The sequence below is a fragment of the Rhinoraja longicauda genome, chromosome 41 (genome assembly GCF_053455715.1).
Source record: "Rhinoraja longicauda isolate Sanriku21f chromosome 41, sRhiLon1.1, whole genome shotgun sequence".
Taxonomy (NCBI): Eukaryota; Metazoa; Chordata; class Chondrichthyes; order Rajiformes; family Arhynchobatidae; genus Rhinoraja; species Rhinoraja longicauda.
The window spans coordinates 12,037,100-12,109,188 of NC_135993.1; positions in this window are offsets into that span (position 1 = coordinate 12,037,100).

Here is a 72,089-nt window from a genome sequence, read left to right on the forward strand (position 1 = left end):
GCAAGAGGTACAGAAGTGTGAAAACGCACACCTCCAGATTCAGGGGCAGTTTCTTCCCAGCTGTTATCAGGCAACTGAACCATCCTACCACAACCAGAGAGCAGTGCTGAACTACTATCTACCTCATTGGTGACCCTCGGACTATCCTTGATCGGACTTTACCTTGCACTAAACGTGTATCTTACTTATCATATATCTGTACACTGTAAATCGAAGGTATCACAAAATGCTGGAGTAACTCAGCGGGTCAGGCAGTATCTAGGAGAGAAGGAATGGATGACGTTTCGGGTCGAGACCCTTCTTCAGACTGACACAGTATTTACTGTAGCCAGTAAATGCCTCGATTGTAATCATGTATTGTCTTTCCGCAACAAAAGCTTTTCACAATAAATTAAACTGAAACTGAGCCGAGCTGGTCTGAAGAAGGGTCTCGACCCGAAAAGCCCACCCATTCCGTCTCTGCAGAGATGTTGCCTGACCCGCTGAGTTACTCTGGCATTTTGTGACTTCGCTGTGAGACTTTGCCTGAATTAAGTTTAATTAGTTCAGAAGCAAAGCCGAGATTCCACTGTCCAAATTCCACCGTGGCCCAGAGTAATCGATCAAACTCTGCATAATGTTGACTTGGACCTTAACTCCAGTTATTCCACTAATTGCTAATCGCATGTATTGGGATGTATTGATCGGCTATTAGTTGCTCCCCATCTTGCAGGGAGAATTATTGGTTTAGTCATCAAAGGTCCCTGAGCCGAGCGTCGAGGAGAATAATCAACCCGGATCGATCCGTGGTGTTCTTCTTCACGAAGAGCGTTTGATGGCACTGGGCTTTCTAATTATCGAAACGTATAAGATCATTAAGGGGTTGGACACGTTAGAGGCAGGAAACACGTTCCCAATGTTGGGGGAGTCCAGAACAAAGGGCCACAGATTAAGAATAAGGGGTCGGCCATTTTAGAACTGAGATGAGGAAAAACGTTTTCAGTCAGAGAGTTGTGAATCTGTGGAATTCTCTGCCTCAGAAGGCAGTGGAGGCCAATTCTCTGAATACATTCAAGAGAGAGCTAGATAGAGCTCTTAAGGATAGCGGAGTCAGGGGGTATGGGGAGAAGGCAGGAACGGGGTACTGATTGAGAATGATCAGCCATGATCACATTGAATGGCGGCGCTGGCTCGAAGGGCCGAATGTCCTCCTCCTGCACCTATTGTCTATTGTCTATTGTCTATTGTCTATTGTCTATTGTCTATTGTCTATTGTCTACTCGTTGGAGTTTAGAAGGATGAGTGGGGGGGGGGGGGATCTCAGTGAAAGGCCTGGACAGAGTGGATGTGGAGTGCATGTTTCCACCAGTGGGAGAGTTCAGGACCAGAGGCCACAGCCTCAGAATAAGATCGAAAGATAAAATCAAAAACTAAAATCAAAATAAGCCTCAGAATGAAATCAAATATTCTCCCCTCTCCCATCAGGCAAGAGGTACAGAAGTGTGAAAACGCTCACCTCCAGATTCAGCGACAGTTTCTTCCCGGCTGTTATCAGGCAACTGAACCATCCTACCACAACCAGAGAGCAGTGTTGAACTACTATCTACCTCTGTGTAGGAAGGAACTACAGATGGGGCAGTGTTGGACCTCCTGTTAGGAAATGAGATGGGTCAGGTGACGGAGGTATGTGTTGAGGAGCACTTTGGGTCTAGTGATCACAATGCCATTAGTTTTAATATCATTATGGAGAAGGTCAAATCTGGACCAAGGGTTGAGATTTTGGATTGGAGAAAGGCTAATTTTAAGGAGATGAGAAAGGATTTAAAAGGAGTGAAATGGAAATTGTTGTTTTATGAAAAGGATATAATAGAGAAATGGAGGATATTTAAAGGTGAAATTTTGAGAGTACAGAGTCTTTATGTCCCTGTTCGGTGGAAAGGAAAGAATAATAATTTGAAAGAGCCGTGGTTTTCCAGGGAAATTGGACACTTGGTTTGGAAAAAGAGGGAGATATACAATAAATATAAGCGGCAGGGAGTAAATGAGGTTCTTGAGGAATATAAAGAATGTAAAAGGAATCTTAAGAAGGAAATTAGTAAAGCGAAAAAAAGATATGAGGCTGCTTTGGCAAGTAATGTAAAAGTAAACCCCAAGGGGTTCTACAGATATGTCAATAGCAAAAGGATAGTGAGGGATAAAATTGGTCCATTAGAGAGTCAGAGTGGTCAGCTATGTGCTGAGCCGGAAGAAATGGGGGAGATATTAAACAATTTATTTTCTTCGGTATTTACCGAGGAGAAGGACATTGAATTATGTGAGGTAAGCGAAACAAGTAGAGTAGTGATGGAAATTAGGAGGATTAAAGAAGAGGAGGTACGGACACTTTTGAAAAATATAAAAGTGGATAAGTCTCCAGGTCCTGATAGGATATTCCCTAGGACATTGAGGGAAGTTAGTGCAGAAATAGCAGGGGCTATGACGGAAATATTTCAAACGTCATTAGAAACGGGGATGGTGCCGGAAGATTGGCGCATTGCGCATGTTGTGCCCTTGTTTAAAAAAGGTTCTAAAAGTAAACCTAGCAATTATAGACCTATTAGTTTGACGTCTGTGGTGGGAAAATTAATGGAAAAGATACTTAGGGACAATATATATAATTATTTGGATAATCAAGGCCTGATTAGAAACAGTCAACATGGATTTGTGCCTGGAAGGTCATGTTTGACTAATCTTCTTGAATTTTTTGAAGAGGTTACTAGGGAAATTGATAAGGGCAAGGCTGTGGATGTTGTCTATATGGACTTCAGTAAGGCATTTGACAAGGTTCCACATGGAAGGTTGATTAAGAAGGTTAAATCGTTGGGTATTAATAGTGAGGTTGCAAGATGGATTCAACAATGGCTGAATGGGAGATACCAGAGGGTAACGGTTGACAATTGTATGTCAGGTTGGAGGCCAGTGTCTAGTGGAGTACCCCAAGGATCTGTGTTGGGTCCACTGTTGTTTGTCATTTACATTAATGATCTGGATGATGGTGTGGCAAATTGGATTAGTAAATATGCAGATGATACTAAGATAGGTGGAGTAGTTGATAGTGAGGTAGATTTTCAAAGTCTACAGAGAGACTTGGGCCTTTTGGAAGGGTGGGCTGAAAGATGGCAGATGGAGTTTAATGCTGATAAGTGTGAGGTGCTGCATTTTGGTAGGACAAATCAAAATAGGACGTACAGGGTAAATGGTAGGGAATTGAGGAATGCAGTGGAACAGAGGGATCTGGGAATAACTGTGCATTGTTCCCTGAAGGTGGAATCTCATGTGGATAGGGTGGTGAAGAAGGCGTTTGGTATGCTTGCCTTTATAAATCAGAGCATCGAGTATAGAAGTTGGGATGTAATGTTAAAATTGTACAGGGCATTGGTGAGGCCGAATCTGGAGTATGGTGTGCAGTTCTGGTCGCCAAATTATAGGAAGGATGTCGACAAAATGGAGAGGGTACAGAGGAGATTTACTAGAATGTTGCCTGGGTTTCAGCACTTAGGCTACAGAGAGAGGTTGAACAGGTTGGGTCTTTATTCTTTGGAGCGTAGAAGGTTGAGGGGGGACTTGATAGAGGTTTTAAAAATTTTGAGAGGGACGGACAGAGTTGACGTGGGTAGGCTTTTCCCTTTGAGAGTGGGGAAGATTCCAACAAGGGGACATAGCTTCAGAATTGAGGGACAAAAGTTTAGGGGTAACATGAGGGGTAACTTCTTTACTCAGAGGGTGGTGGCTGTGTGGAATGAGCTTCCGGTGGAAGTGGTGGAGGCTGGCTCGATTTTATTATTTAAGAGTAAATTGGATAGGTATATGGATAGGAGGGGATTGGAGGGTTATGGTCTGAGTGCAGGTAGATGAGACTAGGTCAGGGAGAATGGTCGGCGTGGACTGGTAGGGCCGGACAGGCCTGTTTCCATGCTGTAGTTGTTATATGTTGTTATATGTTATGTTATAGATGCTGGTTTACACCGGAGATAGACACAAAAAGCTGGAGTAACTCAGCAGGACAGACGGCGTCTCAGGAGAGAAGGAATGGGTGACGTTTCGGGTCAAGACACTTCTTCAGACTATCTACCTCATTGGTGACCCTCGGACTATCCTTGATCGGACTTTGCTGGCTTTACCTTGCACTAAACATTATTCCCTTATCAAGTATCTGTACACTGTAAACGGCTCGATTGTAATCATGTATTGTCTTTCCGCTGACTGGTTAGCACGCAACAAAAAGCTTTTCACTGTACCTCGGTACACGTGACAACAAACTAAACTGAACTCAACTCAAAGGACTTACCTTTAAAAAGGAGATGAGGAGGAATTTCTTTAGTCAGAGCGTGGTGAATCTGTGGAGGACAAGTCAGTGGATGTTTTTAAGGCAGAGATAGATTCTTGATTAGTGCGGGTGTCAGGGGTTGTGGGGAGAAAGCAGGAGAATGGGGTTAGGAGGGAGAGATAGATCAGCCATGATTGAATGGCGGAGTAGACTTGATGGGCCGAATGGCCTAATTCTGCTCCTAGAAGTTATGAACTTATGAACATGACTGGAAGGAGGTGAATCAGATCCCCATACATATGTGCCATTCAATATATCTGTGCCTGATGTGAGCTTATTAATTTTTAGTTTAGTTTAGAGATACAGCGCGGAAACAGGCCCTTCAGCCCACCGAGTCCGCGCCGACCAGCGATCCCCGCACACTAACACTATCCTACACACACTAGAGACAATTTACAATTTTACCGATGCCAATTAACCTACAAACCTGTACGTCTTTGGAGTGTGGGAGGAAACCGGAGCATCCGGAGAAAACCCATGCGGTCATGGGGAGAACGTACAAACTCCATACAGACAGCACCTGTAGTCAGGATCGAACTCCGGCGCTGTGAGGCAGCAACTCTACTGCCGCGCCACCGTGCCGACCTACCGATCAATAGTCGATTAATTAATCCAGCATCCATAACAGTTGTTGAAGGGTGGAAGATAGACACAGAGTGCTGGAGTAACTCAGCGGGTCAGGCAGCATCTGTGGAGAACATGGATAGGTGACGTTTCACAGAGTGCTGGAGTAACTGGGCGGGTCAGGCAGCATCTGTGGAGAACATGGATAGGTGACGTTTCACAGAGTGCTGGAGTAACTCAGCGGGTCAGGCAGCATCTGTGGAGAACATGGATAGGTGACGTTGCACAGAGTGCTGGAGTAACTCGGCGGGTCAGGCAGCATCTGTGGAGAACATGGATAGGTGACGTTTTAGATCGGGACCCTTCTTCAGACTGAGAGTCGGGGGGGAGATGGAAACTAGTGGCATGAAAAGGTGCGGAACAAATCAGAGCCGGCACCTATGACTCAGGAAAGGTGGAGCCCACAATGGTCCATTGTTGGCTGGTGTCGCGATGATAATGAATAGATGCCAATAGTGAGAATAGCAAGATGACGAGGGTGGTCACAGAGAGGATATATCTTCCTGTACGCAAATCTAGAACAGGCAACTACATTAATATTAACATAGAGGTAGTAGGAGCCATTTGTGTTTACTAGCTGTCTTAGCTTATTATATATTATTTTGTATCTTGCTTTATTATTTTTGGGCACGGGGGTTGTCATGAGATGAGTACATAGATGGGTATATGGGCATATACGGACTGGGAGGAGCAGAATTATGAGTATAATTGGGAATGCAGAGACGTGAGTGTGGTGTTTGATGGACTGTGTGGGGTGGGAGGACCCGTTGCCCCTCCCGTGCAGCAGGTGGCGCCGCACAGGACAAAGGGAGATGTTTTGTACATAGTTATCTTGGCTGTACACAGTGTGTGACTGTGCAGTCAGATTGTGGGGTTGCAGCCATTTTAGTTGTCTTGCTGCCAGCATTGAGTTACTGTAATAAAGACTTCTGTTGTATCTTGAAGACTCGCAAAGTTTCATACCGGCATAGAACAAGAACACGAAAGTGATGCGTCAGACATGAGAGGAACTGGGCGAGATACAAATTCTCACCAAATCTAGGACGGGAGAAATACTAATCTGTTTGTATCACTACTTCAATAAACGACTAATTAAACTGAAACATCGCGAAGGTCTCTCTGTTGTTGTTTGCGTCAAGAATGATCACTCCAGTGGTGACTAAAGGAGACAACTCGATGGGAAGGATTGAAGTTACCACTATAGAGATAGAATCAGACAGTCATAGAAACGTATAAAATTCTTAAGGGATTGGACAGGCTGGATGCAGGAAAAGTGAGTGTTCCCGATGTTGGGGGAGTCCAGAACCAGGGGTCACAGTTTAAGAATAAGAGGTAGGCCGTTTGGGACTGAGATGAAGAAAAATGTTTTCACCCAGAGAGTTGTGAATCTGTGGAATTCTCTGCCACAGAAGGCAGTGGAGGCCGATTCACTGGATGCTTTCCTAAGAGAGTCAGATATGGGTCTTAGGGCTAACGGAATCAAGGGATATGGGGAGAAAGCAGGAACGGGGTACTGAGGGTCGAGCAAGAGGCGCGATTCTAAGGTCGGGAGCGAGCTGCTCGATTTGGATTTGCGTCTGTCAGACCAGCGTGGACCCGACCCTCTGGAGGGAGTACCAGGAGAAGAGGGACGTGCTGAAGGAGCTGCAGGTGGAGCAGTCCCAGGGCGCGGACGTGAAGCCGCGGATCCAAACGCTCCAGGATTCGGACCGCGGTTCACCCTTCTCCCACTCGTGGCGAGGTGGCTAGGAGTCCGTCGGCAGTTAGTGGAGCTGCCCGCTGACGATGACTTCCCCCCGTCACCCAACCAGAGGACATCTACGCAGTGGTGCCTTCCTTTAACGGGACCTTGTTCTCACCGGATAGCTCCGGCGCAGTGATCCGTGGGAAGGTCTAGCCAGGGTCGGCCCGGAGGGTGCTGAGCATCTGGACGCTCCCCTGACATTGGACGAACTGACCGCGCGCGGCCCTCCATCAGATCCAAAGCGGCAAATGCCCTGGGCTGGACGACCTGACTGCAGAGTCCCTCCGCACTTTCTGGGGGGTCCTGTGTGGAGGACCAACCACACCATGGCCCAGAGTGTGGACTACATGGTCTAGAGTGTGGACTACATGGTCTAGAGTGTGGACTACATGGTCCAGTGTGTGGACTACATGGTCCAGAGTGGGGACTACACCATGGTCCTGGGGGAGGACTACACCAAGTCAAGTCAAGTTTATTTGTCACGTACACATACCAGATGTGCAGTGAAATGAAAAGTCACCCACAGTCCAGCAATAGAGCAATAAAAATAAACAACACACAACCTCCCACACTCCAAAGACGTACAGGTATGTAGGTTAATTGGCTGGGTAAATGTAAAAATTGTCCCTAGTGGGTGTAGGATAGTGTTAATGTACGGGGATCACTGGGCGGCACGGACTTGGAGGGCCGAAAAGGCCTGTTTCCGGCTGTAGATATATGATGATATGATATGATATGATAACACACACAACCACAAACCAACACAAAACAAACATAAAGGAACATCCATCACAGTGAGTCTCCTCCAGTCCCCTCCTCACTGGGATGGAAGGCCAGAATGTCTTTTCTCTTCCCCTGCCGTCTTCTCCCGTGGTCAGGCTGTTGAAGTTGCCACGTTCCAGGCCGCGCCGGACGGTGAAAGGTCCGCAGCGGGCCGACCCAAGCCCCACGATCCGGGGCGGGCTAAGACACCGCCACTGCACGTCAGGGCGGTCGGGGCTCCCGACATTGAAGCCCCCGCCGGGCGGAGAAAATCCCGCGGCCTATTTAGACCGCGCCGGACGGTGAAAGAGCCTGGCGTCCGAGGAGATGCTCCTGTCTTGGCGGAGGGCTGTCTGCCCAAGAAGGGCGATCTCCGCCTACTAAAGTACTGGCACCCTCCTCTGTACCCCTCCCTATGGTCTCCCTCCTCTGTACCGACTACAAGGTCTTTGCCAGGGCATTGGCCAACCGTCTGGGCCCAGTGCTGGCCCAAGTGATCCACACTGACCAGTCTTACACATTCCTAGGCTGGTCCATCCAGGACAATATCCATCTGGTCCGAGACCAGGTCTACCTGGTTCAGGAGACCCACTGCCTTTCTGTCCCTTGACCAGGAGAAGGCTTTGTACAGGGTGGATCACGAGTATCTGGTGAGGACTCTGCGGGCGTGTGGGTTCGGACCACACTTTGTGGCCCGGATCCGGTTCTATACGCCACCGCGGAGCGCCTCGTCGAAGTCAACGGATCATTGATGGGCCCCATTCCCACCACAGAGGAGAACGTCAGGGCTGCTCCATGTCAGGCCAACTGTACGCCATCTCTGTGGAGCCATAGAAACACAGAAAATAGGTGCAGGACGTGGCCATTCGGCTCTTCGAGCCAGCACCGCCATTCATTGTGATCATGGCAGATCGTCCACAATCAGTAACCCATGCCTGCCTTCTCCCCATATCCCTTGATTCCACTAGCCCCTAGAGCTCTATCTAACTCTCTCTTAAATCCATCCAGCGAATTGGCCTCCACTGCCCTCTGTGGCAGAGAATTCTACAAATTCACAACTCTCTGGGTGAAAAAGTTCCTTCTCGCCTCAGTTTTAAATGGCCTCCCCTTTATTCTTAGACTGTGTGTGGCTCCTGGTTCTGGACTCGCCCAACATTGCGAACATTTTTCCCGCATCTAGCTTGTCCAAGAATGGTACTGGGTTTAGTGTTTTAGTTTTGTTTAGTTTAGAGATACAGCGCGGAAACAGGCCCTTCGGCCCACCGGGTCCTGAGTCTGCTGCGGAAGCGGTTGGCGGGCACGGTTCCACGTGTCCCTAGTGTGTGTAGGACACACTACTTCTGCCCACCGGGTCCGCGCCGACCAGCGATCCCCGCACACTAACACTGTCCTACACACACTAGGGACGATTTACACATACACCAAGCCAATTAACCTACAAAGCTGCACGTCTTTGGAGTGTGGGAGGAAACCGAAAGCCTACGCTGCCTCAGTAGAGCAGGCAAAATAATAAAAGATCCATCCCACCCCGGCCACCGTCTGTTTGTTCATCTGCCCTCTGGTCGACGTTTCAGGTCGATCAAATCCCGAACAAACAGACTTAAGAACAGTTTTTACCCCAGGGCCATACGAGAACTGAACACTACCTTCTGCACTAGGCAACACTGTTAAAACTTTTGTACTTAATATAATTGTATTTATTTGTTTTTGCATTTATTGCATATATGTTTTTACACACCGTCAGGATTGGCTATTTTTAAATTTCGTTGTACTCGTTGCAATGACAATAAATGAATATTATTATTATTATTATTATTATTATTATCTTGGAGAAAACCCACGCAGGTCACGGGGAGAACGTACAAACTCTGTACAGACGGCGCCCGTAGTCGGGATGGAACCCGGGTCTCCGGCGCTGTGAGGCAGCAACTCTACCGCTGCGCCACCGTGCCGGCCTTTATGAAGTTATGCCTTCTATGAACAGATCCTCCCTTCTCCGACGGCTGAAGAATCTGAAAGGGTCGGGCAGCATCTCGGGAGGGTGTGGACAGGTGACGTTTCTGGTCGGGACCCTTCCCCAGGCTGGTTGCTGGAAGATGGCGGCTCAGGTAAGTGTTGAGGGTAAACGCAAGGCCATGGTGATGAGTCTGGCTCGGAACATGGTTGAAGAGCAGCTGGAAGCACAGAGAGGGGGCAGTGAGAGAGAGACTCACACAACTGCCATCCGAGAGAGGAGGACAATTTATTTAAAATAGGAACTCCACCTCATATTTCGCTACCTTTAAATAACCCTTCCACCCCCTCTCTCTCCGTCCCTCCCCCACCAAAGTGGTACCAGCTTCAAAGTCGTCTTGTTCAGTCTCATTGTCTGTAACTCGTTTTCACCTAGCCCACAGCTAACAGTTACCTTTATCATCGTTACTTTTCTGCACATCTTTCATTCATTTGTTCTACATCTCTCTGCACCACCCTCTGTATCTCTCGTTTCCCTCTCCCCTGACTCTCAGTCTAAAGAAGGGTCTCGACCTGAAACGTCGCCCGTTCCTTCTCTCCAGAGATGCTGCCTGACCCGCTGAGTTACTCCAGCACTTTGTGCCTATCTTCGGTATAAACCAGCATCTGCAGTTCCTCCCTACACATTATTTACACGAGGGGTACCTTGGGACAGTAAAATGGAGAGGCAAGGAACTGCAGATGCAGGAGTCGTGAGTGTTTATCATTGTCGAGTCCTGGCAATACCCTTGTAAATATTCTCTGCACCCTTTCCCAGCTTGTGTTCGATAACACCCAGAGAGCTTATACTCTGTTCTGCAATTCAGATAACAAATTGGAAAGTATTAAATCAAATCGACACACTGATTAAAATGGGAACACAAGTGTTTACCGAGGTACAGTGAAAATAGAAACATAGAGAATAGGTGCAGGTGGAGGCCATTCGGCCCTTCGAGCCCATTCATTGTGATCATGGCTGATCATCCACAATCTGTACCCCGTTCCTGCTTTCTCCCCATACCCCCTGACTCCGCTATCCTTAAGAGCTCTATCTAGCTCTCTCTTGAATGCGTATCTAGCTCTCTCTTGAATGCATGATTACAATCGATCCGTCCACAGTGTATAGATACATGATAAAGGGAATAACGTGAATAATGTTTAGTGCAAGACAATGTCCAGTAAAGTCCGATCACAGATAGCCCGAGGGTCTCCAATGAGGTAGATGGTAGCTCAGGACTGCTGAAAGATACCGACTCAAAATATTGAGTCTATTCCCTCCAGAGATGCTGCCTGACCTGCTGCATTAATCCGGCACTCTGTGCTTCGATTAAAATGGCATTTTTAGTTTAGTTTAGTTTAGAGTTACAGCGCGGAAACAGGCCCTTCGGTCGGCACCGACCAACGATCCCCGCACACTAACACTATCCTACACACACAAGGGACAATGTACAATTACACCAAGCCAATCAACCTGCAAACCTGCACGTCTTTGGAGTGCGGGAGGAAACCGAAGATCTCGGAGAAAACCCACGCAGGTCACGGGGAGAACGTACAAACTCCGTACAGACAGCACCCGTAGCCAGGATCGAACCCGGGTCTCCGGCGCTGCAAGCGCTGTAAGGCGGCAACTCAACCGCTGCGCCACCGCGAAGCCCCGTGATGGATGGAAGATGGATGAATGTCGGGGATGCAGACAGCGCGGAGAGGAATTATCTGACGAGGTGCAGATGATGGCTGCTCCTGAAGATGGTCCGCGCTGAGAGAGAGATGGCGTTGGCATGAGATGCCCAAAATGGCGACCAGCAGAGCATGATTGCTGGTTGGTGCAACGATACGATACAATACGATATGATACGATACGATGATGATATGATACAATACGATATAATACGATACGATAACGATACAATGCGATGCGTTAATGATATGATACGATAATGATATAATATGATGCGATACGATACGATATGATACAATACGATAGGAGATTAGAGGGCAAAATTAGAGCACATGGTATTGGAGGTAGGGTACTGACATGGATAGAAAATTGGTTGGCAGACAGAAAGCAAAGAGTGGGGATAAATGGGTCCCTTTCAGAATGGCAGGCAGTAACTAGTGGGGTACCGCAAGGCTCGGTGCTGGGACCGCAGCTATTTACAATATACATTAATGATTTGGATGAAGGGATTAAAAGTACCATTAGCAAATTTGCAGATGATACAAAGCTGGGTGGCAGTGTGAACTGTGAGGAAGATGCTATGAGGTTGCAGGGTGACTTGGACAGGTTGTGTGAGTGGGCGGATGCATGGCAGATGCAGTTTAGTGTGGATAAGTGTGAGGTTATCCACTTTGGTGGTAAGAATAGGAAGGCAGAGTATTATCTGAATGGTGTCAAGTTAGGAAAAGGGGACGTACAACGTGATTTGGGTGTCCTAGTGTATCAGTCACAGAAAGGAAGCATGCAGGTAAAGCAGGCAGTGAAGAAAGCCAATGGAATGTTGTCCTTCATAACAAGAGGAGTTGAGTATAGGTGCAAAGAGGTCCTTCTGCAGTTGTACAGGGCCCTAGTGAGACCGCACCTGGAGTACTGTGTGCAGTTTTGGACTCCAAATTTGAGGAAGGATATTCTTGCTATTGAGGGCGTGCAGCGTAGGTTTACTAGGTTAATTCCCGGAATGGCGGGACTGTCGTATGTTGAAAGACTGGAGCGACTAGGCTTGTAAACACTGGAATTTGGAAGGATGAGAGGGGATCTTATTGAAACATATAAGATTATTAAGCGATTGGACACATATAAGATTATTAAGCGGTTAGAGGCTGGAAACATGTTCCCAATGTTGGGGGAGTCCAGAACCAGGGGCCACTGTTTAAGAATAAGGGGTAGGCCATTTAGAAGGAGATGAGGAAAAGCTTTTTCAGTCAGAGAGTTGTAAACCTGTGGAATTCTCTGCCTCAGAAGGCAGTGGAGGCCAATTCTATGGATGCTTTCAAGAGAGAGCTAGATAGAGCTCTTAAAGATAGCGGAGTCAGGGAATATGGGGAGAGGGCAGGAACGGGGTACTGATTGTGGATGATCAGCCATGATCACGGTGAGTGGCGGTGCTGGCTCGAAGTGCCCAATGGCCTCCTCCTGCACCTATTGTCTATTGTCTATTGATACAATAGAACTTTATTTATCCCAGGAGCGAAATTTGTTTTGCCAACACTCATTAAAAACACAAAATACACGAAACACAAAATCCTTGAAACATGCAATTAAAGTAACGAGTGGAAAGGATTGGGGGATGTGCAAAGATGGGGGGGGTGGTGAGGGGGGTCAGTCTCAGTCTACCCCACGACAGAAGGGGGAGGAGTTGTCCAGTCTGATAGCCACATGGAAGAAGGATCTCCTGTGGCGTTGTGCGCTGCATCTTGGTGGGACCGGTCTGTTGCTGAAGGTGCTCCTCAGGTTGGCCAGTGTGTCATGGAGGGGGTAGAGTGTGTCCGTTCGGAAGGCAGCAGCCGAGACGACGAGCATTTATTATCGAGGAAGAGCGGATGAGGAGAGCTGCCGCAGAGCCTCTCTGTGAGTGATGATCCCCGAGCCTCCCAAATACATCTCCCAGTTACAAACAGAATCCATCAATGTTTGCAGCAGACGCAAAAGCAATGTTAAGATTGATTCAGACTAAGTGAGTATCATTTACATGCACTGTTGGCCTGCGCCTAACACTCATTAACATATATTTAATATTTAGCAGTCTGAGGAAGGCTTGTTTGCGCGTGGCGGGCTCGACGCAAGATGGATGACTCAATTAGTCAACCATGAATCCAAATGACTATATGCAAATATCAGTCAAGTAGATTTACGGCACCCGACATTCCTCGGTTCTCTCCTGTTCCCCATCCTTCGTTCACCTGCCTCCTCACACTGTACATGTTGCCCGGCGATGTCCATCTTCGTTTTAAACCAGCATCTGCAGTTCCTTGTGTTGGAATAAAACTGCAGATGCTAGTACAAATCGAAGGTAGACACAAAATGCTGGGGTAACTCAGCGGGACAGGCAGCATCTCTGGAGAGAAGGAATGGGTGACGTTTCGGGTCGAGACCCTTCTTCGGACTGATGTGATCAGATGCAGCAAAACAGGCCCTTCAGCCCACCGAGTCCGTGCTGACCATCGGTCACCCGGTCACGCTCGTTTCTCATCCACTCCCCACCCGCTCACGGCAGCTTTACAGAGGGCCAATTAACACTCAACAACACGCACGCCTTTGGAGCGTGTGAGGAAACCGGAGCACCCGGAGAAAACCCACGCGGGTCACGGGGAGAACGTGCAAACTCCGCACAGACAGCACCCGGGGTCAGGATGGAACCCGGGTCTCCGGCGCAGCACGGCAGCAACTCAACCGCTGCGCCACCGTGACCGCCCAACTTCCATTCCACTCCCCCCCATCGCCTTTGGCAGCTGGTTCTTTTCTCCTCTTCCATCCATTCATCCCCCACACCTCCTTATTCCCAATCCTCTATTTTAAACCCACTCCCCCCACCCCCCTCCCCACTCCCTCCACTCTCCCTCCCCACCGGCCCGCGGCTCGGGACTGCGAACGTCGCCGGAGGTCTTTAACGAGGCGCCGCAGTCTCGACGCCTCCGGGTAAGATGGCCGCAGCATTGCCAAGACCGGCGCCATGGAGGCCTCAAGTGGTGGGGGGGTGATAATGCGTCGACCAGCAGACACGTCCGAGGCAGCGGTGAGACATCGCGGGTCGACCCACGGTCGCCGGCCGATGAGAGCGACGTGAGGGAGGGGGAAGAACAATGGAGGAGGCGGTGTGGGGATACCGCCATGAGGGGGGGGGGCAAAGGAGGAGCCAGCGTACGTTGTAACTTTGTCGGCGCCCTTTATGTGGCGACCATTTGCATACCTTGTGTACGCAAGCAAAGAGTTTCACTGTGCCTTGTCACATGTGGCAATGGAGTGTTCCATTCCAAACTTGTTCCACGTTTCACTACCCACACTTCCTCCATCTGCCTCCTTTTGTCCTCCACTTATCACCTCCAGCCTCAGGCAGCGAGCTCTACAAGGTGCTGGTCAGGCCGCATTTGGAATATGGTGAGCAATTTTGGGCCCCATATCTGAGGAAGGATGTGCTGGCTCTGGAGAGGGTCCAGAGGAGGTTTACAAGAACGATCCCAGGAATGAGTGGGTTAACATATGATGAGCGTTTGTGGGCACTGGGCCTGTACTCGCTGGAGTTTAGAAGGATGAGGGGGGACCTCATTGAAACTTACGGAATAGTGAAAGGCCTGGATAGAGTGGATGTGGAGAGGATGTTTCCACTAGTGGGAGAGTCTAGGACTAGAGGCCACAGCCTCAGAATTAAAGGACATTCCTGTTCGTTTAGGAAGGAGATGAGGAGGAATTTCTTTAGTCAGAGGGTGGTGAATCTGTGGGATTTATTGCCATAGAAGGCTGTGGAGACCAAGTCAGTAGATATTTGAAAGGCAGAGGTTGATAGATCTTGATTAGTGCGGGTGTCAGGGGTTATGGGGAGAAGGCAGGAGAATGGGGTTAGGGGGGAGAGATAGATCAGCCATGATTGAATGGCGGAGTGGACGATGGGCCGAATGGCCTCATTCTGCTCCTTCTTGGGACACACTAGGAGAGGCAACACACTGTGTTCAAACCCAACCACGTGTTTCAAAGCAGGAGGAAGGGAACAGGGAACAGATCTATGGATAGAAGATGGGCACAAAACGCTGGAGTAACTCAGCATCTCTGGAGAGAAGGAATGGGTGATGTTTCGTGTCGAGACCCTTCTTCAGACTGATGTCAGGGGAGGGGACGGGACACCTTTCTGACACACCTCGGCCGGGCACTGAGTTCAGGACGTGGAGGTCTTGTGACAGGCGCTCTCCGACTTACGTGAAGCACAATGAGCATAAACTTGCACTTACAGAAGCAAGTCTTTAAGCCCACTGACGCCCATGTGGCTCCACCTCAGAGCTCCCCCTGTGATCTCCACCTCGGAGCTACCCCCATGGTCTCTACCTCGGAGATACCCCCATGGACTCCACAATGGAGCTGCCCCCATGGTCTCTACCTCGGAGCTACCCCCATGGTCTCCACAATGGAGCTGCCCCCATGGTCTCTTCCTCGGAGCTCCGCCCGTGGTCTCCACAATCGAGCAAACCCCGTGGTCTCTTCCTCGGAGCCCCGCCCGTGGTCTCCACAATGGAGCTGCCCCCATGGTCTCCACCTCGGAGCTCCGCCCATTGTCTCCACAATGGAGCTGCCCCCATGGTGTTCATCTCGGAGCTCCGCCCGTGGTCTCCACGATGGAGCTGCCCCCATGGTCTCCACCTCGGAGCCCCGCCTGTGGTCTCCACGATGGAGCTGCCCCCATGGTCTCCACCTCGGAGCTCCGCCCATGGCCTCCACCTCTTTATTTTAATGCAAATACTTTTATTCAGAAAACAAAAACAAACATACAAAAAAAGTAACATGATCAAAACTGCCTTTGTGGCAGTTTACAAAACAACAGTCATCAACATTAAAGTCACGTCATCCTCACCAGTATTACACTCGAGACCCTCGCGGTGACCGGCGTTCACGGAAGGCCTCCACACTCCCCATGGACACGCGTGTTCCCTCTCCAGGCACACGCGGGCACCAATGTAGGCCTGGAAGAGGGGCGGGCAGCCGACCCCGGTGTGGCTGTCGACTACCCGCTGCCTGGACCCCTGTGTGAACGGCCATCTTGGCCAGGCCCAGGGGCAGACCGTCAGGGAGACCCCCCCCCCCCCCAACCCCCTCCCGATCCTCCCCCTTCTGTACCGGGTGCCCAAATATCAGGAGCTTGGGGAGAAAGCATGGTGGCGCAGATGTAGAGTTGCTGCCTGACAGCGAATGCAGCGCCAGAGACCCGGGTTCGATCCCGACTACGGGCGCCGTCTGTACAGAGTTTGTACGTTCTCCCCGTGACCTGCGTGGGTTTTCTCCGAGATCTTCGGTGTCCTCCCACACTCCAAAGACGTGCAGGTTTGTAGGTTAATTGGCTTGGTGTAAATGTAAATTGTCCCTAGTGTGTGTAGGATAGTGATAGTGTGCGGGGATCACTGGTCGGTGCGGACCCGGTGGGCCGAAGGGCCTGTTCCCGAGCTGTATCTCTAAACTAAAATGCAGCCAAAACTTGAGGAGCAGCGCTCTCCCCCAGCGGTCTCCACGCTGAATATAAAATGTGCGTGTGCGCAGTAGGACTTCCGATCCGACTCACGTAACATCTGACTTACGTAAGTCGAGGAGCGCCAGTAATTGCCTTAATCCTTCCTCTTAGCAAAATACAAATGTGTTGATTTGAAGCCGTATTTGTTTGGTTTAGAGATACAGCGTGGAAACAGGCCCTTTGGCCCACCGAGTCCGCACCGCCCAGCGATCCCCACACACTAACACTATCCTTCACTTTCCCCCTCCATCTCTCTCCCGAGCTATTTATCTAAATCTTTGTGCATCTCTGACTTTTCTCTCTCCTGCATTATTTATCTTCTTTATTTGATTCCGTGTCTCTCCCAATCTTGCTTTCAACTAATCGATCCATATCAATGTAGTTCCATCGCCTCCCTGCAAATCTGTTCATTTCCCAGTATCTTTATCGCTCTTGTTTTAACTGTGCATTCCACACTCCCTTCATCCATTTTTATGCCCCACAACTTCCTTCCAGCTTTATTTCATCAATGTTCTCCAAATTCCATAAATTCTACATTGCAAGTTTAGTTCAGTTTAGTTTGGAGATACAGCGCGTAAACAGGCCATTCGGCCCACCGAGTCCGCGCCGTCCAGCGATCCCCGCACACTAACACTATCCTACACACACTGGGGACAATTTACACTTATACCAAGCCAATTAACCTACAAACCTGCACGTCTTTGGAGTGTGGGAGGAAATTGGAGATCTCGGAGAAAACCCACGCAGGTCACGGGGAGAACGTACAAACTCCGCACAGACAGCACCCGTAGTCAGGATTGAACCCAGGTCTCTGGTGCTTTGAGGCAGCCTCTGTCCACTCAGCGGGTCAGCAAGTCTAACCTTTGGATAGGAAGACAACTACAAAGTCCTGGAGGAACTCAGCGGGTCAGGCAGCATCTCAGGAGAGAAGGAATGGGTGACGTTTCATGTCGAGACCCTTCTTCGGACTGATGTCAGGGGAGAGGGCGGGACAAGTGATAGGTGGATACAGGCGACGGGAGGGGTTGATCGGCAGAGGAGTGGACAGAGGCGAACGATGAAAAAGAGACAAAAGAGTGTCAGATGAAGAATGGAGCGAAATATACAGGCGGAGGGAGGGATGTAGGTGGGATGGGACAGGGGGGGACAAGGAGATGGGATTATTGGAGAAAAGAGTGCACACCAGGCTGGGTCACAGGAAATAGAGTTTAGTTTAGTTTAGAGATACAGCGCGGAAACAGGCCATTCAACCCACCAAGTCCGTACCGACCAGCGATCCCCGCACACTAACACTATCCTACACACACTAGGGACAATTTGCACATACACCAAGACAAGTAACCTACAAACCTGCACGTCTTTGGAGTGTTGGAGAAAATTGGGATCCCGGAGAAAACCCACGCAGGTCACGGGGAGAACGTACAAACTCCGTACAGACAGCGCCCGTAGACGGGATTGAACCCGGGTCTCCGACGCTGTGAGGCAGCAACTCTACCGCTGCGCCACCGTGCCACAGAGGGTGTACCAACGGAGGGGACGTGACCTGAAATTGGAGCATTCAATATTCACACCGCTGGAGGAAGATGAGGTGCTGTTCCTCCAGTTTGCGTGTGACTTCTCTCTGGCAATGGAGGAGGCCCAGGACAGAAAGGTCAGTGTGTGAATGGGAAGGGGAGCTACAATGGTTAGCATGAGCGGCACGGTGGCGCAGCGGTAGAGTTGCTGCCTCACAGCGCCGGAGACCAGGGTTCCATCCTGACTACAGGTGCTGTCTGTGCACAGTTTGTACGTTCTCCCCGTGACAGAGTGGGTTTTCTCCGGGTGCTCCGGTTTCCTCCCACACTCCAAAGACGTGCAAGTTTGCGGGTTAATTGGTTTTGGTGAAATTGTTAAATTGTCCCTAACGTTTAGGATAGTGTTAGCGTGGTCAGCATGGACTCGGTAGGCCGAAGGTCCTGTTTCCACGCTGTATCTCTTAAGTCTAGAGTCTAAAGTGTACCGAGGTACAGTGAAAAATGTTTGTTTGCGTGACATCCGGTCCAAGAAATGTCTGAAGAAGGGTCCCGACCTGACACGTCACCTATCCACGTTCTCCACAGATGCTGCCTGACCCGCTGAGTTACTCCAGCACTCTGTGAAACGTCACCTATCCTTGTTCTCCACAGATGCTGCCTGACCCCCTGAGTTACTCCAGCACTCTGTGAAACGTCACCTATCCATGTTCTCCACAGATGCTGCCTGACCCGCTGAGTTACTCTCGCACTCTGTGTCTATCTATGGAATAAACTAGCATTTGAAGTTCCTTTTAATTACATGAAAGAAAAGACTATAGCATGGTTACAATCAAGCTGCCCACAGTACATTCGGTAGATAAAAGTTAAAGGCATTTAGTGCAGAATAAAATCTAGTGCAAGGTTAAAGATAGTGCAAAGATTTTCAATTAAGTCGATGGGAGGTCAGGACTCTAGTTGTGTGGTAGGATGGTTCAGTTGCCTGATAACAGCTGGGAAGAAACTGCCCCTGAATCTGGAGTTGTGCGTTTTCACACTTCTGTACCTCTTGCCCGATGGGAGAGGGGAGAAGAGGGAGTGGGAGTGTGGAGTTGAGTTTACAGTTACAATGGCCAGGGCCTTGTCAACAGGGGCAGCAGGTGGAAGGGGCTGAATGGCCTGTTGCAGTGTCTAATGCATGTGTTTATGTGTTGTCCATCTGCAGTTCTATCTTCCATCTCACTCTCCCTGTCTTTAGTTTAGCTTAGTTTAGTTTAGTTCAGTTTAGTTTTAGTTTAGAGATACAGCGCGGAAACAGGCCCTTCGGCCCACTGAGTCCGCGCCGACCAGCGATCCCCACACACCTGCACTACCCTGCACACACCAGGGACAGTTTTTTAAAACATTTTTTATACCCACCCAATTAACCTACAAACCTACAAACGTCTTTGGAGTGTGGGAGGAAACTGGAGCACCTGGAGAAAACCCACGCAGGTCACGGAGAGAACGTACAAACTCCGTACAGACGGCACCCGTGGTCGGGATCGAACCCGGGTCTCCGGCGCTGTAAGGCAGTAACTCTACCGCTGCGCCACCGTGCTGCCCTTAGCAGTCAGAGTAGCCTTGGCCTGTTACTATGTTTAATTCATAAGACCATAAGTAATAGGACCAGAATTAGGCCATTCGGCCCATCAAGCCTACTCCGCCATTCAATCATGGCTGATCTATCTCTCCCTCCTAACCCCATTCTCCTGCCTTCTCCCCATAACCCCTGAGACCCGTACTAATCAAGAATCTGTCAATCTCTGTTTTAAAAATATCCAGACTTGGCCTCCACAGCCTTCTGTGGCAATGAATTCCACAGATTCACTGCCCTCTGACTAAAGAAATTCCTCCTCATCTCCTTCCTAAAGGAACGTCCTTTAATTCTGAGGCTGTGGCCTCTAGTCCTAGACTCTCCCACTAGTGGAAACATCCTCTCCACATCCACTCGACCCAGGCCGCTCACTATTCGATTTGTTACAAGGATCCCCCCCTCATTTTTCTAAACTCCAGCGAGTACAGGCCCAGTGCCGACAAACGTTTAGGAAAGAACTCTCCAACGAGCTGCATCCAGCAATCAACGGAGATGAAATAGCCCTGGAAGGAACATTCCAGAACCCTGAGGTTATTCCCTCTCTCTGTCGCTGTTCATTTGAGCAAATAATGGGCTGGTGAGCACTTTGTGACAAGGCAAATGGCTGGGATTTAGGGTTGCCAACTGTCCCGTATTAGCCGGGACATCCCGTATTTTGGGTTACATTAGTTTGTCCCGTACGGGACCGCCCTTGTCCCGTATTAGTAGGGTTGCCAACTTCCTCACTCCCGGATAAGGGACAAAGGGTGACGTCACCGCCCCGCGCCCCACGTGACCTCGCCCAGCCAGCGGCCACGTGCTCCCGCTCCACCAATGGCGGCCGCCATTGGTGGAGCGGGAGCACGTGGCCGCTGGCTGGGTGAGGTCACGTGGGGCGCGGAGCGGTGACGCCACCTTGTCCCGTATTTGGGAGTGAGGAAGTTGGCAACCCTGGTACCGAGGTACAGTGAAAAACCTTTGTTGCTTGCTAACCAGTCAGCGGAAAGACAATCCATGATTACAATCGAGCCGTACTCAGTGTACACAGAGAGGAGATGAACAAGATCATAGTTAAAGTAAGAAATGCTGCTACAGGAGTAGAGATTTAAAAGAGCGGAGCGATTATAATGTGTGACTAGATCCAGTTAGATGAACAGAGTCTCTTGCCCAGAGTAGGGGAATCGAGGACCGGAGGACATAGGTTTAAGGTGAAGGGGAAAAGATTTGATAGGAATCTGAGGGGTAACTTTTTCACACAAAGGGTGGTGGGTGTATGGAACGAGCTGCCAGAGGAGGTAGTTGAGGCTGGGACTATCCCATTGTTTAAGTAACAGTTAGACAGGTACAGTTTATTCAGAAAGTATTCACTTTTTCCACATTTTGTTACATTACAGCCTTATTTTAAAATGGATTCAATTCATTTTTTTAAATCATCAATCTACACACAATACCCCATAATTTAAAAAAAGCAAAAACAGGTTTTTAGAAATTTTAGGAAAGTAATTAAAAATAAATAACTGAAATTAAATTTACATTAGTATTCAGACACTTTGCTATGACAATCAAAATTGAGCTTCTGTTCATCCTGTGTCCACTGATTATTCTTGAGATGTTTCTACAACTTGATTGGAGTCCATCAGTGGTAAATTAAATTGATTGGACATGATTTGGAAAGGCACACACCTGTCTGTATAAGGTCCCACAGTTGACAGTGCATGTCAGAGCAAAAACCAAGCCATGAAGACGAAAGAATTGTCCGTAGACCTCCGAGACAGGATTGTGTCGAGACACAGATCTGGGGAAGGGTATAAAACAATTTCTGCAGCATTGCAGGTCCCAAAGAACACAGTGGCCTCCGTCATTCTTAAATGGAAGAACTTTGGAACCACCAGGATTCTTCATAGAGCTGGCCGCCCGGCAAAACTGAACAATCGGGGGAAAAGGGCCTTGGTCAGGGAGGTGACCAAGAACCCGATGGCCACTCTGACAGAGCTCCAGAGTTCCTCTGTGGAGATGGGAGAACCTTCCAGAAGGACAACTATATCTGCAGCACTCCACCAATCAGGCCTTTATGGGAGAGTGGCCAGACGGAAGCCAGTCCTCAGTAAAAGGCACATGACAGCCCGCTTGGAGTTTGCCAAAAGGCACCTAAAGGACTCACGGACCATGAGAAACAAGATTCTGTGGTCTGATGAAACCAAGATTGAACTCTTTGGCCTGAATGCCAAGTGACACCGCTCATCACCTGGCCAATACCATACCTACGGTGAAGCATGGTGGTGGCAGCATCGTGCTGTGGGGATGTTTTTCAACGGCAGGAACTGGGAGACTAGTCAGGATTGAGGGAAAGATGAACGGAGCAAAGTACAGAGAGATCCTTGATGAAAACCTGCTCCAGAGCGTTCTAGACCTCAGACTGGGGCGGAGGTTCACCTTCCAACAGGACAACAACCCTAAGCATACAGCCAAGACAACGCAGGAGTGGCTTTGTGACAAGTCTGTGAATGTCCTTGAGTGGCCCAGCCAGAGCCCAGACTTGAACCCGATCGAACATCTCTGGAGGGACCTGAAAATAGCTGTGCATCGACGCTCCCCATCCAACCTGACAGAGCTTGAGAGGATCTGCAGAGAAGAATGGGAGAAATGACCCAAATACAGGTGTGCCAAGCTTGTAGCGTCATACCCAAGAAGACTTGAGGCTGTAATCGCTGCCAAAGGTGCCTCAACAAAGTACTGAGTAAAGGGTCTGAATACTTATGTAAATGTCATATTTCAGTTATTTATTTTTAAATACTTTGCAAAAATTTCTAAACCTATTTTTGCTTTTTTTATTATGGGGTATTATGTATAGATTGATGATAAAAAAAAAAGGAATTTAATCCATTTTAAAATAAGGCTGTAACGTAACAAAATGTGGAAAAAGTGAAGGGGTCTGAATACTTTCCAAATGCACTCTACAAGGGATAGGACAGGTTTGGAGGGATATGGACCAAACGTGGGCATGTGGGACTCGTGTAGCTGGGACATGTTGGCTGGTGTGGGCAAGTTGGGCCGAAGGGCTTGTTTCCACACTGTGTCACTCTATGACACTAACACTATTACTGGTGACCGGTTTGACTGGTTTTTACTGTTCCTTGGTACATCTGAAAATAAAATAAACTAAACTGAACTGAACTGAGGTACAGTGAAAAACTCCTGTGACCAGCACACAATCAGTCGCCTGGGTTGGGCGCCATCTTGGGTTTTTTTAAGAGCCTGGATCTGAAACGTCACCTATTCCTTTTCTCCAGAGATGCTGCCTGACCCGCTGAGTTACTCCAGCACTCTGTGAAACGTCACCTATCCATGTTCTCCACAGATGCTGCCTGACCCGCTGAGTTACTCCAGCACCATCCCCGCTGTCAGACCTCTGCAGACTTTAACGAAGATGGTCACTTCTGGACTGGACAGAAATCATTCTCCACCCTCCCTTTATTCCTTCCATTGCACATTAAGTTTATGGTTTTTAAAATGCCGACATTTCAGTTCATTAATTTCTTCACAACCTTGTCCTGTTAAGTATATAATCAGAGTAATTCTATTCTCTCTCTGAGCCTTGTGTTGTGGCCCCTGATTGCGTAGTTACCCAGATTAATGGCCTCAACTCACATTTTTGTGGAGATAATCTGTCAAACCGTCAGCTAAACAGATCAGTTTAACACATCGTTATTCACTGACTACTGGAGTCCAGACGTTGTAAATGTCATTAAGCTGTCTTAAACTGTCCATTATAGTAAATGCATAAAGCAGCAATGGTCTAACGGGGAGATAGGATGGAGCAACATGCAGAAATTGGAAATATGAACTAAACACATTAGACAGAGGTAGAGGGGTGACAACTTCCTCACTCCCAAATACGGGACAAAGTGACGTCACCGCCCCGCGCCCCATGTGACCTCACCCAGCCAGCGGCCATGTGTTCCTGCTCCACCAATGGCGGCCGCCCGGGCTGGGAGGTGGGTTGCTAGGCAACCTCCATTAGGCGGAGAACGGGATTCCGGGCCTACAGGGTCCGGGCCTACAGGGTCCGGGCCAACAGGGTCCGGGCCTACAGGGTCCGGGCCTACAGGGTCCGGGCCTACAGGGTCCGGGCCTACAGGGTCCGGGCCTACAGGGTCCGGGCCTACAGGGTCCGGGCCTACAGAGTCCGGGCCTACAGTGTCCGGGCCTACAGCGCTCCCCGGGCCTAATACGGGACAAGTGCGGTCCTGTACGGGACAAACCAATTTAGCCCAATATACGGGATGTCCCGGCTAATACGGGACAGTTGGCAACTCTAGGTACATGGATAGGGAGATTTTGGAAGGACATGTATGAAACATGGGCAGGTGGGACAGTTAGGACTGAGATGAGGAAAAAAAAATCACCAGAGTTGTGAATCTGTGGAATTCTCTGCCACAGACGGCAGTGGAGGCCAATTCACAGGATGTTATATTTAGCTCTTAGGGCTAACGGAATCAAGGGATGTGGGGAGAAAGCTGGAAAGGGGTACTGATTTTAGATGATCAGCCGTGATCGTATTGAATGGGGTGCTGGCTCGAAGTGCCGAATGGCCTCCTCCTGCACCTATTTTCTATGTTTCTGTGTTTCTATGAAAAGACTGTGACCATCCATCTTATCTCATCTTAACCTCATGGTTTCATGTACCTCCATAAGGTCACCCCTCAATCTCCTTCAGCTTAGTTTAGTTTAGTTTAGTTTAGAGATACAGCGCGGAAAACCGAGATGAGGAAAAAAAAAATCACCAGAGAGTTGTGAATCTGTGGAATTCTCTGCCTCAGAAGGCAGTGGAGGCCAATTCACTGGATGCTTTCAAGAGAGAGTTAGATAGAGCTCTTAAGGATTGCGGAGTCAGGGGGTATGGGGAGAGGGCAGGAACGGGGTACTGATTGTGGATGATCAGCCATGATCACATTGAATGGCGGCGCTGGCTCGAAGGGCCGAATGGCCTCCTCCTGCACCTATTGTCTATTGTCTATAATTGCTTTTGCCCACCGGGTCTGCGCCCACCAGTGATACCGCAAACTAACCCTATCCAATTTACATTTACACCAAACCAATTAACCTACTGCACGTCTTTGGAGTGTGGGAGGAAACCGGAGCACCCGGAGAAAACCCACGCAGGTCACGGGGAGAACGTACAAACTCAGTACAGACGGCACCCGTAGTCGGGACCGCACCTGGGTCTCTGGCGCCGTGAGGCGGCAACTCTACCGCTGTACCACCGTGCTTCAGTAAAATTGTGAATTGTTCCTAGTGTGTGTAGGATAGTGTTAGTGTGCAGGGATCGCTGGTTGGTGCGGACTCGGTGGGCTGAAGGGCCTGTTTCCGCGCTGTATCTCTAAACTAAACTAAACCTAAAGCTGCTCCTAAAGATGGAGCGGTTGGTGGTGGATGTGGTGGACCGCCTCCTCCGTTTTCCCTTCTCCCCTCTCCTCTCCCCTCCCATCCTCCCCACTCCCTTCCTCCCCTCCCCTCCCTTCCTCCCCTCCCTTCCTCCCCTCCCCTCCCCTCCCCTCCCCTCCCCTCCCCTCCCCTCCCCTCCCCTCCCCTCCCCTCCCCATGTACATCGCCCTACAACACAGAGCAGCAAGGGTTAACGGTGAGAGGGAGACGGGCAATGTGGAGGCTGACCTCCGGTTGCCCTGGCGGTCTAGGGTCTGGCTGGGCTCGCCAGTGTCTGCTGGCTCTGTGTGGTGGGTGATGGATGGTGTGGAGTTGGCCTGGTGCAGCTACACTGCTGATTTATGCCCCTGCCTGACGTGTACGGGTCAGATCGCACCCACAACACAATGGCAGCTCCAAGGTTGTCCGAGTAACCCTTTCCTGCCGCGCACTCCGCATCCCAGCTCCTTGGATCCCGAATCCGACAACCTTCCCTCCCATCCCCAACCAATATAGGCACTGTGTGGGAAGGGAAAGAACTGCAGATGCTGATTAAAATCAAAGGTAGACACAAAGTGCTGGAGTAACTCAGCGGGTCAGGCAGCATCTGTGGAGAACATGGATAGGTGACGTTTCACAGAGTGCTGGAGTAACTCAGCGGGTCAGGCAGCATCTGTGGAGAGAAGGAACGGGTCGAGACCCTTCAGGCTCAAAATCAGGAGGGAGAATGGATGGGTCTGCGCATGCAAATGCAGAGAGTTGTGGACGCAGCCCAGACCATCACACAAACCAACCTCCCTCCCATTGACTCCATCTACACCTCACGCTGCCTCGGCAAGGCCAGCAGCACAATCAAGGACCAGTCTCACCCCGGCCACTCCCTCTTCTCCCCTCTCCCATCGGGCAAAAGGTACAGAAGTGTGAAAACGCACACCTCCAGATTCAGGGACAGTTTCTTCCCAGCTGTTCAAAGGTTCAAAGGTCTTTTATTGACACTTGTACCAATTAAGCTACAGTCTGAAGAAGGGTCTCGGCCCGAAACGTCACCCATTCCTTCTCTCCAGAGATGCTGCCTGACCTGCTGAGTTACTCCAGCATTTTGTGTCTGCCTTCGATTTTCACTAGCACCTGCAGTTTTTTTTCCTACACGAGGTAGAGTGAAACTCGATTTACAATACTGAAGACTGGAGCGACTAGGCTTGTATACACTGGAATTTAGAAGGATGAGAGGAGATCTTACGAAATGTATAAGATTATTAAGGGGTTGGACACGTTAGAGGCAGGAAACATGTTCCCAATGTTGGGGGAGTCCAGAACAAGGGGCCACAGTTTAAGAATAAGGGGTAGGCCATTTAGAACAGAGATGAGGAAAAACGTTTTCAGTCAGAGAGTTGTGAATCTGTGGAATTCTCTGCCTCAGAAGGCAGTGGAGGCCAATTCTCTGAATGCATTCAAGAGAGAGCTAGATAGAGCTCTTAAGGATAGCGGAGTCAGGGGGTATGGGGAGAAGGCAGGAACGGGGTACTGATTGAGAATGATCAGTCATGATCACATTGAATGGCGGTGCTGGCTCGAAGGGCCGAATGGCCTCCTCGTGCACCTATTGTCTATTGTCTATAATACAGTCATACTAGAAAAAGCAACAAGACTCACAACTACATAAAGGTTAACATGAACATCCACCACAGTGGATTCCCCACGCTCCTCACTGTGATGGAAGGCAATAAAGTCTAATCTTCTTTGCTCTTTATTCTCCCATGGTCGGGGCAGTCGAACCTTCCACAGTCGGGGCGATCGAAGACCCCGCGTCGGGACGGGCGAAACGCCTGCGGCGTGGAGCTCCCGAAGTCGGTCTCTGACCAGGGGCCGCCAGCTCCACGATGGTCAAGTCCGCAGGCTCCCCGCGGTTGGAGCTCCCGGAGTCAGTCCCCAGCAGAGGCCACCAGCTCCACGATGTTAGGCCGCAGTGCGGACGGAGATACGTACGGAAACAAACTGCATCTCTGTCGAGGTAAGAGACTAGAAAAAGTTTCCCCCAACCCCACTCCCCCACCCCCCCACCCCCCACCCCCCACATAATACAAAGCTAAAGAACACCAAAACATACAGTGAACACATACTAAAAATCAACAAGGAATGAAAAGGACGATTTATTCACAAAATGCTGGAGTAACTCAGCAGGTCAGGCAGCATCTCGGGAGAGAAGGAATGGGTGACGTTTCGGGTCGAGACCCTCGACGAGACGGACAGTTGGCGAGGCAGCCATTGTGGAGCCACCCAGTGCTGTCATCAGGGACTGGACCATCCTACCACAACCAGAGAGCAGTGCTGAACTATTATCTACCTCATTGGAGACCCTCGGACTATCCTTGATCGGACTTTGCTGGCTTTACCTTGCACTAAACGTTATTCCCTTTATCATGTATCTGTACACTGTGGACGGCTCGATTGTAATCGTGTCTTGTCTTTCCTCTGACTGGACAGCACGCAACAAAAGCTTTTCACTGTACCTCGGTACACGTGACAATAAACTAAAATGGAAAGTTCACCAAAGTTCGAGGTGTGATGGCAAGTTGCTGGATCGGTGCCAAGTAGTGATTCCATTTCAAGGGCACTGGGTGCCTGGTGCTTAGTTTAGTTTAGAGATACAGCGCGGAAACAGGCCCTTCGGCCCACCGAGTCCGTGCCGACCAGTGATCCCCGCACACTAACACTATCCTACGCACACTAGGGTAATTTACATTTATACCAAGCCAATTAACCTACAAACCTGCACGTCTTTGGAGTGTGGGAGGAAGCCAAAGCACCCAGAGAAAACCCACGCAGGTCACGGGGAGAACGTACAAACTCTGTACAGACAGCGCCCGTAGTCGGGATCGAACCCGGGTCTCCGGCGCTGTGAGGCAGCAACTCTACCTCCGTGCCGTGTTCTCGGTGACTCGAGGCAGAGATAGATAGATTCTTGATCAGTGCGGGTGTCAGGGGTTGTGGGGAGAAGGCAGGAGAATGGGGTTAGGAGTGAGAGATAGATCAGCCATGATCGAATGGCGGAGTAGACTCGATGGGCCGAATGGCCTCATCTGCTCCTATCACTTATGATCTGATGGCCTCGGTGGACTCTGGCTGTCCCCAGACCGTGCGGGCTCCATGCAGGCAGTACCCCAGCCACCCCCCCCCCCCCCCTCGCTCGGGGTGAGAACCCCACTGGCCATCCACAACCACTCCTCACATTCCGGATGAGCGGGGGAGTCCGATGTCGGACCATCGGGATCTGCAATAATCGGATCCTGGATTATCCCAACCATGTGGGATATCGAACATGGATTGGGTGAAGAGGTCATGTCACAAGTGACAGGAGCAGTATAAGGCCATTCGGCCCATCAAGTCTACTCTGCCATTCAATCATGGCTGATCTATCTCTCCCTCCTAACCCCATTCTCCCGCCTTCTCCCCACAACCCCTGACACCCGTACTAATCAAGAATCTATCTATCTCCTCCTTAAAAATATCCACTGACTTGTGGCCTCCACAGCCTTCTGTGGCAAAGAATCCCACAGATTCACCACCCTCTGACTTAAAGTCTAATCAAATCAAGAATCAAGAGTGTTTGATTGTCTGATGTACTGACGTGGAGCAATGACATTCTGACATAGAGTCATAGAGTGATACAGCGTGCAAACAGGCCCTTCAGCCCAACTTGCCCACACCGGCCAACAATGTCCCAGCTACACTGTCCCAGCCACCTGCCTGCGCTTGGTCCATACCCCTCCAAACCTGCCCTGTCCACGTACCTGTCTAACTGTTTCTTAAACGTTGGGATAGTCCCAGCCTCAACTACCTCCTCTGGCAGCTCGTTCCATACACCCACCACCCTCTGTGTAAACATTTGACTAAAAATGCTTGTTGTATTCCACAAATTCACAACTCTCTGGGTGAAAACGTTTTTTCTCACCTCAGTTTTAAATGGCTTCCCCTTTATTCTAAGACTGTGTGGCCCCTGGTTCTGGACTCCCCCAACATTGGGAACATTTTTCCTGCATCTAGCTTGTCCAGTCCTTTTATAATTTTATATGTCTCTATAAGATCCTTCTAAACTCCAGTGAATACAAGCCCAGTCTTTTCAAGCTTTCCTCATATGACAGTCCCGCCATCCCAGGGATCAATCTCGTGAACCTACGCTGCACTCCCTCTATTACAAGGACGTCCTTCCTCAAATTAGGAGTCCAAAACTGTACACAATACTCCAGATGCGGTCTTACCAGGGCCCTGTACAACTGCAGAAGAACCTCTTTACTCCTATACTGAAATCCTCTTGTTGTGAAGGCCAACATGCCAATAGCTTTCTACACTGCCTGCTGTACCTGCACGCCAACTTTCAGTGACTGGTGTACAGGGACACTGTGTGAAGAAGGGTCTCGACCCAAAACGTCACCCATTCCTTCTCTCCAGAGATGCTGCCTGTCCCGCTGAGTTACTCCAGCACTCTGTGTGTGTCTGTCTCTGTTGAATTGGTGGGTGCTGGCTGTTGTGTTGAGAAGTGTGTAAGCTGAAGTCTCTCAAGGTACTGACGACATTGCAACCACTTTGCTCTGCAGTTTGATCCATGGGACTTCAAATAATCCCTGTCAGCAGCACAGGCAAACGTCAAGAAAATATTGCAAGATTTACGAGCCTCGTTTTAAAAAGGTTAATAGCAATCCTAAAAATGCAGCGGGATTCGTTCAGGGTACATTATAAGGACATGGTAATCACCTTCCATACGTGGGTCCCAGCTACTGAACCCACAGAGACAGCCAAAGGAAATAACTTTTTAGTACAACTTTGTACATTTGAGTCACGTCTCATTCTGCTGATTGATTAATTGATCGATTGATTGCCAGACACAGCATGACACGGCATTGTAAAAGGACTGGACAAGCTAGATGCAAGAAAAATGTTCCCAATGTTGGCGGAGTCCTGAACCAGGGGCCACACAGTCTAAGAATAAAGGGGAGGCCGTTTAAAACTGGGGTGAGAAAAAACTTTTTCACCCAGAGTTGTGAATTTGTGGAATTCTCTGCCACAGAGGGAAGTGGAGGCCAAATCACTGGATGAGTTTAAAGGAGAGTTAGATAGAGCTCTAGGGGCTAGTGGAATCGAGGGATATGGGGAGAAGGCAGGCACGGGTTACTGATTGTGGATGATCAGCCATGATCACAATGAATGGCGGTGCTGGCTCAAAGGGCCAAATGGCCTCCTCCTGTACCTATTTATTATGAAACGGGCCCTTGATGCACAAGGGTCCACAACGACAATCAAACATGCGTGCTCACTTAGTTGAGTTTGTAGATAGTTTAGTTTGGTTTAGTTTAGAGATACAGTATGGAAACAGGCCTTTCGGCCCACCGAGTCCACAACAATCATCAATCATGTGTTCTCTCTAGTTTAGTTTAGAGACACAGTGCAGAAGCAGGCCCTTCGGCCCACCGGGTCCGTGCCAACCAGCGATCACCCTGTACACTAGCACTAGGTACACACACTAGGTACAGATACAATCCTTACCCGAAACCGATTACCTGCAAACCCGCACGTCTTCGAGGAGTGGGAGGAAACCTGAGCGCCCGGAGAAAACCCACGTGGTCACGGGGAGAACGTGCAAACTCCGTACAGACAGCAGCCGAGGTCAGGATGGAACCCGGGTCTCCGGCGCGGTGAGGCAGCAACTCTACCGCTGCACCACCGTGACGCCCTGAATTGTAGAATACATCGGAGAAGAGTTTCAAAAAAGCCAGAGCGGGTAAAACGGGCAGAATGGCCTCACCAGCTGCTCTGTTTGAATAATAACTCAATACTAATCTATTATGAGTTGTGGCATTCTGAGTTCCATGGTGTGGGTTTTCCATATCTAGATAGACACAAAATGCTGGAGTAACTCAGCGGGTCAGGCAGCATCTCTGGAGAGAAGGAATGGGCGATGCTTCGGGTCGAGACCCTTCTTCAGACTTGATTAGTATGGGTGTTTAGTTTAGTTTAGAGATACAGCGCAGAAACAGGCATTTTCGGACCACCGGGTCCGCGCCGACCAGCGATCCCCACACACTAACACTATCCTACACACACTAGGGGCAATTTTTACATTTAGCGAGCCAATTAACCTACAAACCTGCACGTCTTTGGAGTGTGGGAGGAAACCGGAGATCTCGGAGAAAACCCACGCAGGTCACGGGGAGAACGTACAAACTCCGTACAGACGGCGCCCGTAGTCAGGATGGAACCCGGGTCTCCAGCGCTGCATTCACTGTAAGGCAGCAACTCTATCGCTGCGCCACTGTGCCGGGTGTCAGGGGTTACGGGGAGAAGGCAGGAGAATGGGGTTAGGAGGGAGAGATAGATCAATTACAGGGATGTCCTTCCTCAAATTAAGAGACCAAAACTGTACACAATACTCCAGATGTGGTCTTACCAGGTCCCTGTACAACTGTAGAAGAACCTCTTTACCTCTTTACTCCTGTACTGAAATCCTCTCGTTATGAAGGCCAACATGCCATGTTGTGAGTGGACCTGCCTCAACTATCTCCCTGGCAACACCATCCCAGTCGGTTGGCAAATACCTTCCCCCTGCCACAGGCACCTGAAGACCAGGGGCACCAGGTGCTCCTCTCACCTTAAAGCTACGCCCTGTCGTCTCTGACATTTCCACCCTGGGGTAAAGGTTCTGACTGTCTCCCTTATCCACGCTTCTCATAAATGTTATATATTTCTATCAGGTCTCCCCGCAACCCACAGCATTCCAGGGAAAACAATCCAGGTCTGTCCCAACCTCTCCTTGTAGCTGATCCCCCCCTAATCCAGGCAGCACCCTGGTCATGAGGTCATGTCATAAGGGATAGGAGCAGAATTAAAGGCGGCACGGTGGCGCAGCGGTAGAGTTGCTGCCTTACAGCGAGCACAGCGCCGGAGACTCGGGTTCCATCCCGACTACGGACGCCATCTGTACGGAGTTTGTACGTTCTCCCCGTGACCTGCGTGGGTTTTCTCCGAGATCTTCGGTTTCCTCCCACACTCCAAAGACGTGCAGGTCTGTAGGTTAATTGGCTTGGTAAATGTAAAAATTGTCCCTAGTGTGTGTAGGATTGTGTTAGTATGCGGGGATCGCTGGTCAGCGCGGACTCGGTGGGCCGAAAGGCTTGTTTCCGCGCTGTATCTCTAAACTAAAAGAAAAATTGGGCCATTCGGCCCATCAAGTCTACTCCGCCATTCAATCATGGCTGAACTATCTCTCCCTCCTAACCCCATTCTCCTGCCTTCTCCCCGTAACCCCTGACAACCGTACTGATCACAGTGGTGCAGGTTGAGAGTGGATGGGGAGGAAGGGTTGGGTGGGACGGGTGCGTGATCATCCGGAGATGGAACGGTGGGGTGGGTGGGAGGGGGGCAGTGCAGAGACTCGGTGGGGGGGGGGGTTGGGAGGGGGGGGGCTTTGCAGAGTAGCATGTGCCACGTAACCATGCAACGCGGACCCAGCCAGGCTGCAGGAAATCCAGTCGCCTCGGTAATCCAGCAGCATATTCAAGGACGAGTCACAGCCTGGCCTCTCCCTCCTCTCCCCCCTCTTGGGCAGTGGTGCTGGGCTTAGTGCAATGTAACGTCCGATTGAAGATAGTCCGAGGGTCTCCAATGGGGTAGATGGGAGGGCAGGACTGCTCCAGAGCTAGTTTAGGTTAGTTTAGGTTAGTTTAGGTTAGTTTAGTTTAGTTTAGTTTAGTTTAGTTTAGTTTAGTTTAGTTTAGTTTAGTTTAGTTTAGTTTAGATTAGTTTAGAGATACAGCACGGAAACAGGCCCTTCGGCCCACCGGGTCCGCGCCGACCAGCGATCCCCGCACACTAACACTATCCTACACACACTGGGGGCAATCTACAATTTGTACCAAAGCCAATTAACCTACAAACCTGCATGTTGTTTGGAGTGTGGGAGGAAACCGGTGCACCAGGAGAAAACCCACACGGTCACGGGGAGAACGTACAAACTCCGTACAGACAACACCCGTAGTCAGGATTGAACCCGGGTCTCTGGCGCTACGAGGCAGTAAATCTACCGCTGCGCCACCGTACCGCTAATGGTGGGAGGGTGGTTCAGTTGCCTGATACCATGGTGGTTTTTAAGAAGCTTTTATGGTGGATATGGAACACATGCTGGTTTTCATCAGGATGCATCTCAGCACGGTTTGGGAACAGCTCCATCCAAGACCCGCAAGAAATTGCAGACAGTTGTGGACGCAGCCCAGACCATCACACAAACCAACCTCCTTCCCATTGACTCCATCTACACCTCACGCTGCCTCAGCAAGGCCAGCAGCACAATCAAGGACCAGTCTCACCCCGGCCACTCCCTCTTCTCCCCTCTCCCATCGGGCAAGAGGTACAGAAGTGTGAAAACGCACACCTCCAGATTCAGGGACAGTTTCTTCCCAGCTGTTATCAGGCAACTGAACCATCCTACCACAACCAGAGAGCAGTGCTGAACTACGATCTACCTCATTGGTGACCCTTGGACTATCCTTGATTGGACTTTGCTGGCTTTACCTTGCACTAAACGTTATTCCTTTATCATGTATCTGTACACTGTGGACGGCTTGATTGTAATCATGTATTGTCTTTCCTCTGACTGGTTAGCGCGCAACAAAAGCTTTTCACTGTACCTCGGTACACGTGACAATAAACTAGACTGAACTAAGCTGTTGCAAGGGACAGTGTAGGAAGGAACTGCAGATGCTGGTTTAAACCGAAGATAGACACAAAAAGCTGGAGTAACTCAGCGGGACAGGCAGCATCTCTGGAGAGAAGGAATGGTCTCAGTCTGAAGAAGGGTCTCGACCTTATACATCACCGATGTTGGGGGAGTCCAGAACCAGGGGTCACAGTTTAAGAATAAGGGCCAGGCTATTTAGGACTGAGATGAGAAAAAACTTCTTCACCCAGAGAGTTGTGAATCTGTGGAATTCTCTGCCACAGAGGGCAGTGGAGGCCGATTCACTGGATGTTTTCAAGAGAGAGTTAGATTTAGCTCTGAGGGCTAACGGAATCAAGGGATGTGGGGAGAAAGCAGGAACGGGGTACTGATTTTGGATGATCAGCCGTGATCATATTGAATGGCGGCGCTGGCTGGAAGGGCCTATTTTTCTATGTTTCTATTTTTCAGTTTCTTTTCTCTGAGCAGGGGACATTAATTTAACTTGGTACCATGTTCGGCATGGACAACGGACAGGACATTCACCCTCCTTCTGCGACCACGGCGGTAGAGTTGCCGCCTTACAGCGAATGCAGCACCGGAGACTCGGGTTCGATCCCGACTACGGGCGCCGTCTGTACGGAGTTTGTACGTTCTCCCCGTGACCTGCGTGGGTTTTCTCCGAGATCTCCGGTTTCCTCCCACACTCCAAAGACGTGCAGGTTTGTAGGTTAATTGGCTTGGTGTGAGTGTAAATTGTCCCTAGTGTGTGTAGGATTGTGTTAGTGTGCGTGGATCGCTGGTCGGCGCGGACCCGGTGGGCCGAAGGGCCTGTTTCCCCACTGTATCTATAAACTAAACTAAACTAAACTAAACACAGGGATCCTGTATCCTAACTTCGGGAAGTCCCTGCTCTCCCTCTCTATCCCCTCCCCCTTCCCAGTTCTCCCACTAGTTCTCCTGTCTCCAACTACTTTCTATCTTTGTCTCGCCCCCTCCCCTGACATCAATCTGTGGTAGGGTCTCGACCCAAAACATCACCCGTTCCTTTTCTCCAGAGATGCTGCCTGACCCGCTGAGTTACTCCAGCATTTTGTGCGATGGGTCTCGACCCGAAACGTCACCCGTTCCTGTTCTCCCGAGACGCTGCCAGACCCGTTGAGTTATTTTTTTCAGTTATTAGGCCCTTTGTGTCTGCCTTCAATTTTAACCAGCGTCTGCAGGTTTTTTTCCCCGAAACACGGGGATCAACAGTGAGGTGTACCAGCGACCAGAGGGTTAAAAATGAGGCGCGGGGAAAAAAGTTTTGCCAAAGAAATTAATGCATATTAAAAGAAATTGTAATGGCGTGCGGAGTGAAGTGGTTCCGAAAGCCCATTTACTGCAGTAGATCGCAAAGTCCAAAGCAATCATTCTACTGACAGTGATTAATGGCCAGGCTGAACAGAATCTGAAAATACTCGTTTTCTGTAATGTCTTTCCTGATTAAATCAGTGCCACGTGACAGAGGCATAGTGTAATTACTTCAGAAAATGCCACTGCAGAACAGTTTGAAGGTTCTATATAATTCCGCTCTAATAGGATTTGGATGTAATATATTAACTCAGGTGTCCAAGGTTTTGTCTCTGTGTCCAAGAGACCATCGACACGAGCCAATTGACTCCAAACAACAATAAAGACCCGACCCAGAGAGAGAAGGAAAATATTTGTTTGAAGTAAATTTCGGAGACACTCCGCTATAAATCACCTGGTTGGATGAGCCTGTGTCAGGCTCTGTACTGAATCCTGGAGTAACTCAGCGGGTCAGGCAGCATCTCGGGAGAGAAGGAATGGGTGACGAAATAGCAGCCACCGGGGCCGGGAGATGGGGTGCTAAGCAACCACCGTTAGGCGGCCTCCGGGCCTACAGTGTCTGGGCCTACAGTGCCCGGGCCTATGGTTTCCGGACCTACAGTGTCCGGGCCTTCAGTGTCCGGGCCTACAGTGTCCGGGCCTACAGTGTCCGGGCCTACAGTGTCCGGGCCTACAGTGTCCGGGCCTACACTGTCTGGGCCTAAAGTGTCCGGACCTACAGTGTTCGGGCCTACACTGTCGGGGCCTACAGCGTCCGGGCCTACAGCGTCCGGGCCTACAGTGTCCGGACCTACAGCGCCCTCCGGGCCTAATACGGGACAAGGGCCCAATTTAGCCCTATATACGGGATGTCCCGGCTAATATGGGACAGTTGGCAACGCTAGCGGTGAAGGACGGAGATGGGTCACATGCAGGCAGAGAGTAGTTTGTCAAGGCACCATGTTGAGCATGGACATTGTGGGCTGAAGGGCCTGTTCCTGTGCTGTACTGCTCAATGTTCTACGATGCTGGATCTTGAAGGCCCTGTCACATGCCTCACAGTTTTCACCCCATCCAACCTCAGTGGGGCAGCTGTGGCTCGGTGGCGCAGCGGTAGAGTTGCTGCCTCACAGCGCCGGAGACCCGGGTTCCATCCCGAGCACAGGCGCTGTCTGTATGGAGTTTGTACGTTTTCCCCGTGACCTGCGTGGGTTTTCTCCGGGTGCTCCGGTTTCCTCCCACACTCCAAAAGACGTACAGGTTTGTTAGGGTGATCGTTGGTCGGCATGGGCTAGGTGGGCCGAAGGGCCTGTTTCCATGCTGTATCCTCCAATCCAATCTAAAATAAGAAAAATGAAAAGTGTAATTGCTGATAAAAATGACATTTCTCGAGAAAAATCATCGATCTGTAACATTAAACATGTAAACATTTCTTCACTGAACTCACTGGACATGCTGTACAGCTCTAATCATTTCTGCTTGTTAAAAAAGCTCAGTGTTAGAGAAAATCATATTTTATAACCTGTTTATTATAAATGTGCAATAAAAGTTATTGCAATATTGAACTTCTAATATTAAATTATTGCAACGGCCTCATTTATCACTGTTAGCTTTCTGCCTGCGATATTCATTATGTGCTCATAGTCATAAAGTCATTCGGCATGGAGGCAGGCCATTCGGCCCACCATGTGCATACTGTTAAGTGAGTACCTATTTATATTAATCCCGGAGTAAGTGCTGGGCAGCACAGTAGCCAGAGACCCCCGGTTCAATCGTGACCACGGGTGCTGTCTGCGTGGAGTTTGCACGTTCTCACCGTGACCACGTGGGTTTCCTCCGGGTGCTCCGGTTTTCTTCCAAATCCTAAAGACGTGCGGGTTTGTAGGTTAATTGAGCCCTCTCGGGAATTACCCCTAGAGTGCAGGGAGTGGATGAGAAAGTGGGACAACGTAGAACTAGTGTGAACTAGTGCCCGGGCCTACAGTGTCCGGGCCTACAGTTTCCGGGCCGACAGTGTCCGGGCCTACAGTTTCCGGGCCTGCAGTGTCCGGGCCTGCAGTGTCCAGGCCTGTAGTGTCCGGGCCTACAGTTTCCGGGCCTACAGTGTCCGGGCCTACAGTGTCTGGGCCTACAGTGTCCGGGCCTACAGTTTCCGGGCCTACAGTGTCCGGCCCACAGTGTCCGGGCCTACAGTTTCCGGGCCTACAGTGTCCGGGCTTACACTGGGTGGTCGGCATGGATTCTGTGGGCCGAAGGGCCTGTGTCCGAGCAGTATCTCTAAATATTTCACCCTACAAGGTGTAGTAGTGATCCCATCTCCATAGTGGGTGTGATATTCACAGTGAGCATTGTTCCCAATGTGTCTGTAACATGCATTGGCACATCTTTGGAGTGTGGGAGGAAACCGAAGATCTCGGAGAAAACCCACGCAGGTCACGGGGAGAACGTACAAACTCCGTACAGACAGCGCCCGTAGTCGTGATGGAACCCGGGTCTCTGGCGCTGTGAGGCAGCAACTCTACCGCTGCGCCACCGTGCCGCCCTTCAATGTACACTCAGTCTATGTGGATAGTGTCTGTTGTGTGCATGATATCTGTGCGTGTGCGTGTGCGTGTGCGTGTGCGTGTGCGTGTGCGTGTGCGTGTGCGTGTGCATGTGCGTGTTCCCCACTCCACACTGCCACGCATAGATTCTGCACCAATCCTCCACTGTACATGTTCCCATTGATTTCCCCGATTAGACAACCCTCTGAATCTCACAATTCCCTGTGATTAAAACTCCTGCCTTTATAACATATAACATATATAACATATAACAACTACAGCATGGAAACAGGCCTGTCCGGCCCTACCAGTCCACGCCGACCATTCTCCCTGACCTAGTCTCATCTACCTGCACTCAGACCATAACCCTCCAATCCCCTCCTATCCATATACCTATCCAATTTACTCTTAAATAATAAAATCGAGCCAGCCTCCACCACTTCCACCGGAAGCCCATTCCATACAGCCACAACCCTCTGAGTAAAGAAGTTCCCCCTCATGTTACCCCTAAACCTTTGTCCCTCAATTCTGAAGCTATGTCCCCTTGTTGGAATCTTCCCCACTCTCAAAGGGAAAAGCCTACCCACGTCAACTCTGTCCGTCCCTCTCAAAATTTTAAAAACCTCTATCAAGTCCCCCCTCAACCTTCTACGCTCCAAAGAATAAAGACCCAACCTGTTCAACCTCTCTCTGTAGCCTAAGTGCTGAAACCCAGGCAACATTCTAGTAAATCTCCTCTGTACCCTCTCCATTTTGTCGACATCCTTCCTATAATTTGGCGACCAGAACTGCACACCATACTCCAGATTCGGCCTCACCAATGCCCTGTACAATTTCAACATTACATCCCAACTTCTATACTCGATGCTCTGATTTATAAAGGCAAGCATACCAAACGCCTTCTTCACCACCCTATCCACATGAGATTCCACCTTCTGGGAACAATGCACAGTTATTCCCAGATCCCTCTGTTCCACTGCATTCCTCAATTCCCTACCATTTACCCTGTACGTCCTATTTTGATTTGTCCTACCAAAATGCAGCACCTCACACTTATCAGCATTAAACTCCATCTGCCATCTTTCAGCCCACCCTTCCAAAAGGCCCAAGTCTCTCTGTAGACTTTGAAAATCTACCTCACTATCAACTACTCCACCTATCTTAGTATCATCTGCATATTTACTAATCCAATTTGCCACACCATCATCCAGATCATTAATGTAAATGACAAACAACAGTGGACCCAACACAGATCCTTGGGGCACTCCACTAGACACTGGCCTCCAACCTGACATACAATTGTCAACCGTTACCCTCTGGTATCTCCCATTCAGCCATTGTTGAATCCATCTTGCAACCTCACTATTAATACCCAATGATTTAACCTTCTTAATCAACCTTCCATGTGGAACCTTGTCAAATGCCTTACTGAAGTCCATATAGACAACATCCACAGCCTTGCCCTTATCAATTTCCCTGGTAACCTCTTCAAAAAATTCAAGAAGATTAGTCAAACATGACCTTCCAGGCACAAATCCATGTTGACTGTTTCTAATCAGGCCTTGATTATCCAAATAATTATATATATTGTCCCTAAGTATCTTTTCCATTAATTTTCCCACCACAGACGTCAAACTAATAGGTCTATAATTGCTAGGTTTACTTTTAGAACCTTTTTTAAACAAAGGCACAACATGCGCAATGCGCCAATCTTCCGGCACCATCCCTGTTTCTAATGACGTTTGAAATATTTCCGTCATAGCCCCTGCTATTTCTGCACTAACTTCCCTCAATGTCCTAGGGAATATCCTATCAGGACCTGGAGACTTATCCACTTTTATATTCTTCAAAAGTGTCCGTACCTCCTCTTCTTTAATCCTCCTAATTTCCATCACTACTCTACTTGTTTCGCTTACCTCACATAATTCAATATCCTTCTCCTCGGTAAATACCGAAGAAAAGAAATTGTTTAATATCTCCCCCATTTCTTCCGGCTCAGCACATAGCTGACCACTCTGACTCTCTAATGGACCAATTTTATCCCTCACTATCCTTTTGCCATTGACATATCTGTAGAACCCCTTGGGGTTTACTTTTACATTACTTGCCAAAGCAGCCTCATATCTTTTTTTCGCTTTTCTAATTTCCTTTTTAAGATTCCTTTTACATTCTTTATATTCCTCAAGAACCTCATTTACTCCCTGCCGCTTATATTTATTGTATATCTCCCTCTTTTTCCGAACCAAGTGTCCAATTTCCCTGGAAAACCATGGCTCTTTCAAATTATTATTCTTTCCTTTCCACCGAACAGGGACATAAAGACTCTGTACTCTCAAAATTTCACCTTTAAATATCCTCCATTTCTCTATTATATCCTTTTCATAAAACAACAATTTCCATTTCACTCCTTTTAAATCCTTTCTCATCTCCTCAAAATTAGCCTTTCTCCAATCCAAAATCTCAACCCTTGGTCCAGATTTGACCTTCTCCATAATGATATTGAAACTAATGGCATTATGATCACTAGACCCAAAGTGCTCCTCAACACATACCTCCGTCACCTGACCCATCTCATTTCCTAACAGGAGGTCCAACACTGCCCCTTCTCTGGTAGGCACCTCTACGTATTGCTGCAAAAAACTATCCTGCACACATTTTACAAACTCCAAACCATCCAGCCCTTTAACAGAATGTGATTCCCAGTCTATATACGGAAAATTGAAATCACCCACAATCACCACTCTGTGCTTACTACTAATATCTGCTATCTCCTTACATATTTGCTCTTCCAATTCTCGTTCCCTATTTGGCGGTCTATAATACACCCCTATAAGTGTTGCTAAACCTTTCTCATTTCTGAGTTCCACCCAAACAGCCTCCTTAATCGAGCCTTCTAGTCTGTCCTGCCAAAGCACTGCTGTGATATCCTCCCTGACAAGCAATGCAACACCCCCACCTCTTGCCCCTCCGATTCTATCACATCTGAAACAATGAAATCCTGGAATATTTAATTGCCAATCGCAACCCTCCTGCAACCATGTTTCACTGATCGCCACAACATCATACTTCCAGATGTCAATCCAGGCTCTAAGCTCATTCACCTTTCTTACAATGCTCCTAGCATTAAAATATACACATTTAAGGGACCCATCATTTCTTATTCTCAGTTTATTTCTTTTCCCTGCCCCACTCCCCACCGTTCCCTAAGAGGTGGCGCAGCGGTAGAGTTGCTGCCTCACAGCGCCGGAGACGCAGGTTCGATCCCGACTACGGGTGCTGTCTGTACGGAGTTTGTACAATAGACAATAGGTGCAGGAGGAGGCCATTCGGCACTTCGAGCCTGTACGCACCGCCATTCAATGTGATCATGGCTGATCATTCTCAATCAGTACCCCGTTCTTGCCTTCTCCCCATACCCCCTGACTCCGCTATCCTTAAGTGCTCTATCTAGCTCTCTCTTGAATGCATTCAGAGAATTGGCCTCCACTGCCTTCTGAGGCAGAGAATTCCACAGATTCACAACTCTCTGACTGAAAAAGTTTTTCCTCATCTCCGTTCTAAATGGCCTACCCCTTATTCTTAAACGGTGGCTCCCCGTACGTTCTCCCCGTGACCTGCGTGGGTTTTCTCCGAGATCTTCGGTTTCCTCCCACACTCCAAAGACCTACAGGTTTGTAGGTTAATCGGCTTGGTTTAAAGGCAAATTGTCCCTAGTGTGTGTAGGATAGTGTTAGTGTGCGGGGATCGCTGGTCGGCGCGGACTCGGTGGGCTGAAGGACCTGTTTCCACGCTGTATCTCTTAAATTAAAACCTGCCGTTGCCCTGCTGAGACCATGGTACAGCAGGCAGCAATGTAACACAAAACCATCACACTTACAGGGGGCGGGATACGTTGCCATCAATTTTACACAGACAGCTGGCACAAAGGGCACACTGGAAAGGGTGCGGAGAAGATTCACAAGGATGTTGCCAGGACTCGAGGGCCTGAGCTACAGGGAGAGGTTGAGCAGGCTGGGACTCTATTCCTTGGAGAGCAGGAAGATGAGGGGTGATCTTATAGAGGTGTACAAAATCATGAGAGGAATAGATCGGGTCGACGCACAGAGTCTCTTGCCCAGAGTAGGGGAATCGAGGACCAGAGGACATAGGCACAAAACGCTGGAGTAACTCAGCGGGACAGGCAGCATCTCTGGAGAGAAGGAAGGGGTGACGTTTTGGGTCGAGACCCTTCTTCAGACTGTATACACAAACGTACAAATACATACACACCAAAAACAAACAATAATAGTGCAATAGTAACAATAATAGTCTATGCAGTTCAGATCTTATTTGAGTTATTATTTGGGTTATAACATTGTGCACATGTGAGACAGCACGTAGCTTGTCTGATCGCTGCAGACAGACTTGGGTTGTTGAACATGGTGCTGCATTAAGGCAGCTGCTAGAAGTGCGGCACGGTGGAGCAGCGGGTAGAGCCGCTGCCTCACGGCGCCAGAGACCCGGGTTCAATCCTGACCTCGAGTGCTGTCTGTGTGCAGTTTGTACGTTCTCCCTGTGACCGCCTGGGTTTCCTCCGGGCGCTCCGGTTTCCTCCCACATCCCAAAGACGTGCGGGTTTGTAGGTTAATCAGCCCAGCACTCTGTGAAACGTCACCTATCCATGTTCTCCACAGATGCTGCCTGACCCACTGAGTTACTCCAGCACTCTGTGAAACGTCACCTATCCATGTTCCCCAGAGATGCTGCCTGACCCGCTGAGTTACTCCAGCACTCTGTGAAACGTCACCTATCCATGTTCTCCACAGATGCTGCCTGACCCGCTGAGTTACTCCAGCAATTTGTGTCACAGCGTTACGGGCGGTACGGTGGCGCAGCGGTAGAGTTGCTGCCTCACGGCGCCAGAGACCCGGGTTCGATCCTGACTACAGGTGCTGTCTGCATGTTCTCCCGGTGACCTGCGTGGTGCTTTGGTGGTACATTGTTGGTCACATGTGCCGAGGTACAGTGAAATTCATTTTTGTATACAGTTCAGTACGTGTGTCACTCGACATGTGCACTTAGATGCATCTTAGATAAGCATCTCAGATACAGTGCAAGTGTACATCAATACAGTGCGTGGGTTTTCTCCGGGTGCTCCGGTTTCCTCCCGCACTTCAAGAAAGGAGGGAGAGAGAAAACGGGTAATTATAGACCAGTTAGTCTGACATCAGTGGTGGGGAAGATGCTGGAGTCAATTATAAAAGACGAAATTGCTGAGCATTTGGATAGCAGTAACGGGATCATTCCGAGTCAGCATGGATTTACGAAAGGGAAATCATGCTTGACAAATCTACTGGAATTTTTTGAGGATGTAACTAGGAAAATTGACAAGGGAGAGTCAGTGGATGTGGTGTACCTCGACTTTCAGAAAGCCTTCGACAAGGTCCCACATAGGAGATTAGTGGGCAAAATTAGGGCACATGGTATTGGGGGTAGGGTACTGACATGGATAGAAAATTGGTTGACAGACAGAAAGCAAAGAGTGGGGATAAATGGGTCCCTTTCGGAATGGCAGGCAGTGACCAGTGGGGTACCGCAAGGTTCGGTGCTGGGACCCCAGCTATTTACGATATACATTAATGACTTAGACGAAGGGATTAAAAGTACCATTAGCAAATTTGCAGATGATACTAAGCTGGGGGGTAGTGTGAATTGTGAGGAAGATGCAATAAGGCTGCAGGGTGACTTGGACAGGTAGTGTGAGTGGGCGGATACATGGCAGATGCAGTTTAATGTAGATAAGTGTGAGGTTATTCACTTTGGAAGCAAGAATAGAAAGGCAGATTATTATCTGAATGGTGTCAAGTTAGGAGGAGGGGGAGTTCAACGAGATCTGGGTGTCCTAGTGCATCAGTCAATGAAAGGAAGCATGCAGGTACAGCAGGCAGTGAAGAAAGCCAATGGAATGTTGGCCTTCGTAACAAGAGGAGTTGAGTATAGGAGCAAAGAGGTCCTTCTACAGTTGTACCGGGCCCTGGTGAGACCGCACCTGGAGTACTGTGTGCAGTTTTGGTCTCCAAATTTGAGGAAGGATATTCTTGCTATGGAGGGCGTGCAGCGTAGGTTCACTAGGTTAATTCCCGGAATGGCGGGACTGTCGTATGTTGAAAGGCTGGAGCGATTGGGCTTGTATACACTGGAATTTAGAAGGATGAGGGGGGATCTTATTGAAACATATAAGATAATTAGGGGATTGGACACATTAGAGGCAGATAACATGTTCCCAATGTTGGGGGAGTCCAGAACAAGGGGCCACAGTTTAAGAATAAGGGGTAGGCCATTTAGAACGGAGATGAGGAAGAACTTTTTCAGTCAGAGGGTGGTGAAGGTGTGGAATTCTCTGCCTCAGAAGGCAGTGGAGGCCAGTTCGTTGGATGCTTTCAAGAGAGAGCTGGATAGAGCTCTTAAGGATAGCGGAGTTAGGGGGTATGGGGAGAAGGCAGGAACGGGGTACTGATTGAGAGTGATCAGCCATGATCGCATTGAATGGCGGTGCTGGCTCGAAGGGCTGAATGGCCTACTCCTGCACCTATTGTCTATTGTCTATTGTCTATTGTAAGACGTATAGGTTTGTAGGTTAATTGGCTTTGGTATAAATGTAAATTGCCACAAGTGTGTGTGGGATAGTGTTAGTGTGCGGGGTTCAAACGGCCTGTTTTTCGTGCTGTATCACTAAACTAAACTAAACTGAACTAAGCTAACAGGTTTTTTTTGCATGCTCTCCAATCAGATAGGATAAACAGTACCACCCATAAATATAATCAAACTCAGTCCCTGAGATGGCGGGACTGTCATATGAGGAAAGATTGGAAAGACTAGACTTGTATTCACTGGAGTTTAGAAGGATTAGAGGGGATCTTACAGAAACATATACAATTATAAAAGGACTGGACAAGCTAGATGCAGGAAAAATGTTCCCAATGTTGGGGGAGTCCAGAACCAGGGGCCACACAGCCTTAGAATAAAGGGGAGGCCATTTAAAACTGAGGTAAGATGGAATTTTCTCACCCAGAGAGTTGTGAATTTGTGGAATTCTCTGCCACAGAGGGCAGTGGAGGCCAAATCACTGGATGTCTTTAAGAGAGAGTTAGATAGAGCTCTAGGGGCTAGTGGAATCAAGGGATATGGGGAGAAGGCAGGCACGGGTTACTGATTGTGGATGATCAGCCATGATCACAATGAATGGCGGTGCTGGCTCGAAGGGCCAAATGGCCTCTTCTTGCACCTATTTTCACTGTTTCTATGCTATGGGCCAAATTCAGTAAATAGCACCAATATGCAACACAGATGACCCTGGGACTATTGCCACCAGTCCCACCTGCCCGCGTTTGGCCCATATCCCTCCATTATAAAGTATGTCAAAGCTAAGTACTTGAAGACAGTCAAAGAGTGATACAGTGTGGAAACAGGCCCAACTTGCCCACACCGGCAAACATGTCCCAGCTACCCTAGTCCCACTTGCCTGCGTTTGGTCCATATCCCTCCAAAACTGTCCTATCCATGTACCCGTCCAACCGTTTATTAAACGTTGGGATAGTCCCAGCCTCAACTACCTCCTCTGGCAGCTCGTTCCACACACCCTCCACCCTCTCTGCGGGAAAGTTACCCCTCGAGTTCCTTGTAAATCTTTTCCCCTTCACTGTAAAAGGGGAGGGGACGAGTCTGGTACTATTCTCCTCGTGTCTTGAGATCGGAGATATAAGAAAATAACTGCAGATGCTGGTACAAATCGAAGGTATTTATTCACAAAATGCTGGAGTAACTCAGCGGGTCAGGCAGCATCTCAGGAGAGAAGGAATGGGTGACGTTTCGGGTCGAGACCCTTCTTCAGACTGAAGAAATTGAGATCGGAGATAATCTAGATGCAGAAACGGCAGCTGGGGGGGGGGGGGATGAAGGGGGAGCAGGTCGGAGTAAATGATTATGCCTCGGCAGACAGAAAACCTCACAAATTAATTTGTACTGGGGGAGGAAAATGATTTTTCTCCCTGTGTCAACTGCTTGATTAAAACTGGTTGTTAAGTGACCTCCGGGGAGGGAAGATTTATGAGTAATATTGCAAGTGATATTTAAGAGGCGACCTGACGAGCTGGGTAATGGGTCCCTTGGCCGATGAATTTCATTGCCTGTAGATTTGTCAACTGCTCCATGTTTGCCCAGCCCCATGCAAACAGTCATTACTGCCATCCATCTTCAGCTGTGGGGACCGCTTTACTAGCCCGCCTTCCTCCCCCCCCTCCCCACCACCCCCACCCCCCCCACCCCCCCCCCCCCCCCCCGCCCGCCTCTCCCCTCCCCGCTCCCCGCATCACCACCGCTGCAGGACCCGTCCCGCGCATTAACGCACGCAGCAGCCAATGCAAATCTGCTCATTATTGCATTATAACAAACAGAATTTATTGCTCACTTTCCCCCTTCGTTTCCCCCATCAATTATTTATAAGGGCCGAAGACAGGGTGGGGGGGGAGATGAAAAACACGGCATCTATTAGTCACACGTTTGGTCTTTTAGGCATTATTGCATCTTAACATGTGTATGTGTGTGTGTGTGTGAGTGTGTGTGTGTGTGTGTGTGTGTGAGTAACTGTGTGTGTGTGTGTGTGTGTGTGTGTGTGTGTGTGTGTGTGTGTGTGTGTGTGTGTGTGTGTGTGTGTGTGTGTGTGTCTATGTGTGTCTAGTTTAGTTTAGAGATACAGCGGGGAAACAGGCCCTTCGGCCCACCGGGTCCACGCCGACCAGCGATCCCCGCACACTAACACTATCCTACACCCACTAGGGACAATTTTTACATTAACCAAGCCAATTAACCTACAAACCTGCACGTCTTTGGAGTGTGGGAGGAACCCAAAGATCCCGGAGAAAACCCACGCAGGTCACATGGAGAACGTGCAAACTCCGTACAGACAGCGCCCGTAGTCGGGATGGAACCCGGGTCTCCAGCGCTGCATTCACTGTAAGGCGGCAACTCTACTGCTGCTCCACCGTGCTGCCCTGTGAGTGTGTGTGTGAGTGTGTGTGTGAGTGTGTGTGTGAGTGTGTGTGTGTGTATGTGTGTGTGTGTGGCTCTGTGTGTGTCTGTGTGCGTGTGTGCGTGTCTGAGCGTGTGTGTGCACGTGTGTTTGTGTATGTGCGTGTGTGTGTGTGCCTGTGTCTGTGTCTATGTGGCTGTGTGTGTGTGTGTGTCTGTATGTGTCTATGTGTGTCTTGTTTAGTTTAGAGATACAGCGCGGAAAAAGGCCCTTCGGCCCACCGGGTCCGCGCCGACCAGTGATCCCTGCACACTAACACTATCCTACACACACTAACACTATCCTACACACACTAACACTATCCTACACATACACCAAGCCAATTAACCTACAAACCTGCACGTCTTTGGAGTGTGGGAGGAAAATGAAGATCTCGGAGAAAACCCACGCAGGTCACGGGGAAAACGTACAAACTCCGTACAGACAGCGCCCGTACTCGGGATGGAACCCGGGTCTCCGGCGCTGCATTCGCTGTAAGGCGGCAACTCTACCGCTGTGCCACCGTGCGGTAGGGGTTTAGTTTATTGTCACGTGTGCCGAGGCTCAGTGGAAATGCTTTATTTCTTGCGTGCTGACCACACAGTGGCAGGACGATGTGCAGTAAGAAACTGCAGACGCTGGTCTCAACCGAATATAGACACGAAAAGCTGGAGTAACTCAGCAGGGCAGGTCTGAAGGAGAGTTTCGACCCCAGCCGCAGTGTACAGATACATGATAAGGGAATAACGTTTAGTGCAAGGTAAAGCCAGTAAAGTCCGATCAAGGATAGTCCGAGGGTCACCAATGAGGTAGATAGTAGTTCAGCACTGCTCTCTGGTTGTGGTAGGATGGTTCAGTTGCCTGATAACAGCTGGGAAGAAACTGCCCCTGAATCTGGAGGTGAGCGTTTTCACACTTCTGTACCTCTTGCCCGATGGGAGAGGGGAGAAGAGGGAGTGGCCGGGGTGAGACTGGTCCTTGATTGTGCTGCTGGCCTTGCCGAGGCAGCGTGAGGTGTAGATGGAGTCGATGGAAGGGAGGTTGGTTTGTGTGATGGTCTGGGCTGCGTCCACTTTTCTCTGCAATTTCTTGCGGTCTCGGATGGAGCTGTTCCCAAATCGTGCTGTGATGCAAACTGATGAAATGCTTTCTGCGGTGCTTTCTATAGTCTTTGATGATGTCTTTGACCTCAATCGTTGACCCTGTTAGTCTCCCCACAAACAACACCTTGACCTGCTGTGTATTTCCAGCCCTTGCTGGGTTCAGTTTAGCATAGTTTAGTTTAGACATACAGCTAGGGTTGCCAACTTCTTCACTCCCAAATAAGGGACAAAGGGTGATGTCACCACACCGCGCCCCACGTGACCTCACCCAGCCAGCGGCCACGTGCTCCCACTCCACCAATGAACGCACTCGGCCCTGCTCCCCGAACATACTCCGTTAGCCTACAGTGTCCGGGCCCACAGTGTCCGGGCCTACAGTGTCCGGGCCTACAGTGTCCGGGCCTACAGTGTCCGGGCCTACAGTGTCCGGGCCTACAGTGTCCGGGCCTACAGTGTCCGGGCCTACAGTGTCCGGGCCTACAGTGTCCGGGCCTACAGTGTCCGGGCCTACACTGTCCGGGCCTACAGTGTCCGGGCCTACAGCGTCCAGTCCTACAGCGTCCGGGCCTACAGTGTCCGGGCCTACAGTGTCCGGGCCTACAGTGTCCGGGCCTACAGCAGCCCCCGGGCCTAATACGGGACAAGGGCGGTCCCGTATGGGACAAACCAATTTAGCTCAAAATACGGGATGTCCCGGTTAATATGGGACAGTTGGCAACCCTACCTACAGCATGGAGACAGGCCTACCTTTAGGCCCACCGAGTCCACGCCAACCAGCGATCACCCATTGGAGGAGCGGCCGCCATTGGTAGAGCGGGAGCACGTGGCCGCTGGCTGAGCGAGGTCACATGGGGCGCGGGGCGGTGACGTCACCCTTTGTCCCGTAATTGGAAGTGAGGAAGTTGGCAACCCAACTAATACGGGACAAGGGCGGTCCCGTACAGGATAAACTAATGTAGCCCAAAATACGGGATGTCCCGGCTAATACGGGACAGTTGGCAACACTAGTTAGCTGGCAAAGAGTTAAAAGACAGCACTGGGCCTGTACTCGCTGGAGTTTAGAAGGATGAGAGGTGGACTACATTGAAACGTACCTAATAGTGAGCAGCCTGGATAGAGTGGATGTGGAGAGGATGTTTCCACTAGTGGGAGAGTCTAGGACCAGAGGGCACAGCCTCAGAATGAAAGGACGTTCTTTTAGGAAGGAGATGAGGAGGAATTTCCTTAGTCAGAGGATGAAGAATCTGTGGGTGCCACATTTACCACATTAGATGAGAGATTCCAAACCGATGTCTCACTGGCATTTGGGACTGCGAAGAAAGGTTTAGAGATACAGCTTTTAAACAGGCCCTTCGGCCCACCGATCCACGCCTACCTACCATCAAACACACTTGTTCCACGTTATTCCACTTTCTCATCCACTCCCTGCACACGAGGGGCAATTTACAGAGGGGCCGATTAACCCACAAACCCGCACGTCTTTGGGCTGTGGGAGGAAACCGGAGCACCCGGAGGAAACCCACGCGGTCACGGGGACAACGTGCAAACTCCACACAGACAGTGCAGGTCATACACAGCACACAGATCGAACCCGGTGTGTGTGTGTGTGTGTGTGTGTGTGTGTGTGTGTGTGTGTGTGTGTGTGTGTGTGTGTGTGTGTGTGTGTGTGTGTGTGTGTGTGTGTGTGTGTGCACATATACAGACACACACACAAACACACACACAAGCAAAAACGTTTACACACACACAGACATGCACATAGACACCCACCCACACACACAAATGCACAAACACGCCCACAGACACACCCACACACACCCATTTGCACACACACAGGCTCACACGTACACACACACACACACACACACACACACACACACACACACACACACACATACGTATATATTGCAATATTGATTATTCATTTATCTTAAGCCTTAGTTAAATAACATTGTTTTTAAATTGTGTCCTGTGCTTTTATGTTAGTATATTATGCACCAATGGAATGGCAATAATAATTTTGTTGTATGCAGTGCTTTCAACGACAAATAAAGGCATTCATTCATATATGCACACAGACAACATAGAACAGTACAGCACAAGAACAGGCCCTTCGGCCCACAATATCTGTGCTGAACATGATGCCAAGTTAAATCTGTCTCCTGTGCCCGCACATGATCCATACCCCTCCATTCCCTGCATATCCATGTGCCTATCTAAAAGCCTCTTAAACACCACTATGGTATCTGCCTCCACCACCACCCCTGGCAACATGTTCCAGGCCCCCACCACCCTCTGTGTAAAAACACTTGCCCCACACATCCCCTGTAAACATTCCCCTCTCACCTTAAAGCTGTGCCCTCTGGTCTTTGACATTTCGACCCTGTGGGAAGAAGGTTCTGACTGTCTACCCTGTCTGGGCCCCTCATGATCTTAGAAACTTCTATCAGGTCTCCTCTCAACCTCTGACACTGGAGAGAAAATGACCGAGATTGTCCAAACTCTCCTTCTAGCTAAGTACCCTTTAATCCAGGCAGCATTCTGATGAAGGTCTTCACCACCCTCTCGAAAGCCTTGTGTTCAAGGCACTGCTGCAGAAATGCCAACCAGTCCATTATTGGACTCCAATGAACCCCAATATTGGCACAGGGGCTCCCTCTGGTGTAGAGCCTTAGGAATCAAGTCTGAAGAAGGGTCTCGACCTGAAACGTCACCCATTCCTTCTCTCCAGAGATGCTGCCTGACCCGCTGAGTTACTCCAGCTTTTCGAGTCTACCTGAGGAAGGATTGATACTGGTTTTTATTCACAAAATGCTGGAGTAACTCAGCGGGACAGGCAGCATCTGTGGAGGGAAGGAATGGGTAACGTTTTAGGTCGAGACTTGTGTCACGCTGGCCACCGTTACCATCAGGATGAAGGTACAGAAGCATGAAAACCAGCACAAGCAGGGTTCAAGGACAGCTTCTTCCCAGTGAACACTGCACAACATTAACCTCAACTCTGAACTTCCATGGACAGTCGGGAAAAAAACTGCAGATGCTGGTTAAAATCGAAGGTAGTCACAAAATGCTGGAGTAACTCAGCGGGTCAGGCAGCATCTCGGGAGAGAAGGGTCTCGACCCGAAACGTCACCCATTCTTTCTCTCCAGAGATGCTGCCTGACCCTCTGAGTTACTCCTGCATTTTGTGTTGACCTTTTATGGACAGTCTTTGGTTGGATGCACGAAAGACTTTGGGGTTAATTTTACACTAGTATTGTGGTTATTGCTTTATTGATTTTTTTAAATTAATGTATTTATTTTTATTATTGTGTATTATCTGTGTGTGTGTTGCGTTCACAGGCCTGTTAAGCTACTGCAAGTAAGGATTTCATTGCTCGATATAACAATTAAACTCTTTTCAACTGTTGATATACAGGGACTTTAAACCTTAGACTTTAAACTTTAGACTTAACTTTAGACTTCAGAGATGCAGCGCGGAAACAGGCCCTTCGGCCCACCGAGCCCGTGCCGACCAGCGACACACTAGGGACAATTTACAATGTTTACCGCAGAAAATTAACCTACAAACCTCTTTAGAGTGCGGGAGGAAACCGGGGCACCCGGAGGAAACCCACCTGGTCACAGGGAGAACGTACAAACTCCGTACGCATTGATCGATTAAAAGATACAGTGTTGAAACAGGCCCTTCGGCCCATCAAGTCCACGCCAACCATCAATAACCTGTTCACACCAGTTCTGTGTTGTCCCACTTTCTCAACCACTCCCTGCACACCAGAGGGCAATAGACAGAGGGGCCGATTAACCCACAAACCCGCACGTCTTTGGGATGAAACCGGAGAGGGCGGTCACGGTGGCGCAGCGGTAGAGTTGCCGCTTCACAGCGAACGCAGCGCCGGAGACCCGGGTTCCATCCCGACTACGGGCGCTGTCTGTACGGAGTTTGTACGTTCTCCCCGTGACCTGCGTGGGTTTTCTCCGAGATCTTCGGTTTCCTCCCACACTCCAAAGGCGTGCAGGTTTGTAGGTTAATTGGCTTTGGTATAAATGTAAAAATTGTCCCTAGTGTGCGTAGGATAGTGTTAGTGTGCGGGGATCGCTGGGCGGCGCGGACTTGGTGGGCCGAAAGGGCCTGTAACTCTAAACTAAACTAAACTAAACTCTAAACTAAACTGAACCCGGAGGAAACCCACGCGGTCACGGGGAGAACGTGCAAACTCCACTCAGACTGCACCCGAGGTCGGGATCGAACCGGGCACCCTCTCTCAGCCAACAAGTGTGCAGACAGTGCTACCCTCTGCACGACCCATCCATAACTGCAGGGAGTGGGTGGGGGGGGGGGGGGAGGGGGGGGGAGGGGGGGTGGGGGTAGTGTGGTGAAGAAGGCATATGGTATACTTGCCTTCATCGATGAAGACATTGAGTATAGGAGTGGGCAAGTCACGTTGCAGTCTTGTAAGACTTAGGTCAGGCTTCATTTGGAGTACTGCATGGAGTATAGTTTAGTTTAGAGATACAGCACCGAAACAGGCCCTTCTGCCCACCGAGTCTGCGCTGACCAGCGATCCCCGCACACTAACACTATCCTACACACACTAGGGACAATTTTTACACACACACCAATCCAATTAACCTACAAACCTGCACGTCTTTGGAGTGTGGGAGGAAACCGAAGATCTCGAAGGAAACCCACGCAGGTCACGGGGAGAACGTACAAACTCCGTGCAGACAGCGCCCGTAGTCGGGATGGAACCCGGGTCTCCGGCGCTGCATTCGCTGTAAGGCAGCAACTCTACCGCTGCGCCACCATTCGGCCCTTCATGCCTGATATGTATATATATATTCCTTTATTTGTGCCACACCGGGGAAATTTACAATTTCTCTATCCCTGCCCCTCAATCTCATTCTCCTGCCTTCTCCCCATAACCCCTGACACCCGTACTGATCAAGAATCTATCTATCTCTGCCTTAAAAATATCCACTGACTTGTCCTCCAAAGCCCTCTGTGGCAATGAGTTCCACAGACTCACTACAATCTGACTAAAGAAATTTCTCCTCATCTCCTTCCTAAAGGAACGTCCTTTAATTCTGAGGCTGTGCCCTCTGGTCCTGGACTCTCCCACTAGGGGAAACATCGCGGGGAGAAGGCAGGAGAGTGGGGTTCACCATTTGCATATCGTTCACTAATTTGTTCTCTGCACCTTTTCACATCTCTCATCTGAACCTGTTCTTGATCAGTGCGGGCGTCAGTGGTTATGGGGAGAAGGCAGGAGAATGGGGTTGAGAGGGAGAGATAGGTCAGCCATGATTGAATGGCAGAGTAGACTTGATGGGCCGAATGGCCTAATTCTGCTCCTATCACTTATGAACATCCGCTCTATCCAGGCCTTTTCCTATCCAGTTCGCTTCCATGAGTTTCCTCCTCCCCCACCCCCGTCTTTCTAAACTCCAGCGAGTACAGGCCCAGTGCCATCAAACGCTCCTCCTATGTTAACCCTAGGGTTGCCAACTGTCCCGTATTAGCCGGGACATCCCGTATTTTGGGCTAAATTGGTTTGTCCTGTACGGGACCGCCCTTGTCCCGTATTAGCCCCGTGGTACGCTGTAGGCCCGGACGCTGTAGGCCTTGACGCTGTAGGCCTGGGTGCTGCAGGTCCAGACAGTGTATGCCCGGACACTGTAGGCCCCGACACTGTAGGCCAGGACACTGTAGGCCCGGACACTGTAGGCCCGGACACTGTAGGCCCGGACACTGTAGGCCCAGACACTGTAGGCCCGGACACTGTAGGCCCGGACACTGTAGGCCCAGACACTGTAGGCCCGGACACTGTAGGCCCGGCACTGTAGGCCCAGAGACCCAGGCACTGCCTAACGGAGGTTGCTTAGCAACCCGCCTCCCGGCACGGGCGGCCGCCATTGGTGGAGCGGGAGCACGTGGCCGCTGGCTGGGTGAGGTCACGTGGGGCGCGGGGCGGTGACGTCACCTATTGTCCCTTATTTGGGAGTGAGGAAGTTGGCAACCCCCTGGTTAACCCACTCATTCCTGGGATGGTTCTCTGCGCTGGTCTCCACGTCAAACAGCGGCGAACAAAAGACGGGCGGAGAGAGAGATGGATGAAGCCGGGAAACCCGCTGGGAAATTAGACGGCTTCCCTCCACAGAGGGGCCATTGCAAAGCCCGCACATTAGACGGCAATCTCAGGACAAATCTAATTAGTGTTGCAGTGCCTTAGAGAAGCTGCTTACGGATACCAGCTGTTGCCCCCAGCAGAGGGGGGCGGGGGGGGCGGGGGGGCTGGGGCGGGGGCGGGGGCGGCAGGGTAGGGCGGGGGGGTGGGGACGGGAGGGGAGGGCAGGGGTGGAGGGGGTGGGAGGGGGGTTGGGGGGAGGAAAACCGCCTGGAATAATCTTTCTCCTTATTTTTCACCCTGTGTGTGTGTTAATCCAGAGTCGGCAGAGTGCGGGGAGAAGGGGGAGAGGAGGGGAGAGAGGAGGAGGGGGAGGAGGGGGGAGAGAGGGGGGGTGAGAGGAGGGGGGAGAGGAAGGAGAGAGGAAGGAGAGGGGAGGAGGGGGAGGAGGGGGGAGAGAGGGGGGGGTGAGAGGGGAGAGATGGGAAGATGGGGGACAGGAGGGGGAGAGAGGAGGAGGGGGGAGAGGAGGAGAGGGGAGGGGAAGAGGTGGGATGGGGAGAGGAGGGGAAGAGAGGAAGGAGAGAGGAGGGGAGAGGAGGGGGAGAGGGGGAGAGGGAGAGGGGAGAGGAGGAGGGGGATAGGGAGGGGAGGGGGAGAGGGAGGAGAGGGGAGAAGGAGGGGGGGAGAGATGGGATGGGGGGGGAGGAAAGGCCTCAAAAGTCAGCCGCGTTTAACAACTCCTGTTTGGAGGAAGGGAGCGATTGTTTGCAGCTCGAGCGACCCAGGCCAGGGGCAAGAGTGGCAGGTGTCAGCACATGATGGATGACTCCATTTCCCCTCTCCCTCGCCTGCTGCCACCCCCAGCCTCAGTCATCCATCATCCGTATCGCAGCCTCTGACAGCAGCAGAATGCCCTGCGTTTGGGACTGGGCGGGAGGGGAGAGGAGGGGAGGGGAGGGGAGGGAGGGGGGAGATGGTGGTGGGGGGAGGGGGCTGGAGAACCACCAGGAGACACACTAGTGAAAGACCACTAGATAAAGGCAACTCTACAGCTATGCCATAGTGTAAGGCTTTAAGGTGGAGACAGGTAACTATCTGAAAGACCGAGGGATTGAGGATTTTTACGTAGAGTTGAGATCAGCCACAATCATATTCGTTGGCACGAAATCAGTGTTTCAGTGTAAGTAATTGCCCCATATCTGAGGAAGGATGTGCTGGCTCTGGAGAGGGTCCAGAGGAGGTTTACAAGAACGATCCCAGGAATGAGTGGGTTAACCTATGATGAGCGTTTGTTGGCACTGGGCCTGTACTCGCTGGAGTTTAGAAGGATGAGGGGGGACCTCATTGAAACGTACAGAATAGTGAAAGGCCTGGATAGAGTGGATGTGGAGAGGATGTTTCCACTGGTGGGAGAGTCTAGGAATAGAGGGCACAGCCTCAGAATTAAAGGACGTTCCTTTAGGAAGGAGATGAGGAGGAATTTCTTTAGTCAGAGGGTGGTGAATCTGTGGAATTCTTTGCCACAGACGGCTGTGGAGGCCACAAGTCAGTGGATATTTTTAAGGCAGAGATCGACAGATTCTTGATTAGTGCGGGTGTCAGGGGTTATGGGGAGAAGGCAGGAGAATGGGGTTAGGAGGGAGAGATAGGTCAGCCATGATTGAATGGCGGAGTAGACTTTGACCAAGTGGTTTATCACTTATGAACATGAACTTTCTTTAGTTTAGTTTAGTTTAGAGATACAGCGCGGAAACAGGCCCTTCGGCCCACCGAGTCCGCGCCGACCAGCGATCCCCGCACACTAACACTATCCAACACACACTAGGGACAATTGACATTTCTACCAAGCCAATTAACCTACAAACCTGCACGTCTTTGGAATGTGGGAGGAAACCGAAGATCTCGGAGAAAACCCACGCAGGTCACGGGGAGAACGTACAAACTCCGTACAGACAGCGCCCGTAGTCGGGATGGAACCCGGATCTCCGGCGCTGTGAGGCAGCAACTCTACCTAATTTCGTTTGCGGGGATAATGGTAGTGACTTCCATAGACTACATAGATCCAACCTGGAACCATAAACATATAGACCCCTAGGGTCATAGAGTGATACAGTGTGGAAACAGGCCCTTCAGCCCAACTTGCCCACACTGGCCAACAATGTCCCAGCTACACTAGTCCCACCTGCCCGCGTTTGGTCCATATCCCTCCAAACCTGTCCTATCCATGTACATGTCTGTTTCTTAAAAGATGGGATAGTCCCAGCCTCAACTACCTCCTCTGGCAGCTTGTTCCATACACCCACCACCCTCTGTGTGGAAAAGGTTACCCCTCAGGTTCTGATGAAGTCTTGCAGCACCTCACATTACTCTGCCGAGTTTGTTCTGTCATTCAGTGGAAGAGTTGTTGGTAGGGTTGCCAACTTCCTCACTCCCACATAAGGGACAAAGGGTGGCGTCACCGCCCCGTGCCCCACGTGACCTCACCCAGCCAGCGGCCATGTGCTCCCGCTCCAACAATGGCGGTCGCCTGGGCCGGGAGGCGGGTTGCTACGCAACCTCCGTTAGGAAGCACCTGGGCCCCCAGATCAACACTGTTCGGACCTACAATGTCCAGACCTAGCATGTCCGGGCCTACAGCATCCGAGCCTACAGTGTGCGGGCCTACAACGTCCGGGCCTACAGTGTCCGGGCCTACAGCGTCCGGGCCTACAGTGTCCGGGCCTACAGTGTCTGGGCCTACAGTGTCCGGGCCTACAACGTCCAGACATAGAATGTCCAGGCCTACAGTGTCTGGGCCTACAACGTCCGGGCCTACAACGTCCGGGCCTACAGTGTCGGGGCCTACAGTGTCCGGGCTTACAGTGTCCGGGCCTACAGTGTCCGGGCCTACAGCGTCCGGGCCTACAGTGTCCGGGCCTACAACGTCCGGGCCTACAGTGTCCGGGCCTACAGTGTCCAGGCCTACAGTGTCCGGGCCTACAGCGTCCGGGCCTACAGTGTCCAGGCCTACAGTGTCTGGGCCTACAGTGTCTGGGCCTACAACGTCCAGACATAGAATGTCCAGGCCTACAGTGTCCGGGCCTACAACGTTCGGGCCTACAAAGTCCGGGCCCACAGTGTCGGGGCCTACAGTGTCCGGGCCTACAGTGTCCGGGCCTACAGCGTCCGGGCCTACAGCGTCCGGGCCTACAGTGTCCGGGCCTACAGTGTCCGGGCCTACAGTGTCCGGGCCTACAGTGTCCGGGCCTACAGTGTCTGGGCCTAATACGGGACAAGGATGGGCCTGTATGGGACAAACTAATTTAGCCCAATATTCGGGATGTCCCGGCTAATACGGGACAGTTGGCGACCCCTAATCAAGGCCCCCCATGCTCCCCAGTTGTGCGGCCACGATGTAAGAGCCTCTGTTGCCCTCCCCTTTGCCATCTGCCTGCCCCGGGGCAACACTTACACCTGCGACCTTCGTCACTCACAGTGAGCTTGCCCAGCCAGGGCATCGTTGGTGTGAGTGGGATCGCACTGTGCACTTTCATCCACCCTCTCCCCTCCGCCCGGTCGGCCACCGTGCCGGCGTGGGTGCTTGGGAGGGAGGAAAGCAATCTCGTCCTTCCATTGATTTTGCTCAGAGGCGATTTATTTTCTCTTGCGCGGCCTGTGCTAAATTAGTGCCTGTCTCAGATCGATTTCAGTGAGGGAGTGTTGTGTGGGCGGTGTGAAGCTAGCAAAGGCTTTGCACGCTCTCTGCGGAAGACCTTTAAAGGGGCAGTGCCCACTTGCCTGGCAAATGCCAGCTGAAATTGGTTTGTTTACACCGTTTGTATCTTTTGTGTGTGCGTACGTGTGTGTACATGTGTGTGTGTGTACGTACGTGTGTGTACATGTGTGTGTGTACGTACGTGTGTGTGTGTGTACGTGTGTGTGTGTGTGTACGTACGTGTGTGTGTACGTACGTATGTGTACATGTGTGTGTGTGTACATACGTGTGTGTGTACGTACGTGTGTGTGTACGTATGTGCGTGTGTACGTACGTGTGTGTGTACGTATGTGTGTGTGTTCATATGTGTGCGTGTGTGTACGTACGTGTGTGTACGTATGTGTGTGTGTACATTTGTGTGTACGTATGTGTGTGTGTGTACATACGTGTGTGTACATGTGTGTGTACGTATGTGTGTGTGTATGTACGTATGTGTGTGTGTACGTATGTGTGTGTGTGTATGTATGTGTGTGTGTGTGTACGTTTGTGTGTGTGTATGTATGTGCGTGTGTGCGTATGTGTGTACGAATACGTATGTGTGTGTGTACGTATGTGTGTGTGTACGTATGTGTGAATATAGGTATATATATCTCTAAATATATATATATGTATGATATATATATATATATGTATTTGTGAGTGTGTATATGTGTACATATAGATCATATATGTATATATTTTTAAAAGTCCAGTGTGTATATATGCACACATTTTATTTTTGTACGTATATACATATGTGTGCGTATGTGCATATATGTACACACACCTGAACTATTTTTTCTTGTTTATTATATTGTTTACTGTGTACCATAGAAACATAGAAAATAGGTGCAGGAGGAGGCCATTCGGCCCTTCGAGCCCGCACCGCCATTCATTGTGATCATGGCTGATCATCCACAATCAGTAACCCGTGCCTGCCTTCTCCCCATATCCCTTGATTCCACTAGCCCCTCGAGCTCTATCTAACTCTCTCTTAAATCCATCCAGTGAATTGGCCTCCACTGCCCTCTGTGGCAGAGAATTCCGCAGATTCACAACTCTCTGGGTGAAAGTTTTTCCTCATCTCAGTTCTAAATGGCCTCCCCTTTATTCTTAATAACCATGTTTACATATTCAGCAAGTAAGAATGTCATTGTTCTATCTGGGACATTTGACAATAAAACGTTTTTAATTACCGCCTCATTCTGTGGAGTATTTCGTCCCTGCTGCTGCTGGGACGGTGTTCAGTTTGGAGATACAGCGCGCAAACAGGCCCTTCGGCCCACCGAGTCCGTGCCGACCAGCGATTACCCGCTCACACTAGTTTAATTTGGACATACAGCTTGCAAACAGGCCCTTCGGCCCAACGAGTCCGTGCCGACCAGCGATTACCTTTAGACTTTAGGTTTGCTGCCTGGATTAGAGGTTATTAGCTACAAGGAGAGGTTGGACAGACTTGTATTATTTTCTCTGGAATGTCGGAGATTGCGCGGAGTTCTGATAGATGTCGTTAAGGCGAAAGGGACAAAGTTTTTTGTTTAGTTTAGTTTAGTTTAGAGTTACAGTGTGAAAACTGGCCCTTCTGCCCACCGAGTCCACACCGATCAACGATCATCCGTACACTGATTCTATCCCACACACCAGGGACAATTTACAGAAGTTAATTAATCTACAAACCCGCACGTCTTTGGAGTGTGGGAGGAAACCGGAGCACCCACGGAAAACCCACGCGGTCACGGGGAGAACGTGTAAACTTCAAGCAGGCAGCACCGGAGGTCAGGATCGAACCCGGGACTCTGGAGAAGGTTCTGAGAGGCAGCAGCACTACCCACAGCACATCCCAACGATCCAGAGGCAAGTGTTCAAGGTCAACCATTCTAACACAGGCATTTAGACTCAGCGGGTCAGGCAGCATCTGTGGAGAACATGGATAGGTGACGTTTCACAGAGTGCTGGAGTAACTCAGCGGGTCAGGCAGCATCTGTGGAGAACATGGATAGGTGACGTTTCACAGAGTGCTGGAGTAACTCAGCGGGTCAGGCAGCATCTGTGGAGAACATGGATGGGTGACGTCTCGGGTCGAGACCCTTCTTCAGACTGCGTGTTGGGGGGGGGGGGAGAGGAAAGGTGGAAAAGGGAGAGAGGCTGGGCAAAGCGTGGCAGATAATAGGCCGACATGGCTATAGATTTGGAAAGAAGACGGAATCACAGAGAGGGGGTGGTGAGAGAGAGAGAGTCTCACAAAACTCCTGTCGGAGAGAGGAGGAGAACTTCAATGTAGACATACCTTGAGGAGAATTCACAGCGGAGCGGTCAAAATGTAGAATCAAAGAACTGCAAATATTGGTTAATACACAAAAAGACACAAAGTGCTGGAGTAACTCAGCACATCTTTTGATTTGGACAATTTGGGCGGCACGGTGGCACAGCGGTAGAGTTGCTGCCTCACAGCGCCAAACACCTGGGTTTGATCCCAATTACGGGCGCTGTCTGTACAGAGTTTGTACGTTCTCCTCGTGACCTGCGTGGGTTTTCTCCAAGATCTTCAGTTTCCTCCCACACTCCAATGACGTGCAGGTTTGTAGGTTAATTGGCTTCGGTAGATTGTAAATTGTCCCTAGTGTGTGTAGGATAGTGTTAGTGTGCGGGGATCGCTGGTCGGTGTGGACTCGGTGGGCCGAAGGGCCTGATTTAACCCTTTATCTCTAAAGTCTAAATCTTTTGTTTCGTGGACCCACTTTCATATTGTCCACTAGAGTCAAACACATTTGTAATTACTCATTCTAGGGTAGGATCGCTGTGCCTTAAAGGGAATCAGAACGTGGTTAAATAGACAATAGACAATAGACAATAGGTGCAGGAGGAGGCCATTCGGCCCTTTGAGCCAGCACCGCCATTCAATGTGATCATGGCTGATCATTCACAATCAGTACCCCGTTCCTGCCTTCTCCCCATACCCCCTGACTCCGCTATCCTTAAGAGCTCTATCTAGCTCTCTCTTGAATGCATTCAGAGAATTGGCCTCCACTGCCTTCTGAGGCAGAGAATTCCACAGATTTACAACTCTCTGACTGAAAAAGTTTTTCCTCATCTCCGTTCTAAATGGCCTACCCCTTATTCTTAAACTGTGGCCCCTGGTTCTGGACTCCCCAACATTGGGAACATGTTTCCTGCCTCTAACGTGTCCAACCCCTTAATAATCTTATACGTTTCGATAAGATCCCCTCTCATCCTTCTAAATTCCAGTGTATACAAACCTACACAAACTGCGATGGCCCAGAATTGATCGCGGGCCAACTGCTCGGGGGGCAGATACACTCACCAACAACTCTCACCAACTTGTACAGAAGCGTCGTTGAAAGGATTCTTTCGGCATGCATCACAGCTTAAATGCGGCACGGTGGCGCAGCGGTAGAGTTGCCGCCTTACAGCGAATGCAGCGCCCGGAGACCCAGGTTCGATCCCAACTACGGGTGCTGTCTGTACGGAGTTTGTTACGTTCTCCCCGTGACCTGCGTGGGTTTTCTCCGAGATCTTCGGTTTCCTCCCACACTCCAAAGACGTGCAGGTTTGTAGGTTAATTGCCTTGGGAAAATGTTTTTTTTAAATTGTCCCTAATGGGTGTAGGATGGTGTTAATGTGCGGGGGTCGCTGGTCGGTGCGGACCCAGTGGGCTGAAAGGGCTGTATCTCTAAACTAAACCACGGTCTAGGCTTAAGCTCAGGGGTGACCGCGCTTTTGCGGTTGCAGCTCCTAGACTGTGGAACAGCATCCTCTCCCCATCAGAACTGCCCCCTCCATCCACTCCTTTAAGTCCAGGCTCAAAACCTATTTCTACTCCCTAGAGTTTGAGGCCCTTTTAGTTTAGTTTAGTGATACAGCATGGAAACAGGCCCTTCGGCCCACTGAGTCCGCACCGACCAGCGATCCCCCGTCCACACTAGTTCTACGTTGTGCCACACTAGTTCTCATCCACTCCCTGCACACTGGGGGCACTGAACATACAAGCCCGTACATCTTCTGGGATGTGGACCCATGCGGAGAGTGCGCAAACTCCAACACAGACAGCAGCCGAGCTCAGGATCGAACTGCCCGCCCCGTGGCTAATTCTGCAGCCGGGACCGCGTGGCTCCCCCCGGTACGGCTTGGGTTCAGAGTTCAGTGTTCAGAGATCCCCCCCCACAAATCTGACCTCCACCAATCTGCTGCCCCTCCTACAGTGGCACATCACTGTCAAGTCAGTATTGTGTGTAGCTGCGGACAGCGAGGCCGGCTGTCCAAGTGTACAGGGCAACTCAGATCAGCCTCCGACGTTGGCGGAGAAATGGCGGGTGGAGTTTAACCCGCGCACGTGTGAGGTGCTTCACGTTGGGATGCCAAATGCGAGGAGAAAATACTCAGTTAACGGCAAGAATTGTATCACATTAAGGTGCCAAGTCCACAGCTCCATGAAAGTGGCCACGTTGGTCAAGGTGGTGGAAGGTGTGCTTGCCTTCATTGTCCTGGGCATTGTGGAGAGCACCAACCGCGGGGCCTGTGGACTCGAACACCGTGAAGCCCGCGGTCTCTGGTGAGAAGAGGCCGACCCGGGAGCTCCGTGCCGCGGAGAGAGTTTCGACCGTCCCGACGCGGGGAGTTCCGATCGCCCCGGATGGTTCACCAGCCCCGACCGCCGGTGAACAAAGAGGAAGATGATGGCACTTTATTACCGTGACCGCCCTTGTGAGGATATCCGATAGATGTACTGTAGAACGATCAGGGGCGTAGATAGGGGAGACACTCAAAACTTTCTCCCAGTGTGGAAATGGGAATACGGAGAGAATCATTTACAGGAAAAACAAATGGGAGAATCAGAGTGCCCAGTGGCCAGGCATAGACACAATGGGCCGAATGGCCTCATACTAGAGTCAAAGGAAATACAAAATGTGCAGAAAGCATAAAATAATATTCAGGTCTTAGGGGGTTTGGAAGCTTTGAGGGAGGTGGACCCCTCACACAACATAGAACATGGAACAGTACAGGTAGACACAGAGTGCTGGAGTCACTCAGCGGGTCAGGCAGCATCTGTGGAGAACATGGACACAGAGTGCTGGAGTCACTCAGCGGGTCAGGCAGCATCTGTGGAGAACATGGATAGGTGACGTTTCACAGAGTGCTGGAGTAACTCAGCGGGTCAGGAAGCCTCTCTAGAGAGATGGAATGGGTGACGTTTCGGGTCGAGAGCCTTCAGGGAACGCAGGAGGATGAGGGGTGATCTTATAGAAGTGTGCAAAACCATAAGAGGAATGGATTGGGTCCCAGAGTCTTTTACCCAGAGTAGGGGAATCGAGAAGCAGAAGACATAGGTTGAAGGTGAGGGGGGGGGAAGGTTTGATAGGAACCTGAGGGTGCTGTCCTTGCGGAGTTTGCACGTACACCCCGTGACCGTTTTCTCCGGGAGCTCCAGTTTCCTCCCACACTCCAAAGACGTGCGGGTTTGTAGGTTAATTAGCTGCGATTAAAGATTGTAAATTGTCCCGAGTGTGTGTAGGATAGTGTTAGCGTGCGGGGATCGCTGGTCGGCGCGGACCCGGTGGGCCGAAGGGCCTGTTTCCGCGCTGTATCGCTAAACTAAACTAAACTCTGTTAACTTCAGTTCTTAGGTAGACACAGAGTGCCGGAGTAACTCAGCGGGTCGGGCAGCATCTCTGGAGAGAAGGAACGGGGGACGTTTCGGGTCGAGACCCTTCGGTCACCCATTGCTTCGCTCCAGAGATGCTGCCCGACCCGCTGAGTTACTCCAGCATCTTGTGTCCACCTTCGCCAGCTTCTGCAGTTTTATTTCCGACATATAACGTCAGCTCCTATCTCGGCTTGGGTTCAGAGTTGAGAGTTCAGTTTGGAGTTGAGAGTTCAGAGATCCTCACCCAGCCTGACCCCCGGCAATCTGTTGTGTCTGTCTGGTGCCTCCCTCGTTCAACGAGGCCACGTTGTCAGTCTCAACAATCGCGGCTGTGGTCAGCAGGACCAGCGATGGTGAATCTGCCTTGCTCACTCCCCCCCCTCCCAGTCCACACACTCCCCCCCCACCCCAGTCCACACACTCCACCCCCCCAGTCCACACACTCCCCCACCCCCCAGTCCACACACTCCCCCCCCAGTCCACACACTCCCCCCCCACCCCAGTCCACACACTCCCCCCCCAGTCCACACACGCCCCCCCAGTCCACACACTCCCTCTCCCTCTGTAAACACCCCCACACCAGATTGCTGGAACAGGGGGCTTGGTCAATCGCTACCCTGGTGAGGGAGGGAGGAAGGGAGGGAAGGAGGGAGGGAGGGAGGGAGGGAGGGAGGGAGGGAGGGGAGGGAGGGAGGGAGGGAGGGAGGGAGGGAGGGAGGGAGGGAGGGAGGGAGGGAAAGGGGAAGAGGGGAAGAGAGGAAGTGGGGAAGAGAGGGAGAGGGAGAGAGGGAGAGAGGGAGAGGGGAGAGGGGAGGAAGCGAGGGAGATAGGGAGAAGGGGAGAGGGGAATAGAGGGAGAGAGAGTGGGAGGGAGGGAGGAAGCGAGGGAGAGGGGAAGAGGGGAAGAGGGGAAGAGGGGAGAGAGGGAGAGAGAGCTGTAGCCACAGGAGAATAGACCGTGGAGCGGTGGTGGGGAGGTGGTGGGGAGGTGGGGGGGGGGAGCTCGAAGATAGCCGGTAGTTCAATTACAGGGTAATGAAGGCACATTAATCATCCAATTACACACCTGTCAGGCAGCAACAAAGGAGAGAGCAGCCGAGACAGCGGGCTGGGATGGGGACGGTGCCTGCGAGAAGCCAGCGCCAATAAGCGCCAGACAAAGTCGATTAATGAACCATATTGCCGGCAATTCAGGGGGGAGAGAGGGGGTGGGGGGGGGCCTCAATGTAAACCTGTCACCCTCCTCACTTGCATCAGAAAGAGGGGTCTGTCACAGTCCCCCCTCCCCTCCCCCACGCGTCCTAGCGCTCTCCCCGAACGGGCTTGGCACCGCGCCGCCCACATGTGATTGATTACACTTTGATCGCGCCAACTCTCTTAAAGGCGCACTGCCCGGAATGGTTGCCAACTTCCTCGCTTGCAAATAAGGGACAAAGGGTGACGTCACCGCTCACAGCGCCCCACGAGACCTCACCCAGCCAGCGGCCACGTGCTCCCGCTCCACCAATGGAGGTCACGTGGGGTGCGGGGCGGTGACGTCACCCTTTGTCCCTTATCCGGGAGCGAGGAAGTTGGCAACCCTACTAATACGGGGACAAACTACTTCAGCCCAAAATATACGGGATGTCCCGGATGATACGGGACGGTTGACGACCCTGACTGTCGGCGGGGGTTGATCGAGTTATTGGTTTCGTTTTGGAGTCAAGAGTCGCGAGTCACGACGTGTTTTAAGGTCGCGTGCCCACAGACGGAACGGTGAAGTCAGAGACACAGCGCGGAAACAGGCCCTTCGGCCCTCCGAGTCCGCGCCGACCGGCGATCCCCGCGCACTAACACTATCCCACGCACACACACGCACGCGCGCGAGGGACAATTTCACACTCACACCAAGCCAGTTGACCTACAAACCTGCACGTCTTTGGAGTGTGGGAGGAAACCGAAGATCTCGGAGAAAACCCACGCAGGTCACGGGGAGAACGTACAAACTCCGTACAGACAGCGCCCGTAGTCAGGATGGAACCCGGGTCTCTGGCGCTGTGAGGCAGCAACTCTACCTCTGCGCCACCGTTGCGCCCTGATCTTGCACTAAATAATAATCATGTTATCCCCTCTATCTGTACACTGTGGACGGCTCGATTGTAATCATGTATTGTCTTTCCGCTGACTGGTTAGCACGCAACAAATGCTTTCACTGCACCACGGTACACGTGACAATAAACTACACTGAACTACACTCAAAGATCGACACAAAATGCTGGAGTAACTCAGCGGGACAGGCAGCATCTCTGGAGAGAAGGAACGGGCGACGTTTCGGGTCGAGACCCTTCTTCAGATTTAAATAGATCTAGAACTAAATTCAAACTTAGCCGACACAAGCGTGGGTTTGGGGTGGTGCTGTGCACGATTACGCTTGCTCACTGCAGTGTCAAGCGTGCAGGAAACTCCGGAGAGCAGGTGGGGAGAGTGAGTGAGTGTGAGAGTGAGTGTGTTTAGTGGGCTAGTGAAAGTGTGAGGAGGGAAAGTCTCACTGCCTGCCTCACACTACCACCTGCTGGCCACCTGCTGCACTGCAACAAGGCCTCCCTGACCACAATCACAGAGACACCGATCAGCCAAAACATTATGACCTGATGAGCCAATACATTATGCCCACCCGCCTAATATGCTGCTGGTCCTCCGTGTGCAGCCCCATACGCAGCAGGGTGCAATGCACTGTGTATTGTGACACAGGTCAAATCTGGACCAAGGGTTGAGATTTTGGATTGGAGAAAGGCTAATTTTGAGGAGATGAGAAAGGATTTAAAAGGAGTGAAATGGAAATTGTTGTTTTATGAAAAGGATATAATAGAGAAATGGAGGATATTTAAAGGTGAAATTTTGAGAGTACAGAGTCTTTATGTCCCTGTTCGGTGGAAAGGAAAGAATAATAATTTGAAAGAGCCGTGGTTTTCCAGGGAAATTGGACACTTGGTTCGGAAAAAGAGGGAGATATACAATAAATATAAGCGGCAGGGAGTAAATGAGGTTCTTGAGGAATATAAAGAATGTAAAAGGAATCTTAAGAAGGAAATTAGAAAAGCGAAAAAAAGATATGAGGCTGCTTTGGCAAGTAATGTAAAAGTAAACCCCAAGGGGTTCTACAGAAATGTCAATAGCAAAAGGATAGTGAGGGATAAAATTGGTCCATTAGAGAGTCAGAGTGGACAGCTATGTGCTGAGCCGGAAGAAATGGGGGAGATATTAAACAATTTCTTTTCTTCGGTATTTACCGAGGAGAAGGATATTGAATTATGTGAGGTAAGCGAAACAAGTAGAGTAGTGATGGAAATTAGGAGGATTAAAGAAGAGGAGGTACAGACACTTTTGAAAAATATAAAAGTGGATAAGTCTCCAGGTCCTGATAGGATATTCCCTAGGACATTGAGGGAAGTTAGTGGAGAAATAGCAGGGGCTATGACAGAAATATTTCAAACGTCATTAGGAACGGGGATGGTGCCGGAAGATTGGCGCATTGCGCATGTTGTGCCCTTGTTTAAAAAAGGTTCTAAAAGTAAACCTAGCAATTATAGACCTGTTAGTTTGACGTCTGTGGTGGGAAAATTAATGGAAAAGATACTTAGGGACAATATATATAATTATTTGGATAATCAAGGCCTGATTAGAAACAGTCAACATGGATTTGTGCCTGGAAGGTCATGTTTGACTAATCTTCTTGAATTTTTTGAAGAGGTTACCAGGGAAATTGATCAGGGCAAGGCTGTGGATGTTGTCTATATGGACTTCAGTAAGGCATTTGACAAGGTTCCACATGGAAGGTTGATTAAGAAGGTTAAATCGTTGGGTATTAATAGTGAGGTTGCAAGATGGATTCAACAATGGCTGAATGGGAGATACCAGAGGGTAACGGTTGACAATTGTATGTCAGGTTGGAGGCCAGTGTCTAGTGGAGTACCCCAAGGATCTGTGTTGGGTCCACTGTTGTTTGTCATTTACATTAATGATCTGGATGATGGTGTGGCAAATTGGATTAGTAAATATGCAGATGATACTAAGATAGGTGGAGTAGTTGATAGTGAGGTAGATTTTCAAAGTCTACAGAGAGACTTGGGCCTTTTGGAAGGGTGGGCTGAAAGATGGCAGATGGAGTTTAATGCTGATAAGTGTGAGGTGCTGCATTTTGGTAGGACAAATCAAAATAGGACGTACAGGGTAAATGGTAGGGAATTGAGGAATGCAGTGGAACAGAGGGATCTGGGAATAACTGTGCATTGTTCCCAGAAGGTGGAATCTCATGTGGATAGGGTGGTGAAGAAGGCGTTTGGTATGCTTGCCTTTATAAATCAGAGCATCGAGTATAGAAGTTGGGATGTAATGTTGAAATTGTACAGGGCATTGGTGAGGCCGAATCTGGAGTATGGTGTGCAGTTCTGGTCGCCAAATTATAGGAAGGATGTCGACAAAATGGAGAGGGTACAGAGGAGATTTACTAGAATGTTGCCTGGGTTTCAGCACTTAGGCTACAGAGAGAGGTTGAACAGGTTGGGTCTTTATTCTTTGGAGCGTAGAAGGTTGAGGGGGGACTTGATAGAGGTTTTTAAAATTTTGAGAGGGACGGATAGAGTTGACGTGGGTAGGCTTTTCCCTTTGAGAGTGGGGAAGATTCCAACAAGGGGACATAGCTTCAGAATTGAGGGACAAAGGTTTAGGGGTAACATGAGGGGGAACTTCTTTACTCAGAGGGTGGTGGCTGTATGGAATGGGCTTCCGGTGGAAGTGGTGGAGGCTGGCTCGATTTTATTATTTAAGAGTAAATTGGATAGGTATATGAATAGGAGGGGATTAGAGGGTTTAGAGGGTTATGGTCTGAGTGCAGGTAGATGAGACTAGGTCAGGGAGAGTGGTCGGCGTGGACTGGTAGGGCCGGACAGGCCTGTTTCCATGCTGTAGTTGTTATATGTTATATATGTTATATGTTATTCCTCCCGTGACCACCATTGACCATTTTCTGTAACTTGTGCCACAGTCGACCGTCTGTCGGTTCGGACCAGACAGGATAGCCTTCGTTGCCCTCGCACATCGATGAACCTTGGGCGCCCAACACCCTGCCTGTCGCCGGTTTGTGGTTTGTCCCTCCTCGGACCACTGTCGGTCAGTACTCACCACTGCTGACCGGGAGCACCCCACAAGCCTTGCCGTTTCAGAGATGCTCTGACCCAGTCGTCTGGCCATAACAATTTGGCCCTTGTCAAAGTCGCTCAGGTCTTTACTCCTGCCCATTTCTCCTGCATCCAACGCATCAACTTCAAGAACTGACTGTTCACTTGCTGCCTAATATATCCCACCCCTTGACAGGTGCCATTGTAACAAGATAATCAATGTTATTCACTCTGCCTGTCAGTGGTCATAATGTTTTGGCTGATCGGTGTAGAGTGACACAGTGTGGAAACGGGCCCTTCGGCCCAACTTGCCCACACCGGCCAACATGTCCCATCTACACCAGTCCCACCTGCCTGCGCTTGGTCCACATCCCTCCAAACCTGTCCACACTCCACCTGGAGTCTGGACCTACCTAATCCGCTGTTTTTACTTAATTAATTCCTATTTATTTGGTTAGTTAGTTAGTTAATTGTACCATGTTGTGTTCAGGGAAATATTTTACCTCTTTCCTTGTTGGGGAGATACTTTTTTACAGTTTCTGTACCCCCCTCCCCAATCTTTGCGCCTATTGTCTATGTTTCTATGTCACTGACTGTGTGCCTTGTTGCCAACTACCCCTCTGCCAACAATGATCCATTCTACATTTTCTCTGCACTGCATCTCCTTTGATCACTAGTTTTCACACCTTACCCTTCCATATCTCTAGCCTCTCTCTCTCCCCTGGTGTTCAGCGAAACGACCGCCGAGTCTGTGCTTTAATCCAGTCTGAAGAAGGGTCTCGACCCGAAACGTCACCCATTCCTTCTCTCCAGAGATTATTGTTTAGATTTAGATTTAGAGATACAGCGCAGAAACAGGCCCTTCGGCCCACCGGGTCCGCGCCGCCCAGCGATCCCCGCACACTAACACTATCCTACACCCACTAGGGACAATTTTTACATTTGCCCAGCCAATTAACCTACAAACCTGCACGTCTTTGGAGTGTGGGAGGAAACCGAAGATCTCGGAGAAAACCCACGCAGGTCACGGGGAGAACGTACAAAGTCCGTACAGACGGCGCCCGTAGTCGAGATTGAACCTGAGTCTCCGGCGCTGCATTCGCTGTAAGGCAGCAACTCTACCGCTGCGCCACCGTGCCGCTCAGTCCCGCTGAGTTACTCCAGCATTTTGTGTCTATCTTCGGTGTAAAGCAGCACCTGCAGTTCCTTCCTACACAAGTCCAGCACCTTGTTGGGTGAGGGCTGGGTGTTGTTGTTTGGATTAGTTTAGTTCCGTTTATTGTCACGTGTGCGGAGGTACAGTGAAAAGCTTTTTTGTTGCGGGCTCTGCGGTTAGTGGGAAGATTATACATGATGTGTGGGGGGGGGGGGGGGGGTCAACACAGGGATGGCAGATGGATCACACACATCTAGCAGGGCAAACTAATCATAATCATACTTTGTTAGCCAAGTGTGTTTTGCAACATACGAGGGATTTCATTTGCCACACAGTCATACCAATAAAAAGCAACAGGACACACAGAATACATTTTAACATGAACATCCGCCACAGTGACTCCTCCACATTCCTCACTCTGATGGAAGGCGAAAAAAAGTTCAACCTCTCCCTTGTCCTCCAGTGGTCGGGGGCCTCGAACCTTCTGTTGACGGGCCGATCTTAGCCGGTGGTCGGGCCTTCCTCATCGGGGCGATCCAGCTCCTGCATCGGGGAGGATCTCAGCTCCTCCCGCGCCGGGCGATCTACCCCCAGGTCCGGGCTTGTCTAACCTCCTGCGGCTTGGAGCTTCCCGACCTCGGTCTCCACCCGAGACTGCGAGCTCCTCGATGTTGGAACGTCGACCCCAGGCAAGGGATGGCAGGCTCTGATGGTAAGTCTACACCCCGCGGTGGGGCTCAGAGTCAGTCGCGGGCAAGGCCACCAGCTCCACGATGTTAGGCCGCAGAACTAAACTCAAAGATAGACACAAAATGCTGGACTAACTCAGTGGGATGTTTTCTTTCTCTTTCTCTCTTCCTCTCTTTCTCTCTTTCTCTTTCTCTTTCTCTTTCTCTTTCTCTTTCTCTTTCTCTCTCTCTCTCTCTCTCTCTCGTTCTCTTGTTCTCTTTCTCTTTCTCTTTCTCTTTCTCTTTCTCTTTCTCTCTTTCTCTTTCTCTTTCTCTTTCTCTTGTTCTCTTTCTCTCGTTCTCTTTTTCTCTCTCTCTTTCTTTCTCTCTTTCCCTCTTTCTCTCTCTTTCTCTCTCTCTTTCTCTTTCTCTATCTCTCTCTCTCTCTTTCTCTCTCTCTTTTTCTCTTTCTCTTTCCCTTTCTCTTTTTCTCTCTCTCGTTCTCTTTCTCTGTTTCTCTTTCTCTTTCTCTCTCTCTCTCTCCCTTGTTCTCTTTCTCTTTCTCTCTCTCTCTCTCTTTTTCTCTCTCTCTTTCTCTTTTCTCTTTTTCTCTCTCTCTTTCTCTTTTTCTCTTTTCTCTCTCTCTCTCTCTCTCTCTCTCTCTCTCTCTCTCTCTCTCTCTCTCTCTCTCTCTCTCTCTCTCTCTCTCTCTCTCTCTCTCTCTCTTTCTTTTCTTCGTTCTTTAATTTAATTTAATTTATTAACAAAAATAAATTGGATCAATTATTACAATAACATATACAACACAAAACAACACCAATCAGACCCACCACCACAAATACAAAATCACTCAATTATCTAAAACAAATATACTGAATGTTTTGCATTATAAACAACTAAAGGGCATCACGGTGGAGCAGCGGTAGAGTTGCTGCCTCACAGCGCCGGAGACCCGGGTTCCATCCCGACTACGGGCGCCGTCTGTACGGAGTTTGTACGTTCTCCCCGTGACCTGCGTGGGTTTTCTCCGAGATCTCCAGTTTCCTCCCACACTCCAAAGACGTTCAGGTTTGTAGGTTAATTGGCTTGGTGTAAATGTAAATTGTCCCTAGTGGGTGTGGGATAGTGTTAGTGTGCGGGGATCGCTGGTCGGCGCGGACTCAGTGGGCCGAAGGGCCTGTTATCGCACTGTATCTCTAAACTAAACTATCTTACACTCCTTGTCAAGGATACATTCCACCCCCCGCAGTGCCCAGGGGTCCCGGTAATCCCCCCGGGCGCCCGTGGACAGCGCGTGTTCCCTCTCTGGTGCCACCCGGGCACGAACGTAACCCCAGAAAAGGGGCAGAGCCCTCCTCCGCCTGGCGCCGTGACTCGCGGACGGCCAGCTTGGCCAGGCCCAGGAGCAGCCCAACCCAGGACATCTTCAGCCCCCCCACCCTCCCCCAAACACAGGGTGTGACACCTTCTTGGCATGTCGGCTGAACCTTTGAAGTTGGAGTTGCGTCTCTTGCCCTGGCTGCCCGTGTAGCGAGAAACGTCCTCCTCACCTTTGACGATCTTTCCGTTTGTGCATCTCTGTGAATGTTTAGAAACATAGAAAATAGGTGCAGGAGGAGGCCAGTCGGCCCTTCGAGCCAGCACCGCCATT